At 48.8% G+C, this 70,304-nt stretch overlaps 1 protein-coding gene across 1 annotated transcript; it reads left to right on the top strand.

The window, feature by feature from the left end:
• The first annotated feature begins 12,689 nt into the window (after positions 1-12,689).
• Positions 12,690-33,283, top strand: LOC133339714 (interferon-induced very large GTPase 1-like). The gene is made up of 3 exons (XM_061547866.1): positions 12,690-12,737; positions 25,784-25,883; positions 27,816-33,283. Exon 3 carries the CDS (start codon positions 27,819-27,821, stop codon positions 30,351-30,353), a length of 2,535 nt encoding a protein of 844 aa, XP_061403850.1. The 5' UTR covers positions 12,690-12,737; positions 25,784-25,883; positions 27,816-27,818; the 3' UTR covers positions 30,354-33,283.
• Positions 33,284-70,304: the final 37,021 nt, after the last annotated feature.

Raw genomic sequence — 70,304 nt, 5'->3', positions numbered from 1 at the left:
ACAATCATCCAGCAGTGGAGAAGCCTGGAGCTGCCACCAAGAGAGAGAGCGCCATCGAATGCGCCGTGTGTTTGATACACACACACACCGACCAACACCCAGTGAGAACAGACAAGACGTCCAGCAGCGACGACGGAATCATCGCGCACCACGTCGGCGAGCGTCGTGCCAACGCCGCTCAATCGAGCAGTGGAGAGAGAGAGCGCACGAGCAGAGACACGCCCGAGCGAGGGAGCAGCACGGGCTCGCTGCGGCCACGCCCAAGCGAGAGGAACCTCTCTGGCCGCTGGTTGTATCCTCCCCCACCCAAGCTCCGACACAGTGCCCTGCCTCTGCTTAAAATATTAATTATCAAGGGACAAAATACAACGCACACACAACACGCACACGAATAAGACTTTCAAAAAGTTATCTTGTGTTTCAAAAAGGGTTGCCATTTCAAGGTGGTGCGTTCAATATCAACTGATCGTGCAAAGCAGTTGCTGCTGTCGAGTTACATGAATAAGAATGTTTTAGTCATTTATTTTCGTTATATAATCTTGCCGATGAATCTAATGACGTATACTTTTGCCTTTGCATCTTAGAGGTCGTATGTTTTAGAATTAAAATTGCTTAACACCAAGTGTTCGAGTGCTTCTTTCCAAGTCCATGCAAAACTGTCTTATTCATAAGAACTGTTACCTGCGATGAGATATGAATTTGGAGACCTAACATAACATAAACACACTAAGATAATCAGTAAATGTTTAATCAAAGATAATCGTTTTATCCTGATTGATACAACTCTGGATAACGAAGCTAAGCCATAATTATCATAACTGCACACATTAACATAATCGCAAGCATTCGCATAAATTAATACGAGTATCTCCGTAATTATCATAATTTATGCATATGACTACATACATTAACATAACTTATGCGAATAACGCATTTTTTGGAAATTTATTAATTATTATTATTTTTGTCAAAATTTCATAATCCGACATATACAACACTGCCCTACATGACATCAATCAGGACCGAAGGTTCATGAAAATAAAAGTGTTGTTTTTCTATTAATGTTACTTTTTTATGTTTTATTTTATTTATTATAAGTATTTTATATTGTTACATGGAAAACTACAATACTCCTAAGTGTGAGTTTGACTGCTTCTCTTTCTGTTGAACCTCTGCACATTTCTTAACACTGACCATATGGGCATTTAAAAACAATAGATTTCATGGGACCTCATTTGCCAGTACCAAAATATGAGAATAGGTTTTCCCCTTAACACAGCTGTGTTAAGATGTTAAAACACCAAAATGAAACCTTTTACAAGGAATCAAGTGTGAATTAATCACAATATTTGTGGTCAGAATGCAAACAATAAACATACTCTGATAGCATATGTATTATCTAACACCGTTTTGAGACTAGGCTCGAAAGAAAAATGTCTCTGGTGTGGACCAATCAGTTTTAAAGACAACGCATATGCTATCAGAGTACGTCAATCAGTATATGCATATGTTGGCAATTGGGGGTTTTTATGTTCATATATTCCTGAACGCTTGGTTTATAATTTTGAAAAAAAATCAGTCCTACTTTTATACAATGTTGTTTTTGTTAAGTTTATACAAACAGATGGCACCATGCATACATAACCGTTTTCTATTTTGTCATCATTTGATAAAGTAGTAACGAATGGATGGATGTGCGTGTGCTGTCTCAGAACTCGTAGTTTGTCCCGAATCACGTTCAAATGTTCATGACATTTGCCATGCCTATAATATACATGCCATTGTATTCACAGCTATTTTGTTAAGATTGCGTAAAAAGATTCCACCCTCCAGTCTTGCCTTTACAATACATTCCTCCTTATAATCAAGCGTCAACATGTTCTACCCTGACCGCTGTGAAAACATTCCAGTTTTTTTTTTAAAATTTTGCTTGCATTGTGACTTTCATAGAATCTTAAATATGCCAGTGCCTTCCATCAAATGTCTCTCAGAACGTAGTCTTTGCCTGACAGGTGCATTTTATCATGCACTCTTGTACATAAGTAGGCAGATGTTGCTAATTTTTATGTGTTTTGTTAGGATATGTGATCATCTGCATTTGTACATTTGATTTAATTTTCATCTTTACATTTTCTCGTAAAACCCTTTTGAGATGTGTGTAAGCATCAAACCACTGATTTTGAAAGTTAAAAAGCGTTTATCTTTACACGTATATCCATTGGTATTTTTAATGTTTGACTTGAGACAAACACTCATTGCAGTTTCCCTGATGTGCAAATTCGGCTGTATGAAAGAATATTGTGAATGACTGAACACTTTACTCAAACCAGCTTCCTTTAATTCATCATCGTTTAAACGTTTCTGTAAACTTGAGCAACCTTTTGCGACCTTTAATTTTGGCAAAGTACGTTTGTGTAAAATATATATGCAAATTATGCATTTTGTTAGCAGAATTGTGCATTCTGAGCTCGGAATGATTTTAAGTGGTGGAGGGAGGGAAGGGAGTCAATCCTAAGCTGAGAAGCAAAGGCATAGTAAGAATATGGATGCACATCTGATGCTGTGACTGAGTTGAGGTCCTGTAGATATTTGGCGAATTTGTTTAAAAGCGCTTTCAAGGCACTTGTCCATTTCAGATTCTATGAAAGTCACAATGACGTATGGGCGAATGGATGACACAAGATTATGAGACCGCACGCGCACACACACAATCACATGCATTTCTTTCAGGGGCGAGACCAGGTATTTAAAGATGATTTATGAAGGGGAATTCATGGCAATGGCATTACTGGAATGCTCGAATCTATTTTCACATCACGGTGGTGAGATTTTACCTACCTCGTCTTGTATACAGGAGGTCGTGGATTCGATCCTGACCCTGACGTCTGCTATGTTTGGAGTAGTCCCGTTGATTTTATACGAGTCCTCCAGTTTCCTCCCTCCACATTTACAAACAGCTCTTCGATTATTTGGCTGCTATACATTTCCACGTGATAAACCACTTCGTTGAGCTATCATCTGGTAATATAACAATAGTGTTTAGTTCATAAATACGTAGTCTTTAGTTGTGGTTCAAATCCTTCCTTTGATGGGGATGGATTCCAACCACAATCCAATATTACACACATACTCCTTAGTTTTTTCGGTAAAGTCACGTAGGTAGAAAAAAAATATATCACGACGTTTCGATTGCAACACAAGCAATCGTCTTCAGGTGAAAAAATACAGCAGTAGAACTGCTATACAAGGAAAAATATAGTGGGAGAGCGACTGCAACAAGAGGTTATGTCGGTTTGAGGTGGGTGCAACCCAAGGGAAAGGAGGTGGGGCTAGAGATGGAAAGGAGTGCCGCCGCCGCACGAACGCACAGCAGCTGTGTTAATGGGAGACATTAGCATGTCAATTTGTAACGGGGAGAGCGCCATCTAGGGTGCGACAAGGGGTATCTGAATGTCCACCGCTGGGTAACCGGTATCCAATCCAAAGCGGGGATTTCATCTAGGCCAAAGCTAACGGGCAGAGTTAGAGTGAATGTACGAGAACCATCTAGAGCAGGGGTGTCCAAACTTTTTGCAAAGAGGGCCAAATTTGATTAAGTGAAGATGCCCGGGGGCCAATAGTTCCTTCTGACATTTTTTCAACCACAAAAGTTACATGAAAATACACACTGTTATAAAACAATTTGTCCCAATTACCTTTATTTTAAAAATGACAATGTAACCAAATATAAGCCACTCAGGCAGACGTGAACAACTCTAAAAACACAATTCTGCCTTTCATTCAGTCAGATAACATTGAACAAAATGTATAGTATACCTTAAATTTCCATGAGTTAAATATCTTTGCCTCATGAACATTTTAAACAGGAGTTATAAGTAACTAGCGGTTAGTACGCGGCGTTGCCTGGGCGAAAAAGGCAGACACATGTAGTTACACACGCAAATCCATTGATACACACATAGAGTTACACGCACAAATGGACTCACACATACATACATAGACTGAACAACAACAACCGCCATTCGCCACTAAGTGGTGGTGACGTCACAACAACGCTTGTGCCAGGCTATGTGCACCTTGAGGCCACGCGAAGTGTCGAATGCCCGCTGGCAAGAGGTCACGAGGCAAACCCAGATGGCACAGCTCGACTGACTGAGACGACTGGCTGATGCACCACCTGTGGGCCCTACTGTGGCAACTTTCTGTGCTTTAGCCACCCGGCGCTCCGCTCGTTGTGAGCGTCGCTCCTTCGCCCTCCGTTGTTGTTGGAGGGTGACTGCCTCCAACTAGCTAGTAGCGTCCTTCAGGAGCCTCCTCCACAGTGGCCGATCTTGACACGGCTGGTACCAGTCATCCGCAAGTGGACTCAGCTCCAAGTCCTCCTGTAGCACATCACTCCATGCCTTCTCCAGCCCATGACGCGCCCGTTTAGCCCCCTCGACCCGGCAGAACAAAAGCTGTTTAGGCATGCGGTGGCTGGCCATGCGGGCTACATAACTCAGGCAACGCAGCCTTGCCTGCCGGAGGTCACCGATGGGACTTTGTCGACATCTTTCAAGGATTTGTGAGCTCCTCACACAATGCAGCCTGGTTAAACCCAGGATGGATCGTAGGTAGGCCAGCCTAAATGTTTCTAACCGGTGAAGATGTTCCATTAGGGGGGTCCAAGTTTCGCAAGCGTAGAGAAGGGAGGGAATGACCGTGGCCGAGAAGACCTGAAGCTTCGTAAGGAGTGATAGACCAGGTCACTTCCACACAGCGTTACGCAGCCAATGAAAATATACTGCAGCTCGACTGATTCGGAGTGAGACCTCTGCTGTTAAACCGGAGCCGGTCATTAGCACACTGTCCAGGGAAACTCTCCACTGTCTCCACAACTGCCCCATCACGAATTGGGAGTTGTGGGGGTGGAGTGTCCGATGGTACAAAATAGCCAGGCAGGTGCTTAGCTTTGGTTGGGCTGATGGTAAGGCCCCACCTGTTGGTAGCAAGCTCCAGGTTCAGCAGCAGCACCTCGAACTCCTCTTCCGAGTGAGCAGCCATTAGCAGATCATCGGCATACATAACGTGGTTGAGCAATAGGGAGCCATCCCTTGACCGCACGCGGGCATCGATCAGCCTCCCATTGCATCTGTAGCAGATGGGAATTCTTCCGGTACAGGCATTGAAGGCTCGACGAACTACGTGGTCCAATGTGGGAGCCAGAGGACATCCCTGTTGCACAACAAGGTGTAAAGGGAATGGCTCTGACTCACGGCCACATAGTTAAGATGCGGAGCCGCTCACCATCATGAAGATCTTTAAGGATGGTGTTGAGTGGGTTCGGGACTCGGAAAGCACGAAGAGCAACCCAGAGGCCAGGCCTACTGATGGTATCATAGGCCTTGAGCAGGTTAATAAAGCACACGCATGGACTAAGATGCACACATGGACCTGCAGACACGCAAAGAAATGGAGTTACACTGACTAACATGGATGCATGCACACACAGCGACTAACACACACGCACATGGACTGAGACATACACACACATGGACTGACACACAAACACATCGACTTACAGACACACACACATATGGACTCACACACACATATACATGCACTTGAGATACGCACACATGGAGTTACACACACATATGGACGTACACACATACAGCGACTCACACATACATCGACTCACACACAGGCATACGTGGACTCACACACATTGATGTAAACACACATGTACTTACACACACACATCGACTAAGACACACACACATGGACTTACACACACATACATAGACTGACCCACACATTGCCCAACACACAGATACACATATGGACTGTGACACACAGACGTACTTTAGATACATGTGGATTAACAGGCACATAGACTCACACACACGCATTGACTTACACACACACATCGAGTGACACACACACATGTATGGACTTACACACATGTGGACTAACACACACACAGCGACTGATACGCACACAAATAGACTGACACAAACACACTTGTACGTACACACACACATGGGGCGTTGTCCGTTTGAAAAAGACAGACACACACATGGACTTACACACAGACATGGACCCACACACGTAGAAACCCATCGACTTACACGCACACAAACACATATGGACTCACACACACAGACATCGACTTTAGGGACACACATGTAGTTTCTGCACACGAACATTATAATTGTAATATTAGGCAACTTATTAGTTTCATAATAGTAAACAAAGCAGAGTTGTTATGTGCACACAAAAATTATCATTGTAATATTTGTAAACTTATTTGTTTAATAATAGTAAACAATAAACCTCCGTTCTTAGCGAAAGATGCAGTAAAATTATACTTTACATTGGCGTGGTGACGCGTCGTCCCGTGTAGAGCTCGCGGCCTCGCCTATATTGCCAAGCCGGAGGAGGTGAGACATTGCCAGGCTGTGGGCCACTACCCCCCCACCACTCCCCCGCCCGAGGCAGAATAATACTATGTAAGCGCTTTAAGAATATTAAGTTAATATCTAAGAACTTTATAACAGTAACTGCAACGCATTGGGGTGGTGGGGGGGGGGGGACATCATACTGTGAAGAAAAATCGCCAGCGTGATTTGTATATCTATTCCATGTTAAACGCGTGAAATAAAATGTCCCCGTGAGCTGGAGCGAATGCGCAGTACTTGGTAGGGTCCGCCCCCTCCCCACGTAATTGGCGTCAGTTGGTACGGTAGACGGCGCGCAATAAATGATAAATAATAATAAAAACGGCACAAATTTGTTAATTAAAGTACTTTAACGTTTACGGATGGGAAAACGGAATAGCCTATTACCACCGTGGGGCTTAGGGGGTGCCGCCCGGCAAATTTTTTTCTACGTGAAGGCCACCGTCCGAGAGCCAAATCCCCTGCAAGCGCGAGCGCGCGGAGACTTTTATAGGTAAGATGCAAAGTGGTCTGTTATCATTCAACTTTAAAACAAGTTAAGTTTGCCCTTGTCTTTTACAAGATCTTTCAGAAAGCAATAGTTTGTGTCACATCTACAGGTACATAACATCAACAGTTATAACCAAATCTTATCCAAGAGTTTAATAAAATAATTGCCATAAGTCCAAGTGCATTAGTGTACTTTAGGCTTTTCACTGTTAATAGTGACAAATGTTTCCGTTCAAAACACTCAATTTCAGATTGATCAAGGAAGAGATAACTTGCTGACACTAATGAGAAGGGTGATACTGAGATCTAGATTTCAATAAAGAGACCAGGTCTGGCTTGAGGGCAGTGGTTGAGATGCGTAAAATGTCACGCAAGTGGGAGTCACTCATCCTTGACCTCAATCGGTTCTTGTTTAAGTTCATGACTGAGAATGTTTGCTCACGCAAATATGTGGAGCCGAATAAGCTCAGCATTTTCTTAGCGAATGACCGCATTTCTGGAAACCTGCTTTTATCCAGCTGCCGGTAAAAGTCAACAAGAGAACACTGCTGGTGTTTTCTGCGGCACTCATCGTCACACTGCAGCTCAATGAGCTCCAGCTGCAGCTGTGGATGAGCATCATCAGGATCCACGGAAAAGGGAGAAGAGAAAAGCAATATGTCCTTTTCAACAACTGCAAAGTCCCGAAAGCGTTTGTTAAATTCCACAGAAAGAGATGCAATAGCAGTTGCATAACTCTTCATTTGCGCACCGATGTTGTCCTGTGGGAAACTGTGAATGATCTCTTTCAAAGCTGGGAAGTGCGCGGTGCAGGGCTCTGTTTGGGACAAGTGTCTTTGGAAAAGTTGCAGTTTGGTTCCAAAGGCTTTAATGTGAGCGTATAGCTGGCTCACCACTGCATCTTTTCCTTGAAGATAACATTCAAGTGCATTCAGATGCTTCGTTATGGCAACCAAAAAAGCTAGATTTGCCAGCCATACAGGATCGGACAGTTCCTCCATTGGTTGTCCCTTCTCACCCAAAAAATCTCCAATTTCCTCTTTGAGAGAGAAAAATCGCTGCAGTGCGGACCCCCGACTTAGCCACCTCACATCGTTGTGATATATTACGTCACCGTATTCAGCCTGGATGTCACGCAATAACTGCTGAAACTGTCGGTGGTATAGAGCTTTAGAGCGAATATAATTGATTGCCTTTGCCACTGGTTTCATAACATCGTCAAATTTGAGATGTTTGGCGCAGAGAGCCTGCTGGTGAATGATACAGTGAAGTTTAATAGCGTTGCCTGCTTCTTCGCTGACTTTATTGCAGATCAGTGTGGACAATCCACTTCGCTCACCAGCCATGGCAGGCGCACCATCGGTAATGATCCCAGAAACTTTACTCCATGGTAGTTTCATATCATCAACAGCTTCACAAACAGAAGCGAATAAATATGTTCCTCTGGTTTGCCTTTTAAGGCTTTTGAGGTCAGGCAGCTCCTCTGTCAAGTTCATGTTGTCATCAAATACACAATCTTTGATAAACGCACCTTCAGTAAAATTTTGCTCTGTTTAGCTATTAACATGGCCACTTCCTAGCTGGCTTTGGTGATGTTTTCCCTTGACTCACAGGCCCGCGTGAAGAATCGCTGTTGCGATGCCAGAGCAGCTTGGAGTTGCTTCACTTTTTTAGCGCGGTCACTCCCTGTTAGCTTGTCGTATGTTGTAGCATGTTTAGTCTCGTAGTATCTCTTTACATTGAAATCCTTAAACATGGCAGCCGTCTCTTTACAAATTAGACAAACACAATTGCCTCGATTTTCAGTGAAGAAGTATTGTAATTTCCACCGCTCCTGAAAGCGGCGGCCCTCACCGTCAACTTTTCTTTTTTTTGCAGTCGCCATCGCAGAAATTATTCGAGAAGGGTTCGCGGCACAGATGCCGAGCCAGAGAGCATTATAATGGTGCTGCCACCGAGTGGTGAAAGGAGGAATTACATCTTTAAAATTTTATGATTTATTTATTCTGACAGAGCTAGCGAGCCATAAATAACACATTATAAGACCGAAGCTGCGGGCCATATGAAATCTGACCGCAGGCCGTGATTGGCCCGCGAGCCGGACTTTGAACATGCCTGATCTAGAGGGTTCCACGAGGGGGCGTGGCTGGAGTCGGAGCTGTGCTTTGCCAAAAAGAATATAAGTGGAGGCAGGAGAAGACTCGTCATCGGTGTGGGAAGCCTCGGGTCTGGACTGCATCACCGCTCAACCTCTCCTCGCCAACGACCACGTGGCGAATCCCCAGCGAGCAGCCACTCCTCCCAGCACGCTGCCAGGCAGCGGCGGATCGGGTAGAAAGTGAGGCGTGCCCCAACAGTGGGCAAGAGAACGGCTCGTCAACAGCAGAGAGAGAGAGGGGAATTACCCAGAGAGACGCCAGTCAACAGTCGTCGTGGAAGTCGTTTATTACGTTGAAGTCAGAAGTGGTCCTTCTAGAGATCTATCTACGTGACTTTACCAAAAGAACCAGAAAGTATGGATTCCTGCAGTCACGAAAGCTTTAAATCAAGATTATAAATCCCAATGGATATACGTGTAAAGATGAACGCTTTTTTAGCTTTCAAAGTCAGTAGTTTGATGCTTACACACATCTCAAAAGGGTTTTACGAGAAAATGTAAAGATGAAAATTAAATCAAATGTACAAATGCAGGTGATCACATATGCTAACAAAACATTAAAACATTAGCAACATCTGCCTACTTATGTACAAAAGTGCATGATAAAATGCACCTGTCAGGCAAAGACTACGTTCTGAGAGACATTTGATGGAAGGCACTGGCATATTTAAGATTCTATGAAAGTCACAATGCAAGCAAACATTTAAAAAAATCTGGATTGCTTCACAGCGGTCAGGGTAGAACATGTTGACGCGTGATTACAAGGAGGAATGTATTGTAAAGGCAAGACTGGAGGGTGTAATCTTTTTACGCAATCTTAACAAAACAGTTTTCAATACAATGGCATTGTAGATTATAAGCATGGCAAATGTCATGAACATTTGAACGTGATTCGGGACAAACTACGAGTTCTGAGACAACACACGCACATCCATCCATTCCTTTACTACTTTATCAGGCGTTCAGGAATATATGAACATAAATACCCTCAATTGCCTACATATGCAGATACTGATTGATAGGCTGTGGTACAGACTTGTTTTATTTACGTAGAAATTATTTTGCACCGTATGGAGCCAACCATGATAATCAGGGGTGGAAGCAAGGATGCTGCTGTTTAGGAGATAATTGTATTCTTTAATCAGTCATGAAGGAATAGGGCAGTCCTCGGTTTACGAACCTCATTAATTCCTGAGACCCGTCCATAACTTGAACGGTTCGTGAGTCGGAACACAATAATCGACTGTATTAGAATAGGTTTTCCCCTTTTATCCTGCAACAAAACAGGTGTTAAGATTTTAAAACTCCAAACTGAAACCTTTTACAAGGAATCATGTCTGCATTAACCACAATACTTGTGTAATAAAAGACTCCGTCAGGCACTGCTGGTTTCCTTTGGTCTTTTATTTAGGTTCTCTCTCCGCGCCCCGCTGGTCTCCTCCGCAGACTAGCGTCGTCTCGCGCGTGCCCCGCACGCGCTCCCTCGTCAGCTCCTCCACTCCTCCTCACACCCGCTGGTCCTGATAAGGGACCAGCGTCTCCTCTCGCGTGCCGTGCACGCTCCTCCGTTAGCTCCTCCACTCCCGCACTCCGCACACCACTGGCCGACGGCGTGCTGAGGTCCTTCAGCCATGTGGCCGATGGCGCGGATCTCCTCTCGACACCCAACGTGTGTCAGCCTCTTAACTTCCTCAACTGACCCCGATCTTCTTGGTTCTTTCAGTAAAGTCACGTAGAATGGAAAAAATAAAATAATAAAAATAAAACATAATAAATTAATTCACACTAAGATGAATCCCTGCAGTCACGAAAGCTTTAAATCAAAATTTGACCCCGATCTCTTCTGGGCTCCCACTTATATCCTCTCCCCCCACGTGACCCTGACTCCTCCCCTTCCGGATCGTCAGATCCGGCCTTCCCATACTGCCCTGCTGGCTCCGCCCCATTCACCTCGCCTCCCATTGGAGCCGAGGTGAACGGTGGCCCCTCCCACACGCCCCGCAGACCAGGCTCCGCCCCCCAATACCCCGGGTCGTATGATTGGGCCAGAGCCCAGCAACAACCCCATTTATGCTCGCATTACATTTGTGGTCAGAATGCAAACAAAAAACCTACTCTGATAATATATGTGCATTGTCTTAGAAACTTTCGAGTCAAGTCTCAAAACGGTGTTAGATAATACATATGCTATCAGAGTATTTTTTTGTTCGCTTTCTGACCACAAGTATTGTGATTTATGAACACTTGATTCCTTGTAAAAGGTTTCAGTTTGGTGTTTTAACATCTTAACACCTGTTTTGTTGCCAGAAAAAAGGGGAAAACGTATTCTCCTATTTTGGTACTAGCAAAGGAGGTCCCATGAAATCCACTGTTTTTAAATGCCCATATGGTCAGTTTTAAGAAATGTGCTAAGGTTCAACAGAAAAAGAAGCAGTCAAACTCACAATTAGAAGTATTGTACTTTTCCATGTAGCAATATAAAATACTGTATAATAAATAAAATAAAATATAAAATAAAGTAACATTAATAGAAAAAAACACTTTTTTTCATGAACCTTGGGTCCTGATGCTAGTCAGAAGGGGGGCAACGAGTTACCACAATTGCAGACACCCACACAGACAGACAGAGAGACACAGACAGAGACACACACACCACGACGACAATGATCCCCCGTGTAGCCTTAATAGGCTATAGGGGCAAGTGCTGTTAGTGAGCATCGCCTATGAGGGCCGGCACGGCACACGTGGGGGTGATTGGCCAGCGCCACGCCCGGCTGCCTTTGTATCCCCAGTGGCGATGTTTACACACCAGGGCTTCCGGCACTGATGTTAGCCGTGAGCAAGAATCGAATTCGGGTCGCCACTTTTGTAGCACAGTGCGCTCACCACTACACTACCGCTCCCCACACACCAATACCAATATCCGCCATTCGCCACAAAGTGACGGCGACGTCACCACGGCGCCTGTGCCAGGCTAGGTGCACTTTGAGGCACTAAATGTGGGGTTGGCTGTCTTGCTTTCTTCTGAAACAGTGGGATGCTTTCCAAGCAAGAAAAGCTCACGAAAATATATATGTGAGACAAAAAAAAATCTGAAATGCTGGATATGATTAGCACATCGAGACCAGTCTGTAGTTTGACTGCTTACAAATGCCGCTTGGTGATTGATGTTCGCATGAAAAAATCAACGGTCGATGGACTAAACTATTTTTATATTTATATGTGAATATAGAATGGAGTTCTGATTATTTGTCCTTTCGCCCATGATGTTGCACATGAATGCATAACAAGTTTGCGTGTGATTTAAGTTTTAGTGCATTGAGAGCCTAAGCATAATTTGGAAATTATATCTCATTGTTCGACTGCTCGAAAGACTCCTTATTCATACGCTATCCTCACTGCCTTTGTCATATGCAATATTCAACAACTCGAAGGGCATACGCTCACAATCTTTATTTCACGTCCACACACGCGTTGTGTCTCTCGCACACAGGCACACACGCACATTCGTTATTATCAAGCACTGGGTGGAGTCTGGGAAGCTCCACCTTTTTGTGAATCTGAATATGAAGCCTGGGTGAATCCTGAGAGCAGAAGAGACGGAGCGAATGACTTGCGCCCTACGGCTTTCCTTCCATCACCTGAACATCGTGAGTATTATAAGAGATGCAAGTCAGCTGCACATTGGCCAGTAATAGGCTAAATCTATTGAAATCAGTTACAGGTAAATTATGTACGGTATATATGTTAGAACGTACATTGTATAGACTATGTGTGGTTAATATAGGCTGGCTATTGTAAATCAGATATGTCAACAGGCTATGTTTAAAAAATAATACCATATTAAACTACATGTTAATGTCTAATGGGATAGCGAAGTTAAATAGGTTGAACACATGGCCATGTAATATCGGACTGCATGCAAACACACCAAAATAGTGAAAAATTATAAGTTATTACAATGTAGGCAACAACAAAAAGAATTATGTTTTGAAAATATGTCAGACATTAATCTTGCCTGAACACTTGCACTTACGCTTACCTTGATGTTGGTTTATAATACTATCCATATCCCAAACACAAAATTAGCGACTCCCTTAATAGTCTTGATTTATCAAACGCTTTATCTACTGATATGCCAATCATAGTGCATACTACCTTCTTTGACAGTGTTCGGACATGTGGTCATTAACGAAACATATAGAAACTTTCGTGACTGCAGGGATTCATCTTCTTGGTTCTTTCGGTAAAGTCACGTAGAAGGGACATAATAAAATAATTAAAATAAAACATTATAAAATAAATTATCACGACGTTTCGGCCACAACACAAACAGCCGTCCGCAGGTGAAGAACAAAGCTGTCTGAAAAACAGCGTCGTAATGAACAACGCTAAGCTTGGCAGCTTATACTTAAGCTTTGTCAAGGCACTCTGCCCCTCCCACCCAGCTTAAAATATACGCTGCCAAGCTTAGCAGTGTTCATAGGAGCGCTATCTTTCAGACAGCTCTGTTCTTCACCTGCGGACGGCTGCTTGTGTTGTGGCCGATACGTCGTGAGAATTTTATTTTATTATGTTTTACTTTTATTATTTCCCTTTTATGTGACTTTACCGAAAGAACAAAGAAGATATAAGAAAAGGTTTTACCCTTTCTGGCAATGAAAGAGGTGTTAAGATGTTAAAACACCAAACTGCAACCTTTGCAAGGGTTCATGTCTGCATTAACCACGTACACTTGTGGTGAACAAATTATGCTTAAGTTTAAACACAGGACACAATCTAAACACCAAAGTATGCAAGTGAGGTGTTTATGTGTACGTACATAAATGCACATACAAGTGATGTGGTGTAGACTAAGGTTGCCGCTAGTCAGTACAGGTTTTTCAACCTTTATACGGGTTCGGTTTGTGTAATATCATGGATATTGGACGAATGTATTTCTACTCAAAATTCGCTATATGCAATTTAAATTCACTCATATATGGCTTCGTGATCGGACGTGGGAGACCATTATGTGTGTACGCTATGAACTGTTTGGCAGTTAAGCTGCCCTGTGTGGTTTCGGTTTGTGTGCCCTTTTTCTTGGAACACATCTATAACCACAAAGCGAGGGAAACCTGTATGTGTTGCACTTCAGGCTGCGCCCTTTACAATGAATGTGCAGTATTTAACAGAACATTCCATTGCACGACAGTGACATTAAAGAGCTGTATAAGACGACCTCACCATTAGGGTGCTCTCATTAACAATTTTCTTCTACCACATAACTTATTGCAACACTACAGGCGCAGTCCTTGGCTCTGCAAGCGGCCCAAAAACAAACAAAAAAACGTAATATAATCCTTCTCGTGACACTTAGTGTGCCTCGGTAGGAACTAAACTCTGTTGCCAGTCACGAGGGCAAGTCCCGGAGTCTGCCCGTGCCGAACTAACAAATATGATTGTGTGCTGTTTGTATATAATTTCTAGCTCATGTGATTAATTACCTAGTATACATTACGGCCCGACATTCTCCTCCCACCTTTGCACACGTTTTGCATCCATCGGGTCAGCCTGAGGTCATTCCTGGTTCTGGCTCCGCAGACATCCTGGCACTTGATGTCATAACCCCTATCAAACTCCTCCCTTTGGAGGTCATCCCACGATATGTGTGAACACAGACACACTTAATTGCCCCTAGGTGTTGTGTGAGTCTGTAGCCATTTTTATTGTGAAACGACTTTTCTCCCTCGTTAGGTCGACTCATCCTTAAAATTAATTCCTGCTGCAGCATGCAATGACAGTCACTGGGAAAACAAAGGCGGTTGGCAGGCTCTGGTTATACCCCTGGAATACATGCATTTTTTGTCGTGGAGAATATACGTTATTCGTATTACGTATATTTTCTGAATGATCCTTTGGTTCAAGACATCAATACAACACTTCCATACGTCATTATCAAGTTTATATGCTTAACCCAGATCTCATGGCACTTATGTATTGATAAGTGGATGTTAAAAGAACATGTAACTAGTCGTATTCACTACCCCCTGACTATGTGCTGTATTGTCACTTACAGTGAGGGAAAAAAGTATTTGATCCCCTGCTGATTTTGTACGTTTGCCCACTGACAAAGAAATGATCAGTCTATAATTTTAATGGTAGGTTTATTTGAACAGTGAGAGACAGAATAACAACAACAACTATTCAGAAAAACGCATGTCAAAAATGTTATACATTGATTTGCATTTTAATGAGGGAAATAGGTATTTGACCCCCTCTCAATCAGAAAGATTTCTGGCTCCCAGGTGTCTTTTATACAGGTAACGAAGTGAGATTAGGAGCACACTCTTAAAGGGAGTACTCCTAATCTCAGCGTGTTACCTGTGTAGAGGTGTAATTGCGCATGGCTACGAATGTTGAGGTGTGATTATGCATGGCCACGGATGGCCAACAAACACAAGGGGCGGGGTTACGGCCGTACACAAGGGTGGCGCTAGCACCGACGTCCGCATGTGTATCCCCCACGGGCCCCCCCTCGGGGGCGAGTCCTATAAAAGGTGATGAGCTCGAGGGCTCGAGGTCGGGACTCAGCTTTAACCAGAGAAGACGGAAGACCAGCTAGTGTAGGCCCCAGAGCTCCCCTGGCTCGCTGTCCTTATAAGGGCCGACCAGGGCAAGCCGGTGGCGTGGCCCCGAGAGCCCAGACGAAGCTGGTCTGGTGACTCAGGGAGCCGGGATCCCAGCTTAACCAAGCTGGGACAGATAGCCTCCCCTAGTCCCGTAGTGGAGGAATTGGTATAGGTTAAAGGGGTTAGATGTCGAGAATCCCTGTAGCCCAGTGACCTGTACAACTGTGTTGGTGTAATAAATAAGTGTGCCTCCGATCCTGTCGTCAAGCCTCCATATATACTTACTACATCTGGTGTCAGAAGTAAACGTCCAACGATGGACACACGAGGGACGACACGTACCAGGGAGTCGGAGATGGAAGACGCCGCGGCCGATTCTCCACCAGTGATGGCCGGGGTCGAATCGGAGCAGCCGGGGCCGAGTACGCCCGCGCCGCTACGACAGGAGGAGGGGGATGCGTCGGCCGAGGGACTCCGGCTGGCCCACTCCCGCCTGGCGGACCTGCTCTACGCCGCGGCCGCCGTGTTGGAGGAGATCACGCGGCTGGGGGCTGGAGGAGCAGCGCGGGTCGACGACGGCAGCCGGCGCGGGGCGACGTTTCCCGCCACCCCGACGCGGCTCGCGGTCAAATTTCCCGCCATCTCTACAGTACGAGCGGAGGGCGGGGCCGGCCCGCGTCACGTGTCTGCTGAGCGCCAAGCACAAGCCGTGACATCATCAACGCCGGCCGGCGCGTCAACATCAGAGCGACCGGCGATGCCATGTGCACGGCCCGCCCACACTGTATCATCGGCGGGGAGCGACGGAGAGCGTTCTGCGGCCACGGACGCCGCCTTACAACAGCGTCTGCCGCCTCTTAAAGAATTTGTCGGCGCTGACGGAGACTGGGGCGGCTTCAAGAGGCGGTTCATCGCTCATCAAGAGATGGCGAACTGGTCGGACGCCGAGGCTCTACGCGCGCTGCCAGCGATGCTGGACAACGACGCCCTGGCTACCCTCACCTCGGCGCCGAGGGAAAAGCGCGCCACTCTACACCTGGCGTTGCAGCTGCTGTCAGCCGTCTATGGGCCGCCTTCGGACTGCAGGCAGCTGTTCCACGATCGGAGTCGGGGCGCCAACGAGTCACCCCTGGCCTTCCGGACGGCTCTCCTGGCTCTGGCAAAGGCTGCTTTCCCAAGGATGGACGAGGAAGGAGTGGATGCCATGGTGGCAGAGAAGCTGCTGCTACTCGCTGACGAGCTGGACGTCAACGTCCTGGCTCAGGACGACGCGGAGATGTCGTCCCTGCTGGTCGCGCGCCACATCCACGGGGGCTTGCGGTCCCTGCGTCGGAAGGCGGCAAAGGGGGCGGCCGGCCATGCCATGGCGACCACCGCCCTCCCATCGGAGGAGGTCTGCGGGGTGGAGCGGCAAGGGCAATGGAGATCGGCGGCACCGCAGGCTCGGAATGGACCGAGCCGCCAGGAGCAGCCCAGGTCATCTGGGGCGCTCACACGCTGCTACAACTGTGGCCTGCAAGGCCACGTTGCGTCTGGATGCCGGGCTCCCCGTCAGCGCGGGGCGACACCTCGTCAGGACGCCACGCCGTCTCCTCCCAAGCTCCAGCAGAGAAATACGGCGAGTCGCGGCACCTCACACGTTTGGCCCACGCACACATCCGACACACACTCACGCGCGCACCTAAACAGGGTTCCAAATTCCCCGTCCGTCGCGCGCGATTGTTCGGTAATGCGGCGAGCGCTCCAACCGGGTCAGTGGTCGGAGCTCGCCCATCGTGTCGTTGCTGCGTCGGCGGGATCATCTGTCGTGGTCGGTCACATTGATGGGGTAGAGGTGCGGATTTTAATTGACACAGGGGCATCGGCGACCATTATATCTGATTTAATTTATAACATCCTTCCCGTTCAAAGTCGTCCCTTGCTCCCTGTTGACGTGCCGTGCTATGCCGCTAACGGAGGCTCTCTGGGCATTATTGGCCAAATCCGCGCCACTATCTGCATTGGGGACATTAAATTATCCGGCCCTGTTTTGGTTTCCTCCTCACTCGCGGTTCCGTGCCTGTTGGGGACGGATTTTCTGGCCAAAATGCCCATCCGAATCCTTATTGACCAAGGGTGCATTGAGCTCCCGTCGGGCCGACGCGTTACATTTCTGTCTTCCCCCACCACGGAGCGTCGGGCGTTTGCCACCGTGCAGGCGCTCGTCACAAAAACTGTGCGCGTGCCTCCGGGGGCTCAGATGCTCGTCCCTCTTAGGTTGCGTCGGTCGTTTGATGCAGGGGTTGCGGATCGGGGGGTCTTGTTGGGTCCATCTCAGGCCGGGGTCAATGGACCCGATTTGCTCGCGGCTCAGACTATGGTGAGAGGGGATGGGGACCCCTTCATTGCAGTCCTTAATGTGGGATCGCGAACGGCCGTGGTTCCTCAAGGGACCGTGCTTGCACACGCAACGCCGGTGCCCTGTGAGGAACCACTCGTGGGTCAGGTATCCACCGATCCTCCGTCGCGACCGCATTCGGACTCTGATGACGGATGGCTGGATGCGCTTTGCGCGGGTTCAGTGGACCTGTCTGACTCGCAGCGCGCGCAGCTGCGAGTTCTCCTGAGCGAATTTGCTGACGTTTTTAGTCAACACAAATTTGATATTGGTTGTACAAAATTGCTGCGACACCATATTGACACGGGTGACAGCGCGCCGATCCGCCAAAATCCCTTTCGGTTGAGTCCCGCCGAAAAGGATCATGTCAAATCGGCTGTTGATGACATGCTAGCCGCCGATATCATTTCCCCTTCCACCAGCCCGTGGGGCGCGCCGATCGTTTTGGTGAAAAAACACGACGGCTCACTGAGATTTTGTGTTGACTTTCGGCGTCTCAACAAAATCTCTGTGGCAGATGCGTACCCGCTTCCTCGGATGGATGAGTCGCTCGACGCCTTGGCCGGTGCGCGATTCTTTTCCACCCTTGATTTGCTATCTGGATTCTGGCAGCTTCCTCTGGATGACGAATCGAAACCTAAGACTGCTTTTCGTACACCGCAGGGCCTCTTCCAATTTAAACGTTTGCCGATGGGTTTACATTCTGCGCCGGCAACTTTTCAGCGGTTGATGGAATTGGTCTTGGCAGGTTTGCAATGGGATTCGTGTTTGATTTACTTAGACGATGTCATCGTCTTTAGCAAATCCTTCGAGGAACACCTCCAGAGGTTGCGTGCCGTTTTTCTCAAAATGCGGGCTGCCAATTTGAAATTTAAACCACAAAAGTGCCATTTACTCCGCGAATCGGTGCGATATTTGGGTCACATTGTCGGGCGCTCGGGGATATCCACTGATCCCGCCAAAACGGAATGCGTCAGCTCCTGGCCGACTCCCACCTCTGTGGGAGAGGTCAGGAGTTTCATTGGGTTCGCGTCGTATTATCGGCGATTTGTGGCTGACTTCGCTACGATTGCGAAACCATTGCATGCCTTGACGTCCAAGGGAGTCAGGTTTCATTGGGGGCCGGAGGAGGAGGCTGCTTTTCGCGCCCTCAGAAATGCTTTGGTGGGAGCTCCGCCGTTGAATTACCCGGATTTTTCACAACCCTTCTTGCTCGATACTGACGCAAGTAACACGGGCATCGGGGGTGTGCTGTCCCAGCTCATCGGGGGCGTAGAGCATGTGGTGGCTTACGGTAGTCGGGTACTGTCTCCAGCCGAACAGCGGTACTGCGTTACCCGTCGGGAATTATTGGCCATTGTTTATTTCATTCAGCAGTACCGCCCGTATCTGTACGGTCGGCGGTTCACCGTCCGTACAGATCATGCGGCCCTACAGTACGCCCTGCGGGTTCAACAACCATCGGGCCAGTTGTCTCGATGGTTGGAGATCCTCCAAGACTATGACTTTGTCACCACATATCGTAAGGGTGTCCGCCACACGAACGCTGACGCCCTGTCACGATTGCCACCCACTTCGGAGTGCGCGTGCCTGTTGGGTTCGGGGCGTTGTAGGCCCCCGAACGTCACCACCGATTCGGTCCTCGTGGCCGCTACCGATGCGCCTTCGGCTTCGGGTCCTATCGAGCAAGAAGGGAGGGATTCGTTGCTGGGGTTGCCGGTCGCGGAATGGGGACGCCTCCAAATGGAGGACACCTCCCTCCTCGCTTTGCGCCGTCGCGTCGGGGGGGCTGGTCAGGGGGCGGAAAACGTTGACTCGTGGGGGTTGTTCCAGGGTCTTTTGATGCACTGGGATGGAAAAACCCGGCGCCAGCGGCTTGTGGTGCCTGTTGCTTTAAGGGGTAAGGTGGTATGGGCTGTTCATGAGCGGCTTCTGCACTTGGGGGTTCACAAGACCTTTGCCACGCTCCAGCTGGATTTCTTCTGGCCGGGCATGGAAAAGGACGTGGGGGATCTCTTGGGGTCATGCACGCAATGCGCGCAGAGGAAGCCGCCTGCGAGGGGGTCCAACCCTCCCCTGCAGTCCATAAAAGTTTCCCGGGTTAACGAGCTCGTCGCTCTGGACATACTTGGGCCATTTCCCGCTACGCCCAGGGGCAATAGGTATTTACTAACGGGGGTTGAATACTTCACGAGATGGCCTATGGCCTGGCCCCTGGCGAACCAGTCGGCAGCAGCCATCGCGGAGGCCTTTGTCCAGGGCTATGTCCTCGACAAAGGTGCTCCGGAACGGCTGCTTACTGACCAGGGTAGGAATTTTTCTGGTAAACTCCTACGTGAGGTGTGCGACCTCTTGGATACGGAGAAGGTTCGGACCTCTCCGTATCACCCACAAACTGACGGGATGGTGGAACGGCTGCATCGGACCATCACGTCCATGCTGTCCCAGCAGGTGTCGGTATCCCAGACGGATTGGGACCTCCGCATAGCCGGTGTGTTGCAGGCCTACAGAATGGCTCCTCATGCGGCCACCGGATTTTCCCCTTTCTTTTTGATGTATGGGCGCGAAGTTAACCCCCCTGTGGCGACCCAGCTGAAGCTCTCGGCGCTCCCGGCGAAGTCTAACTTGTCCGAACACATTAAATTTAACATCGCTAAATTGTCTGAGGCACGGGAAGCGGCCGTGCAAAATTCTGAACTCCGCCAGAAGGCGAACGAGAGGCTTCGGTTGGGGCGGGTGCAGGTGGTCAAATGGGAACCAGGGGACAGGGCGTGGTTGCACTGTCCTCAGGTGCCGCTGGCAACCTCGTCGAAATTGGTACGGCCGTGGCGGGGGCCAGTGGAGGTCGTGCAGGTTTTGCGGCCGCAATGTGTTCGCGTCAAATGGGGGAGGCGCCGGTGGTATGTGCACCCCTCAAGGTTAAAACCATTTGTCGCGCCGCCCCGTGGTTCACACACACACACGCATGGCCAAACGTGTGAGGGTGTCGCCGACTCCCCGTCATCGCTGCACTCGCCTAACCAGACGCCAACTGTTCCGTCCCCAGGTGAAACAGGAGTGACGGGTCCACACCCACCAACCCCTCCCGAAGGGGTCGGGGGTCACTCGGCAGCGACGCCTGACTCTCTTGCACCCGGACCGTCAACAACCGGCACTGAGCGTGCCAGGACGGGCCCTTGTGACGGGCCCGCCGCGCGGACGCGCGCCAAAACGCGCAGACTATTGTGAGGTCGGCCGTTGGGGGGCCTTGCGGACAATGGGAGGGGTGGCGTCCGGAGTGTGTGTATATATGTTGGTTTTGGGGTAATTATTCGGGGGGGGTGCGTCGGGTTATTTTTTTTTCTCTCTCTCTCTCTCTCTTCCTGTTGTTGTTCTTGTTAAGGTTCTCTTGTTCTTGTTAAAAATTATGCGAGGCACACACACGGGGTTTTTGTGAGGGATGCACCTTTATTCTGATTTTTTTTTGGTTTTTTTTGCAGCCAGGGACGGCTGCGAGCTGTACAGGGGGGGGTGATGTAGAGGTGTAATTGCGCATGGCTACGAATGTTGAGGTGTGATTATGCATGGCCACGGATGGCCAACAAACACAAGGGGCGGGGTTACGGCCGTACACAAGGGTGGCGCTAGCACCGACGTCCGCATGTGTATCCCCCACGGGCCCCCCCTCGGGGGCGAGTCCTATAAAAGGTGATGAGCTCGAGGGCTCGAGGTCGGGACTCAGCTTTAACCAGAGAAGACGGAAGACCAGCTAGTGTAGGCCCCAGAGCTCCCCTGGCTCGCTGTCCTTATAAGGGCCGACCAGGGCAAGCCGGTGGCGTGGCCCCGAGAGCCCAGACGAAGCTGGTCTGGTGACTCAGGGAGCCGGAATCCCAGCTTAACCAAGCTGGGACAGATAGCCTCCCCTAGTCCCGTAGTGGAGGAATTGGTATAGGTTAAAGGGGTTAGATGTCGAGAATCCCTGTAGCCCAGTGACCTGTACAACTGTGTTGGTGTAATAAATAAGTGTGCCTCCGATCCTGTCGTCAAGCCTCCATATATACTTACTACACCTGTATAAAAGACACCTGTTCACAGAAGCAATCAATCAATCAGATTCCAAACTCTCCACCATGGCCAAGACCAAAGAGCTCTCCAAGGATGTCAGGGACAAGATTGTAGACCTACACAAGGCTTGAATGGGCTACAAGACCATCGCCAAGCAGCTTGGTAAGAAGGTGACAACAGTTGGTGCGATTATTCGCAAATGGAAGAAACACAAAAGAACTGTCAATCTCCCTCGGCCTGGGGCTCCATGCAAGATCTCACCACGTGGAGTTGCACTGATCATGAGAACGGTGAAGAATCAGCCCAGAACTACACGGGAGGATCTTGTCAATGATCTCAAGGCAGCTGGGACCATAGTCACCAAGAAAACAGTTGGTAACACACTACGCCGTGAAGGACTGAAATCCTGCAGTGCCCGCAAGGTCCTCCTGCTCAAGAAAGCACATATACATGCCCGTCTGAAGTTTTCCAATGAACATCTGAATGATTCAGAGTACAACTGGGTGAAAGTGTTGTGGTCAGATGAGACCAAAATGGAGCTATTTTGGCATCAACTCAACTCGCCGTGTTTGGAGGGGGAGGAATGCTGCCTATGGCCCCAAGAACACCATCCCCACCATCAAACATGGAGGTGGAAACATTATGCTTTGGGGGTGTTTTTCTGATAAAGGGACAGGACAACTTCACCGCATCAAAGGGACGATGGACGGGGCCATGTACCGTCAAATCTTGGGTGAGAACCTCCTTCCCTCAGCCAGGGCATTGAAAATGGGTCGTGGATGGGTATTCCAGCATGACAATGACCCAAAACACACGGCCAAGGCAACAAAGGAGTGGCTCAAGAAGAAGCACATTAAGGTCCTGGAGTGGCCTAGCCAGTCTCCAGACCTTAATCCCATAGAAAATCTGTGGATGGAGCTGAAGGTTCGAGTTGCCAAACGTCAGCCTCGAAACCTTAATGCCTTGGAGAAGATCTGCAAAGAGGAGTGGGACAAAATCCCTCCTGAGATGTGTGCAAACCTGGTGGACAACTACAAGAAACGTCTGACCTCTGTGATTGCCAACAAGGGTTTTGCCACTAAGTACTAAGTCATGTTTTGCAGAGGGATCAAATACTTATTTCCCTCATTAAAATGCAAATCAATGTATAACATTTTGACATGCGTTTTTCTGGATTTTTTTGTTATTCTGTCTCTCACTGTTCAAATAAACCTACCATTAAAATTATAGACTGGTAATTTCTTTGTCAGTGGGCAAACGTACAAAATCATCAGGGGATCAAATACTTTTTTCCCTCACTGTAACAATATATCATATTACCAAAGGTAACTTTTTAATACCATGATGTTTAAGAATGTTCATATGCATGGTTGGCATTTGAACGCTTCAACTTTCCAGGCACCAGGGTTTGTTAATTCACAGAGTGAAAAGGCAAGGGGCATACTTGTCTCTCTGCCCTGGATTTGCCCTTGGGTGAGCAGCGAGTTTATGGTGTTTTGCCATGGGTCCACCCTTGCGTATATTCTCTCTCATGAAATTTCCTGGGTCACTCCCTGCCCATGCAAGAGTGATTCCTTTATGGCCTGTCATGAACTACTTCCTCCTTCGCTACACGAGTTCGGTTAATTCCCGGAAAGCAAAATGTACTGCGTCTTCTAGGCCCTCCATCGATGTCTAATTTATTATGATTACCCACTTCTCATTCTAATGCTGTTGTGGCTTCGCCATCTGGTTTTCCCGACTTCTGGCATGCAGTGAACGCATATTTGTCTGTCAGGAACTGCGACATTCAAAATAGACAAAACATTAAAAACAATTATAACAGGCATACAGTCCATCTAGGGCTGAACGTTTTGGGGAAAATATCTAATTGCGATTTTTCTGACATGTTGCGATTGCGATTTGATTTGCGATTAATTTGTTTAAGTCAAGCTTCAGTTCAATGTTCACTGTGTTAATAAATTTGTAAACATGTGATGGAGCATTACCACATGATACCATCTACTTTTAACTGCTCTAATGCAAGGATGAGAACTTAAAATATATGAATTGCTTTTAACATGTATTTATTAAAATGTTTTTAATCAAATAGAACAAGCAAACATAGAACAATTGCTAAGTTAAATAAATAAAGTTATTATAATAAAAAAATCAAACAATTTCAATCAGAAAGTAAAAGGACTTTTCAAATCGCCAAAAATTGCGGCCTTTGAGATTTGCTAATCGCATTGTTTCAAATTGCGATTTCGATTTGAAATCGATTCATCGTTCAGCTCTAAGTCGACCCTTTCACGTCGCAGGGGTTAGGTGCGCAGCCCCCCCGCGATCTGGAAAAAAACGCGTTAAATGTTTTGGTCCCCTTGGCGAACGACGCGAGCACCTCCAGCCGGGGGGTTCGGGGGAGGGGCTGTGAGATATCACGCGAGAGGCTGCCGTAAACAAGCTTGGCATCCTCCAAACCAACGCGCAAACTAACTTTTCACAAAATTTTACTTAAACAAAAATTGTGTATATTTATGGTTTTAAACAATACATATGTAATATCTCAATAATGGCGGGAGACGAGTTGACGGGGCAGCACTTATTTATTAACACTGGTGCAACAGTAACAGGCACAGCCGAGATAACGCCTACGCTACGCGTGCCTAACTCGGCCACGCACTCAGGCTCTCCGGCTACGCTCTCCCCACGGAGAGCTATCGGACCCGCCTTGCCAGGGCACAGGTCTCGACCACTGGGTTACACAGCCCGGCCCTTACAAGGACGTCGGGCCGTGAATCCCAAGGCCTCGCCTCTGAGCCTCACAGAGTCCCGGCCCTTACAAGGGCAGCGGGGCTAGGGGTCTCAGGGCCTTATCTCTTCCTCCGTCTTCTGTCTTCACTGGTTAACGACTCCCCGAGTGCTGCCGCACATTGCCTTACATAGCCCTCCGCTCCAGGGGGCGGGGCCTATGCGGACCGCGATGTGGACACCCGCCTGCGGACCGTGATGTAGCCACCCACCACAAGCTGTCTCACGATCCTCCCCGCCAGCACGTACCACCACTACACATACAATGATAGTATGTGATGCATTTGTGCGTTACTAAACTCTTTGTGTGTCATTTGCTGGACTTCGCATGTCGTCTGCGGTTTTCGCAAAACACCCAAAAACTCCCCAAAATTATTCCCATTTTATTTCTTATGCCGACCCCGCGATATATCGAAACCGCGATGGGGAAAGTCGCGATGCATAAAGGTCGACTGTATATACAATAAGGAGCCAGGGTGAGCTGGCTTTGTTGCTCATATAGACACGCAGTGAACTATTGATCACCATCGTCCATATCACCAGGATTGTTTTCAGGCAAGGAATGGTCCTTGTGAGCTTCCACATTAAGTCCTTAATCCAGGCTGTGTTATAGGCCGATGAGAAGTCCACACATCCCGCTTGTTCTCCAGGGATCACTGACTCGACGAGGGAGCTGATCCTCTGGAGGATGATGTTCAGATTAACTTATAATTAGATGCTGTATCAATGTGTATGTTGTTGTAATAACCTTTAAATGAAAGTCTATGTGAGTCAGTAAACTCATGCATAGTTCACAGTTATCTGAAACTGTGGTTGCTTTGTAGTGGACTTTGAAAATAAGTAATCACGTGTTTGGTTTGTTTATATTTTCAAGCTGGACACAATGCAACTCCACCGCACCCTCGCACTTGTCTGTCTATAAAGAGGGTCAGGAAGAGAGTTCCAGCCTCCTTTGTGCTCTGAGCAAGCGAAAGGTGAGTCCATGAGATGGTCAACTCTGGCACTTGCATTGTGAAGATTTAGGTTGCTTTTAGCATCACGACTGGAATGTCTCTGTCATGTAAATGGCATGTTTAATTATGCAATTGTAGTAAACAAATAATTGAAATCATATTCTTCGGGTCTTTCTGTAACGTCATGTAGAATAGTCCAAAGACAATTACAAAGAATAAAAAAAAAACTACGACATTTTGATCGCAACACACGCGGTCGTCACCAGGAAAAGGGGGTTAGCTTCTAAAGACAATTGTTTATAAAGGTTTGAAATGGGCATAGCCCAAATGTCAGCAGCCAATGTTAATGTAAGTGGTGGGCAGTGACTGCGGCGTTGGCGGGTTTTCCACCAATCATTGGTGCTGGCCATTATATTCATGAATTGATATTTGTTTTCGTTGTAAAGCATTTTATGCATATAATAATTGCTATTCACAGCTTCAAAATGGATTACGCATTCGAAAAAAAAACACTTAATACAGAATTAAGGAGATTGCAGTCAAAACATATAACTGTTCATATGATACTGTAGTTTTGATGAGCTTAAATGCAGACGTACACATTTTTTCATTCAAAGAAGAGTATACCATTCTATGCCAGCACGCGGATAGCAAGTTACAGAAAAGTTGGTTACACTTTTGGTGCTGTCATTAACCAACCTAAACATCAGCTCACCACCTGTATGAGGCAAGGACTAAAGGCCCGTGCTCTTAAGTCCAGTACCACAAGTAACGGCACATGCATAATAACCGTCATGGTTGGCCATGTGATGGTAATCAATGTATACAAGCCCCCGAAAAAAAAAATGGCCATCACCACTTCAGCAGCCACTACAATTAATAATGTACTGAATAATAGATTATCACCTAGGGATAATGTAATGTACAATATCACATAGGGATGATGTAATGTACAATATCACATTGGGATAATGTAATGTGATGTCGAACACATTTTCCCTATGCGATCGATTGACCCCAGTGTGATTGTAGCTTTGAGAAGTGCCTAAGACCACCCTACTCTCGCACAGGGGCACACAGTGTGTGCACACAGTGTGTCCGTGTATGGCCTTAGCTCACTCTGGCACAAAGAGCATTGGCTTTCAGATCAAGATGTCATCACGGTCAAAGCTCTTGATACCACCACACCTTAGCACCACCACTTTTAACCTCTACCAGATCCTGCAATTGCACAGTAGACACACGATCTCTAAGACCAGACCTAATAGTATTCCCCCACCTGTCAACTCCAAGCGCCGCACCAGTTTTTTCTATACATGACGTTGGCCCCACCCCAGTACACCCCTTACTATCACCTCTAGGGGCCGGTGTAGCATTGGATAAAGACCGACTTTTATCAACATTTGCATTGGGAAATGACATGCAGCCAAAAACGTTCTCAATTGGAAAGTAGTTTTTTGAGGAAAAGAGTTTCGGGCCAAGTGGCATGAGAACCACGTGTGGAGCTTGAGCACAGGAGCTGGGCAGGATTGATCCATTAGCTATGGTGCCATGGTTTAAGTGCTGCTTGTTATAGCACGGTAAGTTAAAACACTTTCCATTAGTCTCCTAAATAAATTGGGCCCGTTGCATGAATGAATTTCGTACTGTTATATTCCAAATTTCAACATGCAACGGCTTAATCAATTGTTTATATTTAATTTGTATTATTAAAAGCGTAGATAAGCATGGTAGGTATAAGGGAATACTTTATTTAATATTCATGTTCTTCATTTAATATTTCTCACAGATGTTTGACATTAAAATAAGTGATGAACTTTGGTTATTCGTCTAAATATTTGTTATGCTATGATTAAACACAACATTCAATATTCAACTGAATTATACATTGATTTGTATTATTGTTAAATGTTGTATTACTAATTAAGGACGGTGTCTATGTGTGTATTCAAGGCTATGTCTGAAGAGGAGGAACACGACATAAAAGCTGTGGATGAGCTTGCCAAAGTACTTAGAGACTTAGGTCTTAATACAACTTTTTGGATTCCAAAACTACGAAATATTTTGGATATCACCAATGTAAAAGCATTGCAATATTTTGGCCCTGAGGAATTTGAAATCATAGAACCACATTGCCGGCATTCATGGGAGAAAAAGGCATTGTGTAAGTTAGTGGAAATGTCGGGCAATGAAGTTGTTTTAAAACAATCACAACAATGTGAGCCAATTGGAAATAAACAGAAGCAAGATGCACCAACAAAGCAGCATCCGGAACAAATCCATCAGAAAAGATTAATTCACAGTGGTGAGGCCAACGTAGAGACTGAGACAGAGCAGCAAATGGAATTGAAAAGAGCAAAAGAACCCCCATTGTGGGATGGCAGCCATTCCAATGATATGGCAAACACTTCTCTAAAGCAGTTAAATTTAGCAGACATTTCAACTTTACGTGGGACTATTTCACGTCTAAGTCTTTTACAAAATGCATCTAAAGGACTTGCTTTGGAGGGGGTGTATCGAACTGGTCAAATAAAGGATAGGCTAAAGAAAAGAGGCAAACTCTTAAACATCCCAATGTCGTTTGATCTTGCTGGGCCAGTACATCAGCCGATGATAAATAAACAAGAGTTTTCATCATCTGAAGAGGAAAACATATTTGAGACAGCAGTGGAAATAATGGGATTCAATACCATAACGACAGAAGAAGGTTTCCTACTGGCCTTGAATGAAGAAATCAACTCGCGGCATAGCAAGGCATTACACAATGAAAAAAAGCAACAAGAAAATCTCACGGATACCTGCATTCATAGCGCCAAATACCTGTACCTACCACTTGCCTCAGGAAGTCTTGACTTTAATCAACTCAAGCTCTCTGATGAGGCGTTGGAGGAATTACAAAGCGTTGAAAACACTTTAAAAACCGCGAAGGATTCTTTTAAAACGCATGTGCTAAGAAACAGGTTAAGAAGTTTTTTTGAGAAATTTGGCTCTCATGCCCATACAGGTCCTGTCCACTTTGGTGGGATTTTTAAGTGGAAAGCATCAGCAGAGGGAATCAGCTCCGATGAGAAAAAGGAAGACAGAAATATGCTATCGGAGGCAGTGGAAAGGTATTCCACTTCTGCCTACAACATCAGTGGCAGTGCAGGTGGTGTGAGCATGATGGCATCCGAATTTACCACGGAATTTTCTGAAAAATACAATGCTCCACTTCTTAACAAGGTGACATTTTTCGTAGGTACAATAGGTGGACCACCTGGCATTTGTTCTCTTCAACAATGGAAAACCGACATTGTATCCAACACCAAGACGTGGTCTGTCATTGATCTAGGCACATCATTGGTTCCAGTGTGGGACATTGTCAAGTTTAACCACAAGGATGATTTTCAAAATACCTTGATAGCTAGCAGGCTCAAGGAGGCATACACACTTTTGACAAACCAAAATCCAAATTTTTGTCTAGAGGATATATTGGTCTCTGCTAATTCTAAAGCCAGGTCAGTGATGCAAGATATTAAACATTGGCAAGAATCCGACATGGAAAATAATTTAAAAAAGATACTTGATTTGAAAAAAACGTTATATGATGAAACTAAAAGCAATTTAACTTGGATAAACACCTGTTTATCTCACCCAGCCCTCCAATCATTTTTGTCAAATCTTGTTACAGCACCTACCAAAACGGTGAAAATCACAAAGCTTATGCGGTCTATTATGGAGCCAAACAGCTGTGACGTTGACAATTATCCACAATTCGCCTCCAGTATGCAGTGGCTGAATGAGTCTGAAGGAGTCCCTACTCAATTATCTGACTTTAAAGATCTCGTGAACATCTTAACAACAGCAGAAGATAATTTAAAAATTGACTTTTCACCAACTTATTCAAAAAAACATGAAAAAAGAAACAAAGAAATCACACATGCATTTAATTCATTCTGTCAATCACTGAGAACAACAAAACTCATCGAACAAGAGCTACTCGTAATTTCAGTTGCTTCTGCTGTTGGCTACTGTGTAAAAGAAAGACGATTTCAGCATCCCCTGGATTACGACAACATTGATCATCTTCAACGTGCACTAGAGTCAGCTTACAGAGAGTACTCAAGACTAATGCAACAAGACAAATCCAGAGCTCAGGCATACGTGTTACGGACAGGATTGTCTAATGCACGGACTCTTGTCGAAAAGCGAAAACAGTTCGATTTCATGAGATCCCAGGTCGAAGAAACAATGTGTGCTGAAGTTTCCCATGTGATTAAATGCAGTGAAATAGGGCCAACTGACTGGAATAAACTTGATATGATGCTGGAATCCATTATCGCTGGAACTTTCATAGAACAAACATGTAGTTCAAATAAAGAATGTACGATACGAAATACAGGAATAATTTCCCAGGGGGGATGGAAAGAGGACACATATTCAAGGCAAGAAGAATTACAAAATAAACCATCTATTCAACCACGAAGAAATAATGATGATGAAAGTTCATGAATCTGCTTGAAAGACTCTCACTGATAAAATACTACCCCAAGGAATTACACACAAGTGATGTATGTGTTATCAACAGGTCTCCAATTCAAACTAACCCTGATCGATGCACAGCACAAGAACTTTCTCTTTATTATCTGCAAAAACTGATGATGATTGACTATCGAGCAAGATGTGTTAGTTTTCAGTGTGAAAATCAAAACCAAGGCAAATTAAACAACTTATCTCAGTCCACAAATACAAATAAAAGCCCTAATAGTGATAGCTTCTTTTCTGATGATAATGACGTAATAAATAACAGCGATGGGCCTAGGACAAACACTGAAACCCACATTCACCCTATGGACTTACAAATGACAATTTTCCATTGTGGAGACAATTTTGTAAGGCAGTACATTTACACCAAACTTTCATTCATCCAGTTCGCACTTCCGCTTTTAGTTCCAAATCCTTGTCGTTCAGAAATAGAATTCCCTATATGGTCATTCAGACAGATTAAAAAGAGCTGGAAATACCGTGATGCATCTACCAAAAAAGTGCAATCTAAAAACTGTGCAATCATTGATGCCAACACTGCACTCGTGTCCTTCGTAAGATTTGGTGAATCACCCGCATCAAAATCTCAGATAATGAACTCTCTACTCGGCAATCAAACGCATCGAGTTTTCTTTCATAGATACTGCCGAGGCAGCAGCAGGAATGGTCAACTAATGAAAGGAGTTGCAGAGATCGCCTGGTATCTTCCAGGTGGGAAGGACGATGATGTATTTAATGACTGCATAGCATTCACTAATCTCCACGGAGATGCAAGAGAACACAAAACACAGGTGAAATTTTTACATGAGATTTCGTCTATAAATGTTATATTACTGTCAGATGGTGATCGCGATGAAGAAGGCAAACGTATCTTAGACGAATGTTTGAGTTCCCCAAAGCCGCTAATTTGCCTCTGTGCTGACAAAAGGAGAGTTTCCAGTGGAGTATCTGGAACAAACGCGAAAATTGCTGTCGAGAATCGAAATGAGGCTGAGTTAATCGATGAATTGACGTCAATAATCAAATTGTTTTTAGACAATTCAGAAAGAAAAATTAGCATCGAAGCTTTCTCAGCTATTGCAAGACAGCATAGCTGCATTGTTGATGAAGATGATAAACAATGTGAAGAGGGCAAGGGTATGGCGAAAGTTTTGCTGAGTCTTATAAGTGACAATCCACTGTGTTCCATAAAGGAGAAATTTTTGCCTCTTCAAGGGAAATTGTGGCAGTCGTGGTGCAAGAAAGACAAAGAATTGACTCGCATGATGGTAAGGGGGGGGCAAAGTGTTGAGGAATACAAAAGTAATATTTTAGGAGAAAAAACACGCATTAGGAAAGCACAGCTTGAAAAAGCATTTCCTCTTAACGAATTTATGAGATCATTGATTGAAAATTTGAACCATAAGTCATGCACAGTAAAAACATACTTTCTGCATTGGTTACGCATATACTTAGATTATATGTTTGCAGATCGCTTATCACAACTTCATCTCATTTATCATCAGGCCTGGATGGCAATAATAGCGTTGAAAAAACAATGTTTTAACACGAGTATCATTGCTATAAAGCAATCAGAGTTGGATAAAATATCAGAAGAACTTGATGCCTCTTCCTTTGGAATTGATCACGTTTTTAGGGAAGTTGGTCAGATCTATGAAGCTTCACAGACAATGCCATCAGTTAACAAACTCCCAGCTACTTTGCCCAAGATTGCTGCAGAAATGATGATCTCTGGATTTCCTCTTGAACTCATGGATGGTGATGCTGTACATGTCCCTCTCATTTGGATTAGCTCAATCTTGGACAGAATCATTGATGAAATTGGGAACGTGAAGCTGTTTGTTATCTCAATACTGGGAATACAGAGCAGTGGGAAGTCCACGCTACTCAATGCCATGTTTGGTCTCCAGTTTCCTGTTGGCAGTAGGAGATGCACCCGAGGGGCCTACATGCAGTTAGTGAAGGTGGAGGCAGAGTTCAGTAAACAGCTGGGATATGACTTTGTGTTGATAGTCGACACAGAAGGACTGCGTTCTGTAGAGCTGTCAAATACAACACATAGTCATGACAATGAGCTGGCGACGTTTGTGATTGGGCTGGGAAACATGACCGTGATCAACATTTTTGGAGAGAACCCTTCTGAAATGCAAGACATTCTACAAATTGCTGTGCAGGCGTTTCTGAAAATGAGGCAGGTGAAGTTATCACCGAGCTGTGTGTTTGTCCACCAAAACGTAGGAGAAGTGAATGCACACCATAAGAACATGGAGGGAAGGAGACGCTTTCAGGAGAAACTCGATGAGATGACCCGCATAGCTGCAGAGCAGGAGCAGTGCGCTGTTGCATCATTTGACGCAGTGATCAGGTTTGACGTGAACTTTCAGATCCGTTACTTTGCTCATCTTTGGGAGGGAGACCCTCCGATGGCTCCGCCAAATCCAAGCTACTGCCAAAATGTTAAAGACCTTAAAGAAATGTTACTTAGAAATGCGACAAAAGAAAAAACAATCAACGTCTTGAAAATATCAGAATTCAAAGCACGCATTAAGAATCTATGGACGGCTTTGCTCGCAAAAAACTTCTTTTCTAGCTTTAAGAACACAATAGAGATCGCAGCTTATACCAAACTGGAAGAAATGTATGGAAAATGGACTTGGGAACTCAGGAGTCATGTTCTTCAGCAGGAAAACAAACTCTATAACAGCATTGATAACAATACAGATACAATGACACGATTACAGATTGAACGAAGAATTTTGTCAAACTATCAGGATATTAAAAAGAAAATGGAAGAACATTTCAATAGCGCAGATGATGCAGAATTCTTGGTTCAATGGAAAGTTAAATTCGAAAAAGGATTTGAAACAGTGAAAGAAGAGCTATTGTCTGATGCTTACAAAAACTAATCTGTCCTGATGGCTCTAAAAAACAAAAAAAGAAATCTCGATCTTCAGAGATCAAGTTACGAAGATCAACTTATTAGAAAGAGCAAGGATTTGGCTTCAAAATTGAGAGAAAAAAATGTTAATGAAGCAGTATGGGACTGGGCTTTTCATGAAATCTGGAAGGATTGGATTAAAGTTATAAAAGACGGTATGACCAGCCCTGCAACGCTTGATGTAAAACAAGAAATTGAAAACCTTATTTACAAAGTTCATGCGAATCAAATTCAACACCTAGAAACAGTGATATGGAACTATCACACAGGGACAGAATTTGACATTAAACAAAACGAACACATGATGAACCCGAAATGGCTTAGATATCTGAGTCACCATTTCAAAGATAAGAATACTAAGTCAATTAAAGAACTAATTATTGAGATAAAATTAAATGTCAATAGATGCATTGCCACCCAAGAGAAACATAAAACTAATTTCAACCCATCCTACATATATGCAATTTTAGAGGTAATGAATTCAGACATACAGAAATTTTCACAATCCAATGAAAAATGTAAGCTCACAGATAAGTTCAAAATTGATTTATCTGTCCACATATTGGCAGAGGTTACGGGGCGATTTCAGAAAATGCATGAGAATTTCCAGAGGGAAAACGATCCATTAGTATACTTCACCAGTAAGAAAGAAAAATACTTCGACAGCTTCAAAATCCGCTGCCAAGGCGCAACGTCCACAACTATTTTTGTGGATTTTTTGTGTAACAAACTGAAAACATCCATTCAACAGGCAGTTTATGATAACGTTTGTGTTAACATTGCAGGCAGGATGAAGTCCACATTCCTGGCATTCAACGGAAATCGATCAAAATTAGAAAACTACATTCTCATAGATTTAGCGAAGAAGAAAGATTTTAAAGCATTTGATGAATATATTCACCATCCAAAAAAACACTTTCAGAAATACATTACGGAACGTGTAGAAGAGTATTGCAAGGGAAACGATAATGAAATAATCCATGAGATGTTAAAGTCAAGTCTTGAGGATTACACAGCTGCAATTACTCATGCAATTAATAAAGCAACTGAAATGGTACAAAACAACGAGTATGATGCATCTTCATGGCTGGATACATTTTGCACACAGCTTGATGACGTCATCAAGCTCCCAAGACACACTTTGGACCAAGGCGACTGCAGCGAAATAACCGATATTGGATTTCTTAAAGAAGAATTAACAAAAGGACTAAAAACCGTGGTTGAAGGATTAAAAGATACATTTTCTTCAACATGCTTAAATGATTTGAAACACGTTCATAACAAACCTTATGAAATACTATTTCGGCAGCTATGTGGGTGCTGGGTGCAGTGCCCGTTGTGTAAAGCCATCTGCACAAACACGATGTCCAATCATGACGGAGACCACTGTTTTCCTTCACCGCCCCAGGGCAGTGAGTGGAGGACATTGGCATGAAACTGATCACTTTGTCATCGACATCTGCACTAGTTTAGTTGCCAGTAACTGCAACATATTTTCTCCAGACAGAAAAATACCATGGAAGGATTATCGTACAGCCGGGCCAGAATATGCTTGTTGGAGCATAACACCAGACTTAACCACACAACCATATTGGAAATGGTTTGTCTGCAAGTTCAAGTCAGACTTAGAAAAGCGCTATAACCTAAAATTTGCGGCGCTGGGAAAAATCCCATCAGATTGGGAATGTATTAAAGAAGATGATGTTATTGAGGATTTAGAGAAACTGTAGTTTGATTAATAAAACTACAAATGAGCATCCTATGTCACAGATGAACTTATGAATACGTGGCTCTGTTTCAAAGTATGCAGATTTAAAATTGGTATGTTATTAATAATAACAACGAACACAAGTCATCATCAAACAGCATAATCTCTAAAATGGCATGGCATTTAACGATCGTTACATGCATGCATATGTACATACATTTAACTTGAGACATTGTGGATGTTATAGTAAACTGATCATCTACATTAGACGTGAACATTTTCGCGCAAAATAAATATATGCATCTTTTAAGTAATTCATAAAGAAATATCTACTGTACAATCATTTTCAATGTGTTTATTCCTCTATACCCCTGTTTTATTTAAACGTGCATTTTGTTTGTGATGCACTTCAAATGTAAATACAAAATTAATAATAGAAATGTCAATGAAAGTGGTAAATTACACATCAGCTAACTACGTGCTTAATATTAAATTGTGTTTCTACTTTAACATTTGTAATTTAAATCTAAAATCAATATTGCATGTTTTAATGGTAAGTTTGTGCTTCAAGTTCCCACAAATACTCACCAGCCTTGCGCTTTCTTCCTCATGTTGGTGTCGGACCCCTATTTCATGAGGCAGAGGATTCTCCTCTGTGTACTGTCTTCTCGAGCTTTAATCAGCTGCCCATCCCCTCTAATGAATGCCCAAGACTGGTATTTTGCCTCTCACGATCGTTCCTTTCAAACTTTTATGTTCATCCAAAATTGCTTCAGCATGAGCATAATAATATATTTCCATGGGATAGCATATGGCCATTTGAAGTCAAATGCAAAGCTGAAAAGTTCTAATATTATCAAGTATTCTGTTCTCAGCATGGATATCTGCCAAATATAACATTTAAGTAAATGTTGAAACATCTTTACCAGTAACTTCTTCTTTGCTGCTTATTTCCCTTTTCAGCAGCAATTCTGTCTTGCTGAATGCCATTTTCCCATTAAAATAATGATATCACCATTACGCACAATTACTTTCGTTTGCTCTCCAATTAAACGTTCAGACCCTATCAATAATACATATCTGAGTAAATACAACACAATTTCAGCAAACCTCAGGGTACTGTAAATCCATAATGGCAACAAATGCTTCCAATGACTGGAAAGGCACCACATGGGACACACAAATTAGCTGGGTTTACAAGGCTCATTTAATTTACTAAATTAAAGAACATTGTACTGTCAGAACTGCAAATGTAAACAACAGAAACAGAAGAAAGCTCTTGAGACTGTTAGGAAACTAATCAAATAGAACCAGTCAAGAAAATCAGCAACATAAGAAATGTTTAGCAACTTCTTTGCAAATAGTAACACAAATTTACGCGATCTAACCCAAAAAACCTCTATTATGGAAGATATTTGTCGCGAAAGCATACGTGTTAAACTGAGTAACACAAACAGGCAGCCAATATGACTCCCTACAATATCAATGTTGCTGAAATGATGTGCTTCCAAAATGTCGTGTCGCTGATGGGATGTGAAAAAACATTTGTTGAATGGTCATGTTGAGGTTCAGATATTGGAGAGATGTGTATTGTGACCCTATTGATTTTAAAACGTTTATTCGATTAATGATGTTATGATACAAAGTAGACAATTGACAGTAAGGTTGGCAGCATGCTGTGAAATATCTGTCTAAGACCAGAGGAACTTATTAACCACATTTTCTAGGGCACAGTCGACGTTAAGAGAGGTTGGCCAATGATCAACATCGTGCCTAAGACGTAAATATAAAATGCATACATGTAGATCACAAGAGACTGATGAAGGTGGAATCGGTTGATACATTACTGGCACACCTACATCATTACAAGTTAAATAAACAAAACTCACATTCGTAGTTCAACCCTTATGCACTCTTTATTACTGACCTCTGTTTGTGCTATGAAAAAGTGCCGTTATCACAAATAATCTGTTTTATATATATAAAAATGTGTATTTGTGGCAGTGCTATTGCTTTATTAAGCTGAACGTTTAGTAGCTGATGATAATGACGATAACAACATTTTCATACGTGGACATATAATAGCACAGGTTGGTAAATGTTAAGAAATAATAACAGTTTTGCATACAATCAATACAATTTCTTCGTTTGATGCATCGAAGTCAATATGATGTATGACTTGAGGGGAGGACTTGTGCATTAGAATGTTTTTAGGTGATATCCAGATAAGCGTATTAGCAAATATTGTCCACGCTGCCTACTCATCTTCCTTTCCTCCAGATCCATTGTATGTTATTGCAAGGTCTACATTATTTTTAACACCACAATTCGCATAGCATGAATATGGTTTTACAAAGGAAAAAACTGCATATTAAGTGTGACATATCATAAATATCAATGGACAAAAGCAAACAACTTTAAAATGTAAATGCTGAGTGTAAGCCGGATCAACAAAACGACAAATTCAGAGGTCCTATAAATACCAACGAATAGGCTGAGATCAATAAGTAGAACAACCCATCATCATCTGGGCATTGTTTGGAATCCAGGCTGCAGGAAGACCTCACTTTGAAGGGATATGGAAGGCGATGAAGAATACGACATAGATGGATTCATAAAAGCAACGAATAAAAGTGGCATCATTGCTGACGAATGCTTCAGAAGAGTAGAGGAGAGGAAATATCAAGTTCTACAACTGCCAACCGCTTCCAAAGACATCACAAATAATTGACTTTTCACATAATTATTTTACACGAAGCTTCATATTTTACATTAACAACTTTAAGTTACTTACGTCCATTGCCAATTTGGTCATTGTAAATAAGGTGCGTGAGCAATTGGGAGTCGTTCTGGAATTTGAGTTGTTATTTTTGATCGCATGCAACTTCATATATACATGAAAATTATACTATCTGAATACAATACAGGAATATATTGCACATCTTTAAGTCATATTTGCGAAGTGGAGTGTTGGCATAGTGCTTTGCTATCTGCCATATGATATTTGTTATCTGTGTATTTTTGGGGAATAAGAATCTGATTTAAATAATATGGTTGGTATTCCAACAACCAATGAACTAAGGATTGTTTGGATGTCGCATTTTTTTGTTAAGCTAATCTTTATTGTGTAATGTTTATAATGCTTAAGGGGTAACAGTTATTTTGATTAATTAATACTTGTTTGTATGTTCCGGAGCATGAGCATGATATAGTGGCTGCGCGACTAGATAGACAACATATCAGTTTAAGATAATGTTTTCAAAGTCACAATTACATGTTTTATTGGGGTCATAACTCTCTGTTTTATTCAATAAATGTATAAGAATCAAAATATTCACTTATTTTGTGCTTTAATGAAAGCAGCATTTTAAAGTGGTGAACAAGACAAACACGAAATACAAAACACACCAAGGGAAAATAAAAAAATGCGACGATCAAAATAGTGACCATACGGCAATGAATGTGAGGAAAGTCGGGTTCTGTTTTGCAAAAAAGGTCCCAAATAGAGTTGTATTCTCCTTGCATTGTTCTTCGAGTTCAATTGCCTTGCTTTTTAAATCATTTATATTAAGTTCGCGTGCTTGCTTGCTTGCTTGCTTGCGTGCTTGCTTGCTTGCGTGCTTGCTTGCTTGCTTAGGACCGTGCAAATCTTTCGGTCGTTTTTAACCCACTTCCCGTGATCCAATCGAGCTGACATTTTCCACACAGACTCGTTGTGCCAGACAATTATTGTTCGTGAAAAAAAATTCCCAAAATTTTACACTATTTACGCAAAAAGAAATTATTTTACATATATTCAAATAGAACGCATTCATGGCTTTGGCTGAACGTCAGAGTGTAAGAGCCCAGAGCGTAACCGCTCCACAGGCCGTAGTGGAGTAGCGCAGTTGGTAGCGCCCTCGCTTCCCATGCCAAAGGTCGCGGGATCGATCCCCGCGTCCTCCACATTAATTGTCTGGCACAACGAGTCTGTGTGGAAAATGTCAGCTCGATTGGATCACGGGAAGTGGGTTAAAAAACGACCGAAAGATTTGCACGGTCGTAAGCAAGCAAGCACGCAAGCAAGCAAGCACGCAAGCAAGCAAGCATGCGAACTTAATATAAAGGATTTAAAAAGAAGCAATGGCACCTCACTGCACCTGTACTGGATACTCTCCCTTCTCTATGCTTGCGAAACGTGGACCCCCCGAAAGGAACATCTTCACCGGTTGGAAACAGTTATGCTGGCCTTCATACGATCCACCCTGGCTTTAACCAGGCTGGATTGTGTGAGGAGCTCACAAATCTTTGAAAGAAGTGGGCAAAGTCCAATCGGTGAGCTCCTCCAGCAGGCAAGGCTGCTTTGGCTGGGTCATGTAGCCCGCATGCCCAGCCACCGCATGCCTAAACAGCTTTTGTTCGGCCGGATCGAGGGGGCTAAACGGGTGCGGCACGGGCTAGAGAAGAGATGGAGTGATCTGGTACAGGAGGACGTGGAGCTGAGTGGACTTGCCGATGACTGGTACCAGCGGTGTCAAGATCGGCCTCTGTGGAGGAGGCTCGTGAGGGACGCTACTGGATAGTTGGAGGCAGTCGCCCTTCAACAACAACGGAGGGCGGAGGAGCGATGCTCACAACAACGAGCGGATCACCGGGTGGATAAAGCACAGCAAGTTGGCACAGTAGGGGGCACAGGTGGTGCATCAGCCAGTCATCTCAGTCAGTCGACCCGTGGCACCTGGGTCTGCCCCGTAACCTCCTGCTGGCGGGCGTTCGACACTTCACGTGGCCTCAAGATGCACATAGCCTGGCACAAGCGTCATGGTGATGTCACCGCCACTTAGTGGCGAATGGCGGTTGTTGTTGTTGCACACCTGTGTATGTGTGTACGTATGTGTGTACGTATGTGTGTATGTGTGTGTGTATGTGTGGGGAGCGGTATTGCAACGGTTAGCGCCCTGCACTACCAACCTGGCAACCCCATTTCGATTCACAATCGAGAATTTTTTAAACATTTATTTTATTTATTCATGTTAATTAATATTATGTTGCATTTACTATACGGTATTTATTACAGCATCACAAATAAATGTACATTTTTTCTTCTGAATTATTAGAAAACAATGTTCTTTTTTTTTTACTTACAAAACATTTAATACCCCTGTCTGTGCGTGTATTTATATTGCATGTTGTGTTCCGACTTACTAGCAGTTCGACGTACGAACGGGTCTCATGAATGGAACCCGTTAGCAAGTCGAAGGCCTCCCGTACCTGTGTTAAAATAGTGTGTAATTTCCCGCATCATAGTTAAAATGTAGGCTTAGTTCTTTCTTCAAAATTACCGTGGTGAGCCGTAAATATAACTCTCAGATAACTGGCACATTTCATTACCTGACACCCTCCATTCCCCATGGATGCCGGATAACGTAACTTCTATGGTATTTCTACAATTCAGAGAATTATAAAACAAGTAAACCCGTAAAAACAAAGTTTTTCACTATAAATCCTTTATATGCGTGGCGGCGAACTTAATATAAAGGATTTAAAAATACATTCGCCTGTGGAGGACGCGGGGATCGATCCCGCGACCTTTGGCATGGGAAGCGAGGGCGCTACCAACTGCACTACTCCGCCACGGCCTGTGAAGGGGTTACGCTCTGGGCTCTTACACTCTGACGTTCAGCCAAAGCCATGAATGCATTATATTTGAATATATGTAAAATAAAAAATTTTTGCCTAAAAAGTGTAAAATTTTGGGAATTTTTTTTCACGAACAATAATTGTCTGGCACAACGAGTCTGTGTGGAAAATGTCAGCTCGATTGGATTACGGGAAGTGGGTTAAAAAACGACCGAAAGATTTGCACGGTCCTAAGCAAGCAAGCAAACACGCAAACAAGCAAGCACGCGAACTTAATATAAAGGATTTAAAAAAAAAACTATTCAGGGCCACGTTGTCGGCAGCAGAGGGCAGCGCAGCATCATCCACAGACTTACGAACACCCTCACTCACGTACAAGCTGACGAACTAATCGACGTACCAAAGCATCTCAGGGACGAATCATGTTCGCAAGTCGAGGAAGGTGCGTGTATTGTTGCGCCGCGCTAATGCTGCCACATCCCTGGTCCCCCCCAGAGTGGTGAAGTATGGCCAAAACACCTCCACAACCTCCGCACGGCATGGGGAGGCCCTCATCCAGCAGTGACATGAATGTTTAACACCTGGTAGTAGGCTTTCGCGAAGCAATATCATCCATAATGCAAGGTTTTTTTGGGATTAGAAAGCATAAAACCCGCCACCATCCGACACAGCCAATTAGTAAGGTTTGTTATGGAAACAGAACGTGCCAATTCATTACTAGTACAGAACACTGGTGTGTTGGAGACCAAACCCACAAATTTGGTGATTTTTGAAATCCACAATGTTGTGTTTACATGACAAACCTTACTATCATGAGTGACATGAGGAGTCGACGTTTGACGACCGTCGTTTGGAGGAGAACGACGATGGATCAGGATCGGTGGAGATTCAAAGCGATTGGAGGAGAGATTCAAACATAGAAGGCGGGAAGCGAGGGTCGTCTGTAGGGAGCGCCGGTTGACGACTGTTGGTTGGAGGAGGACGTTGATTGGTCAAAGAGAGCGGTGCGAGCGAAGCTTCCAGAGGGAGAGGAGGGGGGGAGGGCGTCTCGGGAAATATAAAAGGGGACAGCACAAGGGGGGGGGGAGGGGGACGGTTTGTAGAGAAGACGAAGTTGAAGCATCAAGAACCAAGCCCCGGGCTAGGACGCCGCATGGAGGTCGTGGACGTCGTGGGCGGTGCTGGAGACTCCATCGCCGTGGACGCCCTTCTCCTTCCTGGCTACAGGCCCCTCTCAGCCCCCCCCCCCCCTTTGTCTTCTCAATGCATTTGACTGATTACCTCTCAGCCCCTCCAAGATTTCTGTTGCACCCCCAACTACGACCAGGCCTATCCCAAACCCCACTTTAGCAATCGATTTTGCTTTGCTGCATCAAAACTACACCGTGGACAATAACCCAATGATTTATTTCAAATTATTGTTACGCTATGTACAATTTTTATAATCGCTTTAAAGCACATTGATAAAGGCGCTATTGAAATATCATTAAGATAAGATAGTGCTGTGTCCGCAGTGTTGGCTCTGAGTAAAGTACCAATATGTGTCAGTGACACTACATAGGTATAGATTGTGTTCAAGTTAAGAAAATTGAGAAAGAATACACACAATCATCCAATCAATGTGGGTACTCAGTGAGAATAACACTTTTCTGCGCGGAAGACTCCACCCACCAAGTGGACAGCATCCAATCAACATCAATCAAACTGGACCACTCACTGTGTGTACAGATATTGCAACTACTGTACTGTAGGGGTGTGTTTCGGATTTAACAGAGCAGCATGTTTGTTCCTATTAAGCACCGTGTGTGATCTGTACATACAACATTTCCAAGAATCCATAACAGAGGTTTTTGAGGGTTATATTGCGTAAATATAAACGTGCCATTCAACCCGCCCCCACATGACACAGCCGATTAGTGAGGTTTGTCACGGAAACCGAACATGCCATGTTCGTTACTAGTTCAGCACAACGGTTGTGTGTTGGGGAGTCAACCCACAACATTTACAATTGAAGTAGCCGTGACGTTTCGCCAGTAATTACAACAAGCATCACCACGCTCCTTGCCCCGCCCCTCTCAGCCGCTGGCTCCACCCCCTTTCATCACCAGCCCCGCCCTGTCAATCACTCGCCCCGCCCTCTTTCCCTCTAGCTCCGCCCTCCGCCACCTCCCCCTCTGTGTGTCCCCTGTAGGGGTGATGGGAGTTCAGTGAGTGAGTAGAGGGAGAGGAGAGTGAGAGGCAATGTGGGACCGAGCCCGGATCGCGATGGCTTCTGCCCGGCTGATGCTGCTGCTGGTCGCTCTACCACCGCTCATACCGGCGGAACAAGGTAACAACAAACAAACAACAACCACGACGATGACAATTCCAAATCCACGACGTGCATTCTCCATCCTAGGATCCCCACACCCACGAATGGCGCAGGACACGAACGCGGAGCTCCAGGGTCCATGCGGCTACAGAGAGAGAACATTATTTGGGTCTATCGGTAAAGTCACTTATAGAGGTTCAAAACAAAACCTTTTTCGCAAAAAACTTCAACTTTTCGATTACAGTGCAAGTTGTCGTCATCTCTTTTTTTCTCCACCTGATGACGAGCGATCGAAACGTCGTAGTTTTTGCGTAATTTTTTTTTTTACCTCTCTGCGTGACTTTACGAACTGAGGAGTGTCCTGCAGTCATGAAAGTTTTAAGTCAAAATTCGACTAGAGAGAGAGAGGTTCAGTAAATAAAATTAATAAATAAAGAGCGAGTCGATAATCTCAAAAGGAGAAGTTGACAAAAACGCCGATCGCCCCTCGGTCGCAAGCGGCAGTGGCGTTCCACTCATCCCGTCATCCCGTGCGTTGCCACCGCTCACGGCAGGGCGTGGTGAGTGGGGGGATCGCTGTCGTCACAACAGATGCGGCACAGAATCTCCTCCCCACCTGCTGGGCCCTCGTGGGAGTGCTGAACGGTTGGGAGAGACCGGGAGGTGTTAATAAGCCTTGGTGGGGATTGCGTCATGGCTGTCAATCGTTTAGCGATGCTGCCTCGCATGTTATAGACCAAATCCGAGCCCACTGGTCACCCTACAAAGTCCCATTACTAGGGAGAAACTACATTATAGACTACTCTACTATGCACTACAATACTATACACTTCACAACTATACACTACATTATAACCTACACTACTATACACTACACTACTTTCCACTACAGTATACACTGCACTACTATACACTGCACTACTATACACTACACTATACACTACACTACTATACACTACACGACTATACACTACACTACTACACACTACATTATACAGTACACTACACTACTATACTACTATAGAATACACTGCACAATACACTGCTATACACTACCCTACACACTACACTCTACACTACACTGTACACTACACCACCCCATACCTGTGAACCCCTTATCAGTGCTGGCTACCTCATTTGTGAAGAACTCAGACCCCATTGGTCACCGCATGCCCCTTATAAATCTCAACGTACAGAGAGTGTCTATGTTGTGAGTCTGTCTGTGTGTTTCGGTGTCTGTGTTTTTTCTCTCTCTCAAATTTAGTTCTACCTGATGACGGTTGCTTGTGTTGCAATCGAAACGTCGTATTCTATTATCAAATTTATTTTATTTCTACGTGACTTTACCGAAATAGTGTCGTAGTGTAGTGTATAGTGTAGTGTATAGTGTAGTGTATAGTGTAGTGTATAGTGTAGTGTATAGTGTAGTGTATAGTGTAGTGTATAAGTATACCTGTCAACCTCGTATCAGTCCGACCCTTATTACAGACACAAACAAATATTAATGTGGGGCTGTCAGCCACTTTTAATGCCTTCTAGGCTGGCTGTTGTGCCCAGGTTCTATTTTGTCAACTTTTGCTTTTAATCTTAACCAGGGTGGTAAGACTCCCAACACAAGCGAGCTGCTATGTTGACGCTATTTTGTAAATGGAGAAGGAACTTGCTGGCGATCACGTGCACGTCGATGAAATTAGCATCACTCACCCACCCAGTCACTTACTCACCATCCCACTCACCAACTCAGTCACCCACTCACTTGCCCTCTAAGACACTCAGTCACCCACTCACTCACCCACCCACTCACCATCCCATTCACTGACTCAGTAACTCACTTACCCACCCATCCACTTAGACACTCACCTACTCAGTCACCAAGTCACTCGCTCACTAACCCACTCGGTCTCTCACTCACTCACGAAACCACAAACCCACTCACCAACTCAGTCACTTATTTACTCACTAACCCACCACTAGCCGAAAAACCAACTCAGTTACTCCTTCAGTCACCCACTAACCCACACAGTCACCCACAAATAAGTACATACAGACAGACACGTATACATACAGACACACAGACACAGAGACTAGCATACACACAGACAAACATGCATACAGACGGAGACACATATATACTGACACACAGACACACATACATAGATATGTAATGTAGTAACTTGGCGGGAGACGACTTTACGGGTAGCACACTTTTATTAACACCAAACTTAGTTACACGTATGGCCAACTGTAGCCTAAGCTGCACGGTTCCCCCGGCTACACACCCACGGGCTCTTCCGCCTCGTAGCTTCTCGGAAACCCACCCAGGCTGGGGTATGAGTCTCGACCCCTGGGTCCCACAGCCTCGCCCCACATGGACGTCAGACCGCGGGTCCCACAGTCTCGCCTCTGAGCCGCACAGGGCCCCGGCCCTTACAAGGACAGCGGGACTAGGGGTCTCAGGGCCCTATCTCTCCAACTCCGTCTTCGATCTTCACTGGTTAAACAACTCCACGAGTGCCCATGCGGACGTCGCTGAGAGCACCCACCCCAGTTGCCCAATCACCACGCGCTGCCCCATGATCCTTTTTCCCATCTTGTGTCAGCGCACACAACCACGCACCACGCGCTGCCCCGTGATCCATCACTGTCAGCGCGCGTCACCACTATACCACGCGATGTGGCCACACCCGGCGCGCTCACACACGCGCCCCCCTTGTCAGCGCGTACCGCCACTACATCACCCCCTACCACATAGCTCGCAGCCGGCCCGGCTGCTAAAAAAATTATCCTCCCCGTGTGTGCCCCGTAACACCAACAATAACCACAAAAACACAACAACATAACACAACACAACAAGAACTCCGCAAGCCCGTACGAATCAGAACACGCCACCGTAACAACAAGAACAATATGTACAAACCGGCGAGCGACAACAATAAACTATGTACAAAAATGACCCGTGTAGCGTCCCTTCATTCCCGACCGCCCCTTGAACAGGACATTAGACCGGGCCGAAGGGGAACGCCGCGAAGAGATGCAACCCCGGGCCCCCCTCTCTATTTTTTTTTTTCTTTCAGGAAAAGTGTCGCGTCTTATCACGAGTCTACCTGGCCGGTCCGTCGTACGGCACCAGACGCGGTAGACCGTCAGGTGGCGCCGGCAGTCCAGGAAGGCACGGGGCAGGCATCGGAGATCCACGCGTGCCTCGGGGTTCCGGTTCCCGACGGTCAGCAGCCGTCAGGTCCGAGACACCTGGGAGTGGGTTAGGCGGAGACACGTGAGGATCAGACTGCGACACATCCCTCCCCGAGTCGACAGCCACATCGCACGCTCGGTCGTCACGGCACAAGGGAGGCCATGTGGTGCCGCGAAAGGTTTCAGACGGGAGGGGTGTACGTACCAACGGCGTTTTCCCCATTTAATCTGAACACACTGGGGTCGAGCAATACGCACGACTTCCACAGGTCCCCTCCATGGTCTCAACAATTTAGGGGACGTGGCCAATGGTGCATGTGGGCAGTGCAGCCAGGCCTTATCGCCTGGTTTCCAATCATGCGTATACACCTTTCGTGCATGCAATCTTTCGTTAGCGATCTGGCGAGACCTCGAATTCAACCTCGCAGCCTCCCGCGCTTCAGCCAGTTTGGCGATATTAAATTTGATGTGGTCGTCCAATTTAGACTTCGCACGTGGCTGGGAAATCCCCAGTTGGGCATCCATGGGCGGATCGGCCTCTCGCCCGTACATGAGAAAAAATGGGGAAAAACCCGTCGCCGCATGGGGTGCCATTCGATAGGCCGCGAGGACCCCCGGTACCTGTAAGTCCCAGTCAACCTGATCGTCACAGACCTGTTGGCACAACATAGAAGTAATCGTCCTGTGGAGACATTCAACCATTCCATCAGTCTGTGGGTGGTACGGGGAGGTACGCACTTTTTTCGTACCCAACAGGTCGCACACCTCGCGCAACAAAACGCTCGAAAAAATGTTTCCCTGGTCAGTCAACAAGCGTTCGGAGGCACCTTTGTCCAAAACATAGCCCTGGATGAAGGCGTCCGCCACTGCTGCAGCCGACTGGTTGGCGAGCGGCCATGCCATGGGCCATCGGGTGAAGTATTCTACGCCAACTAGCAGGTACTTGTTGCCCCTAGGTGTAACGGGAAAGGGCCCCAAGATGTCGAGCGCGACCAGTTCGTTTGTGCGCGAAACCTGGATGGACTGTAGCGGTGGATTAGCCGCTACCGGTGGCGGTTTTCTTTGAGCGCATCCCACACACCCCTTGAGGATGTTCGCCACGTCGCTCCCCATACCCGGCCAATAATAGTCCCGCTGGAGTAGGGCGAGCGTTTTATGAAATCCCAAATGCAGGAGTCGTTCGTGAGCAGCCAGAACGACCCTACCCCGCATAGCAGATGGCACAACGAGCGCATGACGCCGGGACATATTGTCCCACTTCATCAGGAGGCCCTGTCTGACCACCCAGGAGCCGACCCCCGTCTCCCCCACCCCGGGACCCTCTGCCTTTCGACGCAACGTGAGTAGGGAGCTGTCAGCCATTTGGAGACGGCCCCACTCAATAAGAGGCAACGCGAGTAACGAGTCCCCGCACGCAGGAGCGGCAGGTACGTCGACCCGTGGGGCGTCAGTGGCGGCGAGCAGAACTTCCGCGGGGACGGCGACAGGGGTTTTACACCGCGCCGATCCCAGAAGACATGCGCATTCCGAGCGAGGCGACAACCGCGACAAGGCATCCGCATTCGAGTGCCGCACACCCTTACGGTAAATGGTCGTGAATTGGTAGTCTTGGAGGACCTCCAACCATCGGGATAATTGACCGGAGGGTTGTGCAACCCGCATTGCGTACTGGAGCGCAGCGTGGTCCGTACGAACAGTAAAATGACGGCCGTAGAGATACGGCCTGAATTGCTGGATAAAAAAACGATCGCTAGCAATTCATGACGTGTCACACAGTAGCGCTGTTCCGCAGGTGACAAAAATCTGCTACCATAGGCGACCACCCGTTCGCACCCCCAGCCACCTGCGAGAGCACTCCCCCAATACCCGTGTTACTGGCATCCGTGTCAAGCAGGAACGGTTGCGTGAAATCGGGGTAACACAAGGGAGGAGCCCGCACTAAGGCGTCCCGAAGGGAGCAGAATGCAGCCTCCTCCTCTGGCCCCCAGTGAAACCTTACCCCTTTAGCCGTCAAAGCATGTAGGGGCCTGGCTATGGTGGCAAAATTTTCGACAAAACGGCGGTAGTAGGAGGCAAACCCTATGAAGCTGCGGACCTCAGTGACTGAGGTTGGCGTTGGCCAAGAGCTGACGCAGCGCGTCTTAGCAGGATCTGTAGAGATTCCTGAATGGCCAACGATATGCCCCAAGTACCTCACCGATTCCCGAAGCAGGTGACATTTAGCTGGTTTAAATTTTAATTTTGCGGAACGCATCCTGAGGAACACCCCCCTCAATCGTTGGAGGTGCTCCTCGAAAGTCCGGCTGAAAACGATGATGTCATCGAGGTAGATCAAGCAGGTGTCCCATTGGAGTCCTGACAAAACCAATTCCATGAGCCTCTGGAACGTGGCGGGAGCGGAATTTAGCCCCATGGGCAATCGATTAAATTGAAATAGGCCTCCAGGTGTCCGGAAAGCGGTCTTTGGTTTCGATTCCTCATCGAGGGGCAATTGCCAAAATCCCAAAAGCAGGTCAAGCGTCGAAAAAAAACCGTGCCCCCGCCAAGGCATCTAGCGACTCATCCATCCTGGGGAGTGGATACGCGTCGGCCATCGAGATTTTATTTAGGCGGCAGAAGTCCACACAAAACCGCAAGGACCCGACCTGTTTTTTAACAAGGACGATGGGAGCACCCCATGGACTGGAAGAGGGCGAAATGATGTCGGCAGCCAGCATGTCATTGACAGCCGACTGCACATGCTCCTTCTCGGCTGGGCTCAGCCGGAAGGGATTCTGCCGAATTTGGGCCGCATCACCCGTCACTATGTGGTGGCGCAATAGGTCCGTGCAGCCAATATCGTACTTGTGTCTGCTAAACACATCAGCGAATTCGAGTAGCAGGCCCCTCAACGCTTCCAACTGCACACTAGACAGGTTACTAGACCCAGCACACAACGAGTCAAACCATTCTGTATCCTCCTCTGATGGAGGGTTTGGATCGAGGTTAGAATCCACATGTGCAACGAGCTGCTCATCCACGGGTAACGGCGCCACGTGAGCAAGCACAGTGCCCTGTGTAATAACAGCTGGTCGCGACCCCGTGTTCAGAACCATAACGAATGGATCCCCGTCCGCCCGCACCATGGTCTGAGCTACCGCTAAATCGAGGCCCCCAACAGCTCTGTTTGGCGGCCCCAACAGAACACCCTGTTCTGCCGCATCCACCTCGAAGGGTTTCCGCAACCGCAGGGGTACCAGCATCTGCGATCCCGGGGGCACTCGCACAGTCTGAGTTGCCAGCGCCTGGACCGTTGCACAAACCGTGCGTATTTTGGTAGGACTTGTCAAAAATGCAATACGCCGACCCGATGGAAGCTCAATACAGGCCTGATAGACGAGAATTTTAATGGGCGTTTTAGCCAGAAAGTCCGTACCCAGTAAACAAGGAACTGCCAGGGACGATGAAACCAAAATAAGACCCGCCAAATTAATATCGCCAATACAAATTGTCGACCGAATCTGTCCGACAATTCCCAAAGAGCCCCCGTTCGCCGCGTAACATGGTACGTCCACCGGGAGTAGGGGTCGACATTGGACGGGGAGGATGTTATAAATAAGGTCCGAAATGATAGTGGCCGACGCACCCGTGTCCACCAGCACACGGACCTCAACCCCGTCAATAAATCCCGTTACTACGGACGACCCGGCCGACGCAGCCACTATCCTGTGGGCCAACTCAGACCATTTGACTGCTCCCAGGCCGTGTACTAACCCCCCTCGCCGAACCGAATCCCCGGCCCCAATGCGCGGTCCCTCCACCACGAAGCGGCGACCCGAGTGTGCCGTGTATGTGGACCGAGCGTGTGTGGTGCCGCGACTTGCCGGGGGTAGCTGGGACGACTTTGGCCCTTGGTCGTCGTCCGGACGTGGTCCCGTGGCGCGCTGACGCGGGGCCCGGCACCCGGCCGCGACGTGACCTCGAAGGCCGCAGTTGTAACACATGACAAGAGGACAGTCGCAGGTTTCGGTTGCTCCAGCTTGCGGGACGATCGCATGGGCGAACGACCTCCCGATCTCCAATCCCCCGATCTCGCCACGGTGAAGGCCTCCTCCCGAGCCGGAACAGTCTGAGGCTCGGCGACCAGTCGAGGCAGGTGTCGCGATCCCCGCTGATGCACAGACGACCGTCCGCTTGCGCTTGAGGACCTCGTGTGCATGGATACTTGTAGCAACCCCCAAGGAGCAGATGTCCATTTCGTCAGCCGTATTGATGGGGACCCCCAGGTCGTGGGCCAACGCCAGCAGCTGTTCTGTCACCATGGCGTCCTTCCCCTCCTCGTCCATGCGGGGAAAGGCGGCATCCGCCAGGGCGAGCAGCGACGTGCGGTAGGTGAGCGTAGTTTCTCTGTCCACTTTACGCCGTTCGTAAAACTGGTGGCGACAGGTCGAGGGCGGTCCAAACACCTTGGCCATGAGGTGTAGCGCGGCCTGGAGCGTGGAGCGGGACGATCTTGGGGCGGATGTGAAGGCCGCGAGTGCGTCGTCCTCCAGCGTCGCCGGCAGCGCACGTAAGGCAGTGGCTTCGGACCACCCCGACATTTCTTGATGTGCGAGAAACCTTCGCTGGAAGGCCCCCCAGTCGCCCCCCTCAGCCTTGAACGCCGTCAGCGTGGGCAGTCTTTGTTGGAAGACTTGGTCGTCCTCCTCCGATGGATGATTTTCCCGCGCGCCGCTGTGGTTGAAGAGAATGGCGGCTCCCTCGGCAGGTGCATGGTGGAGACTTTTAGGGCGCGCTGATGACGCGGGCTGTGTGGAGTGGAGGTCCCCGACCACGTGGTGTCCACGCTTCCCGCCAATCGATGGTGGATCATCAAAATTGGCGCCAATTTCAAAATTTGAGGCGCGGAGCGCATTCTGGCGGGATCCTTCGGGCCGCGCTTCCTCCTCCAGCCTCGCCGTCGTCCTCCCACCTCCCGAAGCGGTGATTTCCGCCAAAATAGAAGCGGCGGCGAGCAGCAACTCCGCCAGGCAGGAGTGTGCATCCTGGAGGCCGGTGTCGGACCCGAGCGGAGTGGCGGGTATCGCCGCGAGGTGCTGCGGCGTCGGCATCTCCTCGTCCTCCCCTCCCGCGGCTTGTAGTTCCGGTAAGTCGTAGTCGTCTTCCCGATCTTGCTCGTGGGTACGGGTAGTCTTCCTAGTATCCATCCTTTTGAAGACAGGTTTACTTCTGACACCAGTTGTAATGTAGTAACTTGGCGGGAGACGACTTTACGGGTAGCACACTTTTATTAACACCAAACTTAGTTACACGTATGGCCAACTGTAGCCTAAGCTGCGCGGTTCCCCCGGCTACACACCCACGGGCTCTTCCGCCCCGTAGCTTCTCGGAAACCCACCCCGGCTGGGGTATGAGTCTCGACCCCTGGGTCCCACAGCCTCGCCCCACATGGACGTCAGACCGCGGGTCCCACAGTCTCGCCTCTGAGCCGCACAGGGCCCCGGCCCTTACAAGGACAGCGGGACTAGGGGTCTCAGGGCCCTATCTCTCCAACTCCGTCTTCGATCTTCACTGGTTAAACAACTCCACGAGTGCCCATGCGGACGTCGCTGAGAGCACCCACCCCAGTTGCCCAATCACCACGCGCTGCCCCATGATCCTTTTTCCCATCTTGTGTCAGCGCACACAACCACGCACCACGCGCTGCCCCGTGATCCATCACTGTCAGCGCGCGTCACCACTATACCACGCGATGTGGCCACACCCGGCGCGCTCACACACGCGCCCCCCTTGTCAGCGCGTACCGCCACTACATCACCCCCTACCACATAGCTCGCAGCCGGCCCGGCTGCTAAAAAAATTATCCTCCCCGTGTGTGCCCCGTAACACCAACAATAACCACAAAACACAACAACATAACACAACACAACAAGAACTCCGCAAGCCCGTACGAATCAGAACACGCCACCGTAACAACAAGAACAATATGTACAAACCGGCGAGCGACAACAATAAACTATGTACAAAAATGACCCGTGTAGCGTCCCTTCATTCCCGACCGCCCCTTGAACGGGACATTAGACCGGGCCGAAGGGGAACGCCGCGAAGAGATGCAACCCCGGGCCCCCCTCTCTATTTTTTTTTTCTTTCAGGAAAAGTGTCGCGTCTTATCACGAGTCCACCTGGCCGGTCCGTCGTACGGCACCAGACGCGGTAGACCGTCAGGTGGCGCCGGCAGTCCAGGAAGGCACGGGGCAGGCATCGGAGATCCACGCGTGCCTCGGGGTTCCGGTTCCCGACGGTCAGCAGCCGTCAGGTCCGAGACACCTGGGAGTGGGTTAGGCGGAGACACGTGAGGATCAGACTGCGACACATCCCTCCCCGAGTCGACAGCCACATCGCACGCTCGGTCGTCACGGCACAAAGGGAGGCCATGTGGTGCCGCGAAAGGTTTCAGACGGGAGGGGTGTACGTACCAACGGCGTTTTCCCCATTTAATCTGAACACACTGGGGTCGAGCAATACGCACGACTTCCACAGGTCCCCTCCATGGTCTCAACAATTTAGGGGACGTGGCCAATGGTGCATGTGGGCAGTGCAGCCAGGCCTTATCGCCTGGTTTCCAATCATGCGTATACACCTTTCGTGCATGCAATCTTTCGTTAGCGATCTGGCGAGACCTCGAATTCAACCTCGCAGCCTCCCGCGCTTCAGCTAGTTTGGCGATATTAAATTTGATGTGGTCGTCCAATTTAGACTTCGCACGTGGCTGGGAAATCCCCAGTTGGGCATCCATGGGCGGATCGGCCTCTCGCCCGTACATGAGAAAAAATGGGGAAAAACCCGTCGCCGCATGGGGTGCCATTCGATAGGCCGCGAGGACCCCCGGTACCTGTAAGTCCCAGTCAACCTGATCGTCACAGACCTGTTGGCACAACATAGAAGTAATCGTCCTGTGGAGACATTCAACCATTCCATCAGTCTGTGGGTGGTACGGGGAGGTACGCACTTTTTTCGTACCCAACAGGTCGCACACCTCGCGCAACAAAACGCTCGAAAAAATGTTTCCCTGGTCAGTCAACAAGCGTTCGGAGGCACCTTTGTCCAAAACATAGCCCTGGATGAAGGCGTCCGCCACTGCTGCAGCCGACTGGTTGGCGAGCGGCCATGCCATGGGCCATCGGGTGAAGTATTCTACGCCAACTAGCAGGTACTTGTTGCCCCTAGGTGTAACGGGAAAGGGCCCCAAGATGTCGAGCGCGACCAGTTCGTTTGTGCGCGAAACCTGGATGGACTGTAGCGGTGGATTAGCCGCTACCGGTGGCGGTTTTCTTTGAGCGCATCCCACACACCCCTTGAGGATGTTCGCCACGTCGCTCCCCATACCCGGCCAATAATAGTCCCGCTGGAGTAGGGCGAGCGTTTTATGAAATCCCAAATGCAGGAGTCGTTCGTGAGCAGCCAGAACGACCCTACCCCGCATAGCAGATGGCACAACGAGCGCATGACGCCGGGACATATTGTCCCACTTCATCAGGAGGCCCTGTCTGACCACCCAGGAGCCGACCCCCGTCTCCCCCACCCCGGGACCCTCTGCCTTTCGACGCAACGTGAGTAGGGAGCTGTCAGCCATTTGGAGACGGCCCCACTCAATAAGAGGCAACGCGAGTAATGAGTCCCCGCACGCAGGAGCGGCAGGTACGTCGACCCGTGGGGCGTCAGTGGCGGCGAGCAGAACTTCCGCGGGGACGGCGACAGGGGTTTTACACCGCGCCGATCCCAGAAGACATGCGCATTCCGAGCGAGGCGACAACCGCGACAAGGCATCCGCATTCGAGTGCCGCACACCCTTACGGTAAATGGTCGTGAATTGGTAGTCTTGGAGGACCTCCAACCATCGGGATAATTGACCGGAGGGTTGTGCAACCCGCATTGCGTACTGGAGCGCAGCGTGGTCCGTACGAACAGTAAAATGACGGCCGTAGAGATACGGCCTGAATTGCTGGATAAAAAAACGATCGCTAGCAATTCATGACGTGTCACACAGTAGCGCTGTTCCGCAGGTGACAAAACTCTGCTACCATAGGCGACCACCCGTTCGCACCCCCAGCCACCTGCGAGAGCACTCCCCCAATACCCGTGTTACTGGCATCCGTGTCAAGCAGGAACGGTTGTGTGAAATCGGGGTAACACAAGGGAGGAGCCCGCACTAAGGCGTCCCGAAGGGAGCAGAATGCAGCCTCCTCCTCTGGCCCCCAGTGAAACCTTACCCCTTTAGCCGTCAAAGCATGTAGGGGCCTGGCTATGGTGGCAAAATTTTCGACAAAACGGCGGTAGTAGGAGGCAAACCCTATGAAGCTGCGGACCTCAGTGACTGAGGTTGGCGTTGGCCAAGAGCTGACGAAGCGCGTCTTAGCAGGATCTGTAGAGATTCCTGAATGGCCAACGATATGCCCCAAGTACCTCACCGATTCCCGAAGCAGGTGACATTTAGCTGGTTTAAATTTTAATTTTGCGGAACGCATCCTGAGGAACACCCCCCTCAATCGTTGGAGGTGCTCCTCGAAAGTCCGGCTAAAAACGATGATGTCATCGAGGTAGATCAAGCAGGTGTCCCATTGGAGTCCTGACAAAACCAATTCCATGAGCCTCTGGAACGTGGCGGGAGCGGAATTTAGCCCCATGGGCAATCGATTAAATTGAAATAGGCCTCCAGGTGTCCGGAAAGCGGTCTTTGGTTTCGATTCCTCATCGAGGGGCAATTGCCAAAATCCCAAAAGCAGGTCAAGCGTCGAAAAAAACCGTGCCCCCGCCAAGGCATCTAGCGACTCATCCATCCTGGGGAGTGGATACGCGTCGGCCATCGAGATTTTATTTAGGCGGCAGAAGTCCACACAAAACCGCAAGGACCCGACCTGTTTTTTAACAAGGACGATGGGAGCACCCCATGGACTGGAAGAGGGCGAAATGATGTCGGCAGCCAGCATGTCATTGACAGCCGACTGCACATGCTCCTTCTCGGCTGGGCTCAGCCGGAAGGGATTCTGCCGAATTGGGGCCGCATCACCCGTCACTATGTGGTGGCGCAATAGGTCCGTGCAGCCAATATCGTACTTGTGTCTGCTAAACACATCAGCGAATTCGAGTAGCAGGCCCCTCAACGCTTCCAACTGCACACTAGACAGGTTACTAGACCCAGCACACAACGAGTCAAACCATTCTGTATCCTCCTCTGATGGAGGGTGCGGATCGAGGTTAGAATCCACATGTGCAACGAGCTGCTCATCCACGGGTAACGGCGCCACGTGAGCAAGCACAGTGCCCTGTGTAATAACAGCTGGTCGCGACCCCGTGTTCAGAACCATAACGAATGGATCCCCGTCCGCCCGCACCATGGTCTGAGCTACCGCTAAATCGAGGCCCCCAACAGCTCTGTTTGGCGGCCCCAACAGAACACCCTGTTCTGCCGCATCCACCCCGAAGGGTTTCCGCAACCGCAGGGGTACCAGCATCTGCGATCCCGGGGGCACTCGCACAGTCTGAGTTGCCAGCGCCTGGACCGTTGCACAAACCGTGCGTATTTTGGTAGGACTTGTCAAAAATGCAATACGCCGACCCGATGGAAGCTCAATACAGGCCTGATAGACGAGAATTTTAATGGGCGTTTTAGCCAGAAAGTCCGTACCCAGTAAACAAGGAACTGCCAGGGACGATGAAACCAAAATAAGACCCGCCAAATTAATATCGCCAATACAAATTGTCGACCGAATCTGTCCGACAATTCCCAAAGAGCCCCCGTTCGCCGCGTAACATGGTACGTCCACCGGGAGTAGGGGTCGACATTGGACGGGGAGGATGTTATAAATAAGGTCCGAAATGATAGTGGCCGACGCACCCGTGTCCACCAGCACCCGGACCTCAACCCCGTCAATAAATCCCGTTACTACGGACGACCCGGCCGACGCAGCCACTATCCTGTGGGCCAACTCAGACCATTTGACTGCTCCCAGGCCGTGTACTAACCCCCCTCGCCGAACCGAATCCCCGGCCCCAATGCGCGGTCCCTCCACCACGAAGCGGCGACCCGAGTGTGCCGTGTATGTGGACCGAGCGTGTGTGGTGCCGCGACTTGCTCGGGGGTAGCTGGGACGACTTTGGCCCTTGGTCGTCGTCCGGACGTGGTCCCGTGGCGCGCTGACGCGGGGCCCGGCACCCGGCCACGACGTGACCTCGAAGGCCGCAGTTGTAACACATGACAAGAGACGTCGCAGGTTTCGGTTGCTCCAGCTTGCGGGACGATCGCATGGGCGAACGACCTCCCGATCTCCAATCCCCCGATCTCGCCACGGTGAAGGCCTCCTCCCGAGCCGGAACAGTCTGAGGCTCGGCGACCATCGAGGCAGGTGTCGCGATCCCCGCTGATGCACAGACGACCGTCCGCTTGCGCTTGAGGACCTCGTGTGCATGGATACTTGTAGCAACCCCCAAGGAGCAGATGTCCATTTCGTCAGCCGTATTGATAAGGACCCCCAGGTCGTGGGCCAACGCCAGCAGCTGTTCTGTCACCATGGCGTCCTTCCCCTCCTCGTCCATGCGGGGAAAGGCGGCATCCGCCAGGGCGAGCAGCGACGTGCGGTAGGTGAGCGTAGTTTCTCTGTCCACTTTACGCCGTTCGTAAAACTGGTGGCGACAGGTCGAGGGCGGTCCAAACACCTTGGCCATGAGGTGTAGCGCGGCCTGGAGCGTGGAGCGGGACGATCTTGGGGCGGATGTGAAGGCCGCGAGTGCGTCGTCCTCCAGCGTCGCCGGCAGCGCACGTAAGGCAGTGGCGTCGGACCACCCCGACATTTCTTGATGTGCGAGAAACCTTCGCTGGAAGGCCCCCCAGTCGCCCCCCTCAGCCTTGAACGCCGTCAGCGTGGGCAGTCTTTGTTGGAAGACTTGGTCGTCCTCCTCCGATGGATGATTTTCCCGCGCGCCGCTGTGGTTGAAGAGAATGGCGGCTCCCTCGGCAGGTGCATGGTGGAGACTTTTAGGGCGCGCTGATGACGCGGGCTGTGTGGAGTGGAGGTCCCCGACCACGTGGTGTCCACGCTTCCCGCCAATCGATGGTGGATCATCAAAATTGGCGCCAATTTCAAAATTTGAGGCGCGGAGCGCATTCTGGCGGGATCCTTCGGGCCGCGCTTCCTCCTCCAGCCTCGCCGTCGTCCTCCCACCTCCCGAAGCGGTGATTTCCGCCAAAATAGAAGCGGCGGCGAGCAGCAACTCCGCCAGGCGGGAGTGTGCATCCTGGAGGCCGGTGTCGGACCCGAGCGGAGCGGCGGGTATCGCCGCGAGGTGCTGCGGCGTCGGCATCTCCTCGTCCTCCCCTCCCGCGGCTTGCGGTTCAGGTACGCCGTCGTCTTCCCGATCTTGCGCGTGAGTACGGGTGGTCTTCCTGGTATCCATCCTTTTGAAGACAGGTTTACTTCTGATGCCAGTTGTAATGTATGAACTCGGCGGGAGACGACTTCACGGGTTGCACACCTTTTATTAACACCAACTTATCGTTACACGGGTGGCTAAGTACAGCCTAACCCACGGGATTCCCCTGGCTACACCCTCACGGGCTCTTACGCCCCATAGCTCTCGGAACCCACCCGGCTGGGGTGTCCGTCTCGACTCTGGGTCCCACAGCCTCGTCCCACATGGACGTCAGACCACGGGTCCCACAGCCTCGCCTCCGAGCCACACAGCGTCCCGGCCCTTATAAGGACCGCGGGACCAGGGGTCTCAGGGCCCTATCTCTTCAGCTCCGTCTTCGATCTTCAATTGGTTATCAACTCCCCGAGTGCTCCCGCGTGTCCTCCTTTATAGTCCTCCATGCGGACGTCGCTGAGAGCACCCACCCCAGTTGACCAATCACTGCGTGCTGCCTACGATCCTATTTCCCACATTGTGTCAGCGCGCACAACCACGCACCCCGCGCCGCCCCGTGATCCATCACTGTCGGCGCGTGTCAACACCACCACTCTTGATGTAGCCACGCCCGGCGCGCTCACACACACGCCGCCCCTTTGTCAGCACGTACCGCCACTACATCACCCCCTACCACATAGCTCGCAGCCGACCCGGCTGCTAAAACATTTTATTACCCCCCCCTCTGTGTGTGCCCCGCAACGTAAGCAATAATCACAACAACACAACACAACACAATAAAAACTCCGCCATCCGTAAGAGCAGAACAAGGAACCGTAACAACAAGAACAATATGTACCGCCCGGCGAGCGACAACAATAAACGTATATACACAAAAAAAATGACTCGTGCAGTGTCCCTTCCTTTCTGATCGCCCCTTGAACGGGACATTATACCGGGCAGAAGGGGAACGTGGCGACGAGCTGCAATCTCGGCCCCCTGTTTATTATATATATATATTTTTTTTTTCAAGAAAAGTGTTGTGTCTTAGCACGAGTCCGCCTGGCCGGTCCGTGGTACGGCACCAGACGCGGTTGATCGTCCGGTGGCGCCGGCAGTCCAGGAAGGCATGGGCCAGGCATCGGAGATCCGCGCGTGCCTCGGGGTTCCGGTTCACGACGATCAGCAGCCGTCAAGTCCGAGACACCTGGGAGTGGGTCAGGCGGAGACACGTGAGGATCAGACTGCGACACATCCCTCCCCGAGTCGACGGCCACATCACACGCTCGGTCGTTACGGCACAAGGGGAGGCCATGCGGTGCTGCGAAGGGTTTCAGCCGGGAGGGGTGTACGTACCAACGGCGTTTTCCCCATTTAATCTGGATACTCTGGGGTCGCGCAATACGCACGATTTCCACAGGTCCCCTCCATGGTCTCAACAGTTTAGGGGACGTAGCCGACGGTGCATGTGGGCAGTGCAGCCAGGCCTTATCGCCTGGTTTCCAATCGTGCGTATACACCTTTCGTGCATGCAATCTTTCGTTAGCGATCTGGCGAGACCTCGAATTCAACCTCACAGCCTCCCGTGCTTCAGCCAGTTTGGCGATATTAAATTTGATGTGGTCGTCCAATTTAGACTTCGCACGTGGCTGGGAAATCCCCAGTTGGGCATCCATGGGCGGATCGGCCTCTCGCCCGTACATGAGAAAAAATGGGGAAAAACCCGTCGCCGCATGGGGTGCCATTCGATAGGCCGCGAGGACCCCCGGTACCTGTAAGTCCCAGTCAACCTGATCGTCACAGACCTGTTGGCACAACATAGAAGTAATCGTCCTGTGGAGACATTCAACCATTCCATCAGTCTGTGGGTGGTACGGGGAGGTACGCACTTTTTTGGTACCCAACAGGTCGCACACCTCGCGCAACAAAACGCTCGAAAAAATTTTTCCCTGGTCAGTCAACAAGCGTTCGGAGCCACCTTTGTCCAAAACATAGCCCTGGATGAAGGCGTCCGCCACTGCTGCAGCCGACTGGTTGGCGAGCGGCCATGCCATGGGCCATCGGGTGAAGTATTCTACGCCAACTAGCAGGTACTTGTTGCCCCTAGGTGTAACGGGAAAGGGCCCCAAGATGTCGAGCGCGACCAGTTCGTTTGTGCGCGAAACCTGGATGGACTGTAGTGGTGGATTAGCCGCTACCGGTGGCGGTTTTCTTTGAGCGCATCCCACACACCCCTTGAGGATCTTCGCCACGTCGCTCCCCATACCCGGCCAATAATAGTCCCGCTGGAGTAGGGCGAGCGTTTTATGAAATCCCAAATGCAGGAGTCGTTCGTGAGCAGCCAGAACGACCCTACCCCGCATAGCAGATGGCACAACGAGCGCATGACGCCGGGACATATTGTCCCACTTCATCAGGAGGCCCTGTCTGACCACCCAGGAGCCGACCCCCGTCTCCCCCACCCCGGGACCCTCTGCCTTTCGACGCAACGTGAGTAGGGAGCTGTCAGCCATTTGGAGACGGCCCCACTCAATAAGAGGCAACGCGAGTAACGAGTCCCCGCACGCAGGAGCGGCAGGTACGTCGACCCGTGGGGCGTCAGTGGCGGCGAGCAGAACTTCCGCGGGGACGGCGACAGGGGTTTTACACCGCGCCGATCCCAGAAGACATGCGCATTCCGAGCGAGGCGACAACCGCGACAAGGCATCCGCATTCGAGTGCCGCACACCCTTACGGTAAATGGTCGTGAATTGGTAGTCTTGGAGGACCTCCAACCATCGGGATAATTGACCGGAGGGTTGTGCAACCCGCATTGCGTACTGGAGCGCAGCGTGGTCCGTACGAACAGTAAAATGACGGCCGTAGAGATACGGCCTGAATTGCTGGATAAAAAAACGATCGCTAGCAATTCATGACGTGTCACACAGTAGCGCTGTTCCGCAGGTGACAAAACTCTGCTACCGTAGGCGACCACCCGTTCGACACCCCCAGCCACCTGCGAGAGCACTCCCCCAATACCCGTGTTACTGGCATCCGTGTCAAGCAGGAACGGTTGCGTGAAATCGGGGTAACACAAGGGAGGAGCCCGCACTAAGGCAGTCCGAAGGGAGCAGAATGCAGCCTCCTCCTCTGGCCCCCAGTGAAACCTTACCCCTTTAGCCGTCAAAGCATGTAGGGGCCTGGCTATGGTGGCAAAATTTTCGACAAAACGGCGGTAGTAGGAGGCAAACCCTATGAAGCTGCGGACCTCAGTGACTGAGGTTGGCGTTGGCCAATGAGCTGACGCAGTGCGTCTTAGCAGGATCTGTAGAGATCCCTGAACTGGCCAACGATATGCCCCAAGTACCTCACCGATTCCCGAAGCAGGTGACATTTAGGCTGGTTTAAATTTTAATTTAGCGGAACGCATCCTGAGGAACACCCCTCTCAATCGTTGGAGGTGCTCCTCGAAAGTCCGGCTGAAAACGATGAATTCATCGAGGTAGATAAAGCAGGTGTCCCATCGGAGTCCTGACAAAACCAATTCCATGAGCCTCTGGAACGTGGCGGGAGCGGAATTTAGCCCCATGGGCAATCGATTAAATTGAAATAGGCCTCCAGGTGTCCGGAAAGCGGTCTTTGGTTTCGATTCCTCATCGAGGGGCAATTGCCAAAATCCCAAAAGCAGGTCAAGCGTCGAAAAAAACCGTGCCCCCGCCAAGGCATCTAGCGACTCATCCATCCTGGGGAGTGGATACGCGTCGGCCATCGAGATTTTATTTAGGCGGCAGAAGTCCACACAAAACCGCAAGGACCAGACCTGTTTTTTAACAAGGACGATGGGAGCACCCCATGGACTGGAAGAGGGCGAAATGATGTCGGCAGCCAGCATGTCATTGACAGCCGACTGCACATGCTCCTTCTCGGCTGGGCTCAGCCGGAAGGGATTCTGCCGAATTGGGGCCGCATCACCCGTCACTATGTGGTGGCGCAATAGGTCCGTGCAGCCAATATCGTACTTGTGTCTGCTAAACACATCAGCGAATTCGAGTAGCAGGCCCCTCAACGCTTCCAACTGCACACTAGACAGGTTACTAGAGCCAGCACACAACGAGTCAAACCATTCTGTATCCTCCTCTGATGGAGGGTGCGGATCGAGGTTAGAATACACATGTGCAACGAGCTGCTCATCCACGGGTAACGGCGCCACGTGAGCAAGCACAGTGCCCTGTGTAATAACAGCTGGTCGCGACCCCGTGTTCAGAACCATAACGAATGGATCCCCGTCCGCCCGCACCATGGTCTGAGCTACCGCTAAATCGAGGCCCCCAACAGCTCTGTTTGACGGCCCCAACAGAACACCCTGTTCTGCCGCATCCACCCCGAAGGGTTTCCGCAACCGCAGGGGTACCAGCATCTGCGATCCCGGGGGCACTCGCACAGTCTGAGTTGCCAGCGCCTGGACCGTTGCACAAACCGTGCGTATTTTGGTAGGACTTGTCAAAAATGCAATACGCCGACCCGATGGAAGCTCAATACAGGCCTGATAGACGAGAATTTTAATGGGCGTTTTAGCCAGAAAGTCCGTACCCAGTAAACAAGGAACTGCCAGAAGCGATGAAACCAAAATAAGACCCGCCAAATTAATATCGCCAATACAAATTGTCGACCGAATCTGTCCGACAATTCCCAAAGAGCCCCCGTTCGCCGCGTAACATGGTACGTCCACCGGGAGTAGGGGTCGACATTGGACGGGGAGGATGTTATAAATAAGGTCCGAAATGATAGTGGCCGACGCACCCGTGTCCACCAGCACCCGGACCTCAACCCCGTCAATAAATCCCGTTACTACGGACGACCCGGCCGACGCAGCCACTATCCTGTGGGCCAACTCAGACCATTTGACTGCTCCCAGGCCGTGTACGAACCCCCCTCGCCGAACCGAATCCCCGGCCCCAATGCGCGGTCCCTCCACCACGAAGCGGCGACCCGAGTGTGCCGTGTATGTGGACCGAGCGTGTGTGGTGCCGCGACTTGCCGGGGGTAGCTGGGACGACTTTGGCCCTTGGTCGTCGTCCGGACGTGGTCCCGTGGTGCGCTGACGCGGGGCCCGGCACCCGGCCGCGACGTGACCTCGAAGGCCGCAGTTGTAACACATGACAAGAGACGTCGCAGGTTTCGGTTGCTCCAGCTTGCGGGACGATCGCATGGGCGAACGACCTCCCGATCTCCAATCCCCCGATCTCGCCACGGTGAAGGCCTCCTCCCGAGCCGGAACAGTCTGAGGCTCGGCGACCATCGAGGCAGGTGTCGCGATCCCCGCTGATGCACAGACGACCGTCCGCTTGCGCTTGAGGACCTCGTGTGCATGGATACTTGTAGCAACCCCCAAGGAGCAGATGTCCATTTCGTCAGCCGTATTGATGGGGACCCCCAGGTCGTGGGCCAACGCCAGCAGCTGTTCTGTCACCATGGCGTCCTTCCCCTCCTCGTCCATGCGGGGAAAGGCGGCATCCGCCAGGGCGAGCAGCGACGTGCGGTAGGCGAGCGTAGTTTCTCTGTCCACTTTACGCCGTTCGTAAAACTGGTGGCGACAGGTCGAGGGCGGTCCAAACACCTTGGCCATGAGGTGTAGCGCGGCCTGGAGCGTGGAGCGGGACGATCTTGGGGCGGATGTGAAGGCCGCGAGTGCGTCGTCCTCCAGCGTCGCCGGCAGCGCACGTAAGGCAGTGGCGTCGGACCACCCCGACATTTCTTGATGTGCGAGAAACCTTCGCTGGAAGGCCCCCCAGTCGCCCCCCTCAGCCTTGAACGCCGTCAGCGTGGGCAGTCTTTGTTGGAAGACTTGGTCGTCCTCCTCCGATGGATGATTTTCCCGCGCGCCGCTGTGGTTGAAGAGAATGGAGGCTCCCTCGGCAGGTGCATGGTGGAGACTTTTAGGGCGCGCTGATGACACGGGCTGTGTGGAGTGGAGGTCCCCGACCACGTGGTGTCCACGCTTCCCGCCAATCGATGGTGGATCATCAAAATTGGCGCCAATTTCAAAATTTGAGGCGCGGAGCGCATTCTGGCGGGATCCTTCGGGCCGCGCTTCCTCCTCCAGCCTCGCCGTCGTCCTCCCACCTCCCGAAGCGGTGATTTCCGCCAAAATAGAAGCGGCGGCGAGCAGCAACTCCGCCAGGCGGGAGTGTGCATCCTGGAGGCCGGTGTCGGACCCGAGCGGAGCGGCGGGTATCGCCGCGAGGTGCTGCGGCGTCGGCATCTCCTCGTCCTCCCCTCCCGCGGCTTGTAGTTCCGGTAAGTCGTAGTCGTCTTCCCGATCTTGCTCGTGGGTACGGGTAGTCTTCCTAGTATCCATCCTTTTGAAGACAGGTTTACTTCTGACGCCAGTTGTAATGTAGTAACTTGGCGGGAGACGACTTTACGGGTAGCACACTTTTATTAACACCAAACTTAGTTACACGTATGGCCAACTGTAGCCTAAGCTGCGCGGTTCCCCCGGCTACACACCCACGGGCTCTTCCGCCCCGTAGCTTCTCGGAAACCCACCCCGGCTGGGGTATGAGTCTCGACCCCTGGGTCCCACAGCCTCGCCCCACATGGACGTCAGACCGCGGGTCCCACAGTCTCGCCTCTGAGCCGCACAGGGCCCCGGCCCTTACAAGGACAGCGGGACTAGGGGTCTCAGGGCCCTATCTCTCCAACTCCGTCTTCGATCTTCACTGGTTAAACAACTCCACGAGTGCTCCCGCGTGTCCCCCTTTATAGTCCTCCGCTCCCGGGGAGGCGGAGCCCATGCGGACGTCGCTGAGAGCACCCACCCCAGTTGCCCAATCACCACGCGCTGCCCCATGATCCTTTTTCCCATCTTGTGTCAGCGCACACAACCACGCACCACGCGCTGCCCCGTGATCACACACGCGCCCCCCTTGTCAGCGCGTACCGCCACTACAGATACACACACAGACACATAAACATACAGACAAACACACAGACACAGATACACACAGATACCCAGACACACATACACACATACAGACACAGATACATACAGACACACAGACACAGAGACTAGCATACACACAGACAAACATGCATACAGACGGAGACACATACATACTGACACACAGACACACATACATAGATACACACACAGACACATAAACATACAGACAAACACACAGACACAGATACACACAGATACACAGACACACATACACACATACAGACACAGATACATACAGACACACAGACACAGAGACTAGCATACACACAGACAAACATGCATACAGACACAAATACATACATACACACACATACAGACCAACACAGACACAGATAAAAACAGAACAAAAATACCCCGTATAGCCCATAACAGACTGTAGGGGCAAGTGTTGTTAACGAGCACCTATAAAGGCCGACACAGCACACGAGGGGGTGGGTGGCCAGCACCACGCCTGCACGCCTTTGTCTCCCTAGTGGCAATGATTACACACCGCACCAGGTACTCATTTGAGGCTGAGTCGACCTATGGGAGGCCCAGGACCGGTTCAGATCATCGTCACTGGTGTTGGCCGTGAGCAGGAATCGAACTCGGGTCGCCAGGTTCGTAGTGCACACATTTAATCACTGACCCACCAAATTATTCATCCACACACACAGACAAAAATCCCCCGTGTAGCTTCTAACAGACTGTTGGGGCCAGTGGCTGTCAGTCGTAGTGAGTAGCAGCAGCAGCAGCAGCGCCTATAAAGGCCGCAACTGTGGCACACACAGATGGGGTGGGTGGCCAGCACCACACCCGGCCGCTTTTGTCTCCCTAGTGACGATGTTTACAAACCGCACCATGTACTAATTTGAGTGAGTGGATTAGTGGGTGGGTGAGTAAGTCAGTGGGTTAGTGGGTGGGTGGGTGAGTAAGTAAATATGTTAGTGGGTAGGTAAGTGCGTAGGTAAGTGCGTAGGTAAATGGGTGGGTAAGTGATTAACTGAGGGGTGAGTGAGTGACTGAGTGGGTGAGTGCGATGGTGAGTAAGTGACCAGGTGGGTGAGTCCGTGAGTGGGTGACTGAGTGGGTGACTGAGTGGCATCATCATTATCACCACAAAGAGCTGCATAGCTCATGGGGTCTTACCTGGTAAGACAAACATAGTTTAGTTTTTGTGAGGGTCTTCATGAGTATGGGTCTGTATGGGTTTATATGTGTCTCTGTCGGTCTATGGGTCTCTATGAATTTGTAGAAACACGCTCTTAGAGTATTTCGCTGCTGCAATATATATACAGGGTGTTTTAAAAAGATGGACCCAATTTGACATCGCTATATCTCTGCAACCACGAACCGCCCATGAATGAGACTCTTACCACTTGAAAGGGTGGGGTATAGAGTTAAAATTATTACTGCTAGATGCCTTTCGCAGCACACAAACAGCCCCTGGCCTCAGTCATTCGCAAGATGATGACCCCGCAATACAAGGCGTTTTGCGTTTTGCAGTTCAGCAAGACTGAGTCCATAATTGCAGTACAGTGTGCGTTTCAACTGGTGCTTTGGCATTGATCAGCAAATGTCAAAAAGCATGGTGGTACAAAAGACCGTGTTTTTGTGCCCCCATTAGTGACTAATCTGGATGACCTCAAAAACAGAATCACGGCAACGGTGACTTCAGTGGAAGAAGACCCTTTGAGAGGCGTTTGGGACGAATTCAACTATCATCTCGATGTTGTCCGTACAGCAGGTGGAGGGCACATAGAGCATTTATAAAATGGTTAGTAAAACTTGATAACTCATTTAACCATTTGTAACTTTGTGTTTAATTGTAACATGTTGCCGTCGTGAAATATACTGCGTTCAAATTTGGTCCATCTCTTTCAAACACCCTGTATTTCCACGGGATATTATTTGTAGCCAGGTTGCGTCTGAGTGAGTAGGTGAGTGGGTGGGTGAATGTGTGGGTGAATGAGTGGGTGAGGGAGTCAGCGAGTGAGTGGGTGTGTGGGTGAGTGGCTGGGTGACTAAATTGGTGAGTGGATGAGTGGGTGGGTGAGTGAGTGACTGAGTTGGTGAATGGGTGGGTGGCTGATATACTGACTGAGTTAGTGAGTGGGTGGGCTACTGAGTAGCTGAATGGGTGAGTGAGTGGGTGGGTGAGTGATTGGGGAAGTTGGTGGGTGGGTGATTGAGTGGGTGAGTGAGTGACTGAGTCGGTGAGTGGGTGGGTGGCTGACTGAGTGAGTGAGAGGTTGGCTGAGTGAGTGACTGAGTTGGTGAGTGGGTGGGTTACCGAGTAGCTGAATGGGTGAGTTAGTGGGTAGGTGAGTGATTCGGTAAGTTGGTGGGTGGGTGAGTGAGTGGCTGACTGAGTGACTAAATTGGTGAGTGATTGGGTGGGTGACTGAGTGGGTGGGTGGCTGAGTGAGTGACCAGTGGCGTCACGGCCACCTCTGTCTTCGCACGCCATTGCCTTCACATCCCTTGACATTTATAGAAATGCTTAAAGCAACTCCGAAATATCCCTCTCTTATCTCCAGCCACGCACACCACATCTTTCCACGTGTAGGTGGCTGGAACCGCTGATTTAATGACCGATACATGTGTTGCGGTGCAATGTACGACTCCGAGGCAGGTTGCGGTTAGGGGCTCACGCCACGTTTATTAAGGGCTCACGCCAAGTTTGTTAAGGGCTTACGCCGATCAAAACCCCCCTAGCCTATAACTCCCAGGGGACAGGGTACTGTGATCCCTACAACTCCGGCTAACTCGGCTCTCCTCCCTGCCCCGGGCCGAGACTACCCCAACCCGGCCGGTCGAGTGGAGTAGCCTCCCCTAGCCTCGTGTGAGGATCAACCACCCCGAGTCCCCACTCCTACCCCCGACGAACCCCCGTTACATCCCGGGTCCCCCTTTAAATACCCCCCCCCCGGGGGCATGACGTCACTGTCCCCCAAGGTCCGCCTGACGTCACGTTCTGCGATGCCACTCTCTCCGAGGGCGAGCGTGACGTGACGTCACCCACTACTCCTCTACACATGCATGGTCGCTTTTGTTCCCATAGTTAATTAATTTATTCGTTTTGTTATTCCTCTTAAGTGTTACACTCCTCAGTTCGACAGGGGAGCTTGGTGTGTGTCGTGTGTGTGGTGAGTAGTGGGTGGTGTGTGGTGTAGTGTTGTGTGAGTGGGGTCTATTGTGTGTGGTGTGTGTGGTGTAGTGTGTGTGGTGTGTGTGTGGTATGTGTGGTGTGGTGTGTTGTGTGTGGTGTAGTGTGGAGTGTGGTGTAGTCTAGTGTGTGTGGTGTAGTGTGGCGTGTGTGTGAGTCTGGCAAAACAACACCCTACCTCCTCGTGGTGCCGGACCGCAGCGCTGTGGTGGGCTGTGCTGTGGGGGGAGGGCCAATTCCGATTGGCTTTTCCCCTCATGCCGTTAGTAGCCACCACAGCGGCTAAATGGGGGCTCTGGACTGGTGCGAGGGGCTGGTAACCCTTTAAATAAATTACAATGACACCACAAAATCAAAATATTATTGAGCGTGTGCCGGAGGCCCCGGGGGGACAGGCGTCCATGACGTCTCCTGGCCAAACCCCATTTGTAGGAGCCAGAAGATTGAATCCTTATCCTTGGGATTCCTCCAGAAAAAGAAAAAAGCCACCCCCACCGAAAATGAACATCAGTGGTGAGATGCAGGCAAGGCCGATGAGTCAGATGCCTTCTATGACCTCCTGTCACAGGTGCTGGCTAAAGTGGCCCCATGGGTGACTTTAATGCCCGAGTTGGTCATGACGCTGGCACCTGGTTTGGAGTGATTGGAATCCATGGGATAGATCAGCTCAATACCAACGGTAGGAGGCTGCTCAACTTCTGTGCAGTCCATTGGCTTCTAATTACCAATGCGCTGTTCCGGCATCGGCTCATAGATCCGAGTTCAATTGCCACTCATGGAAACCAAACCAGTGATAGCGGTTATGTGAACCGGTACCTGGGTCTTCCCCCTAGGTAGACTCAGCCTCAAATGAGTTACCTTGTGTAGTGATGTAGTGCAGTAAACATCGCCACTGGGGGGAGACAAAGGCGGCCGGGCGTGGTGGTGCTGGCCACCCACCCCCTCTGTGTGTGCCACAGTGACGGCCATTGTTGAGCTGCTATTGTTTGTGGTGGCCACGTCGCTTCTGATCTCGAAGCTACTCAGCTCAGTGGGGCCTTCACTGGCAAAAGAAACATAGTTTAGTTTTAGTTTGGGTCTCTGAGTATGGGGCTCCGTCGGTCCGTATGAGTCTGTATGGGTCTCTATTGGTCACTGTGGGTCTCAGTGGGTCTCAATGAGTCTGTAGATATGATGAGTGTCCGCGTGATTATGATATCAGGCACTTGTTTGAGAGGGCTGGCATTTGTGACGGCCAGGCTGAATTCTGCAATAAAAAAGCTACACAGTGGAGCCTTACCAACCGGTAAAAAAAAACGTAGTTTAGATTTAGTGTCGGTTTCTATGGGTCTCTATGACTTTCTATGGGTCTCTATGGGTCTCTATTTGGTCTCCATGGGTACTCTATGGGTCTCTGTCCGTCTCTATGGGTCTCTATGGGTCTTTATTGTTCTCTGTGAGTCTCTATGGTTCTCTGTTGGTCTCTGTTGGTATCCATGGGTCTCTATTGTTCTCTGTGGGTCTCTATTTGGTCTCCATGGGTCTCTATTGTTCTCTGTGGGTCTTTGTGGGTCTCTATGAGTCTGTGGACACTTGCACTTAGAGTATTTGGCTGCTGATGTGAATGTCCACGTGACGAAGACATCAGTCACGTGGTCAGGCTGCCGTCATTTGTGATTGCCAAGTCGCTTCTGAACAAAGAACTCCACAGCTCAGTGGGGCCTTAGACCCGGTGAAATGAACGTAAATTTTGACTTAAAACTTTCGTGACCGCGGGTATTCATATTCCTTGGTTCTTTCGGTAAAGTCACGTAAAAGAAGAAGAAAAATAATAATACAAATAATAAATATCAATTATAAATTATAAAAAAAACATTCATGTAGAATGTAGTCTACATTAATGTTTATTTTTAATGGGTTTTTTGCGGTTTATAAAAAAAATTGTATTTACTTTATTTTTATTATTTTATATTTACATGATTTTACTGTGGGTCTGGCAGCGGTTAGCGAAGCGAAAACCACTGGAACCACCACTCCTCCCCACCTACCCCACACACACGCACAGTGTGCTAACAGCTGCGCCACCACTCCTCACACACACACACAACACGCAACAGCAATTATGTGCAATAGAGATCCACAAAGAGCTACAGATACCCACATAGACCCACAGACACCCACAGAAACCAACAGATACCCATACTCACAGAGACTCATACCGACCCACGGTAACCCATACACATAGACCCATACTCATAGACCCATACTCTTAGAACCATACTCTTAGACCCATACACATAGACTGATACTCATAGACCCATACTCAAAGACCCATACTCATAGACCCATACTCTTAGACCCATACACATAGACCCATACACATAGACCCATAATCATAGACCCATACTCATAGACCCATACTCATAGACCCATACACATAGACCCATATTCATAGACCCATACTCATAAACCCATACACATAGACCCATACTCATAGACCCATACTCTTAGACCCATACTCAAAGACCCATACTCTTAGACCCATACTCATAGACCCATACTCATAGACCCATACTCTTAGACCCATACTCATAGACCCATACTCACAGACCCATACTATAATTTAAATTTGTTGTTGTCACCAGACGATACCCCAACG

This window comes from Lethenteron reissneri, unplaced genomic scaffold (genome assembly GCF_015708825.2).
Source record: "Lethenteron reissneri isolate LAM-NWPU_2019-01 unplaced genomic scaffold, ASM1570882v1 scaffold_213, whole genome shotgun sequence".
Classification (NCBI taxonomy): Eukaryota; Metazoa; Chordata; class Hyperoartia; order Petromyzontiformes; family Petromyzontidae; genus Lethenteron; species Lethenteron reissneri.
The sequence above is the reverse complement of the archived record's forward strand: the minus strand, read 5'-3'. Positions and strand labels throughout refer to the sequence as shown.

Coding starts and splice junctions, on each gene's coding strand:
- LOC133339714 (XM_061547866.1), top strand. CDS start 27,819: ATGTCTGAAGAGGAGGAACACGACATAAAAGCTGTGGATGAGCTTGCC.